This window comes from Microtus pennsylvanicus, chromosome 1 (assembly GCF_037038515.1).
Source record: "Microtus pennsylvanicus isolate mMicPen1 chromosome 1, mMicPen1.hap1, whole genome shotgun sequence".
Classification (NCBI taxonomy): Eukaryota; Metazoa; Chordata; class Mammalia; order Rodentia; family Cricetidae; genus Microtus; species Microtus pennsylvanicus.
The window spans coordinates 177912912-177985000 of NC_134579.1; the positions used below are offsets into that span (position 1 = coordinate 177912912).

Consider the following 72089-nt stretch of genomic DNA (forward strand, 5'->3'; position numbering starts at 1 on the left):
CCAGGAAGCTTTCTTACTTTTCACTGGACTGAAGCTGAAATAGACCCATTCCCTGAAGCCTCGAAGACCCTAGAAGGGTAGACAAGGCAGTAGCAAAGAAAGGAAGCCAAAGCTTCAAGAGAACCATAGCTGTACTTTGTACGGCAGACATAAACCAGTGCTGGTCAGTTGTTGGAACTGAGGGAGAAGAGTGCAGAAGCACAGTGACAGATCACAGAAGCAGGAATGGTCTTGTGGAGGTGGGGTCTAATGAGCAGGGCCATCTCATTGAGATTTTGGGAACACAATTCATCTACGACAGGGAGCAAGCACAACAAAAGCCAGGTTCAGGACCTTGTGGTTTTTGTCCATGATATATTGTCAAGACAGATAATCACTCCCAGAGAAATAAAGCAAACATATCACCCAGAGCCCATGGCTGGACTAATTACCTAACAAGGTGGTTTTATGCTACTAACCATGATAAATTCCCTGTGGCTCTCAGACTGATTTTGCCTAGAAACCGAAATGGAGCTATGTGAGGGGAAGGTGGGAAAACTTGGGGCGCCTGTATAAAGGTCCCAAACTTTATAAACTGTGAGATGGCTATGAAGACGCAGTCACAATGGGCCTGTGGGAAAGCCACATTTCGTCCTGCTCTGTGTTCGAGATTCTTTACATTTATACTTTCCCACGGTAAAGACTGCTTCATGGTTATCACCATGAAAAGCAAACATCCTTTACCGAGGAGCCAATACTCAAAATTAGCATGTAGGAAAACGTAACTGTTCCTAAAGTAAATGAGACCAGGATATGTTGTACTTTGATTTTTCCTTCTTAACTGCTTCTCTGGATGCTTTGTTTGTGTCTTATAAGCCTATATTTAAATTTCTTGTGCAGTGCTCGGCACTCCAGCCCTTTTCTGATCACATCTTCCTTTACACTCATGTGTATTTGCAAAGATTCCAGGGTAGAAGTCATGTGTGCCATTTGCACCAAGATCTTAAAGAATGTGTGTTGCTCTTTTGTCTTAGATGGCTGTGGCCAGGAACCAGAATCTGGGGGATGGTGGAAGAAAGGGTTTGCATACATGGATGGGAGCCACCTTCTGATCGACACATCTGCTGCAGTCTGTGTGTGAGCAAGAAAATAAAAACAACAGCAACAAACAGATTTCCCTGCTTCTTTCACACATTTGCACATGCCCAGTGTTTTAAGCACCACTTAAAAGGTTTTTGGATTTTGGATTGCCACTTCAGTTTCCGCAATGTTCCATCATTGGTTTCCTACTGCATGCTCTGCCGTGTAATGTTTTCTGCCAGCATGACTCATTAGATCCCCTCATGCTTCGTCAGTGTCGTTCTCTTCTGTCTAGTGCCCCAATGTGGTCCTTGGAAATATGCTGTAGATTTTTATTTATTTTATTTCATGATTTGGTGTCAATTTTTCTCATTATTTATTAATTTGTATTTTTGATAATCATTAATTTACCAAGTCAAATCCATTCATTTATTATCATATTTTTCATGGTAATTATGTATATGAAAAGATACAGAAAAATCTATGTCCCCTGCAGCACAAACTGTAATTGGTCTTTCTAGAAACCCAGAGTCAGGTATTGGGGATGAGAACTGAAAGATCAGAGAAGCAGAACAGCCAGCCACTCGTTCTTATCTCTAAGAAATCCTCAGACCGAACAGGGTAGCCTATCTCTTCAAGTCTTCAGACTGAATTGTGTCTTTGGGAAATCTCAGACTGATGAATCCTGAGCTCCTGTCTCCTCCTGTCTTATTTTCCTTTCTAAACCCATCCATTTCACTTCCCCTCTCCACCTCCCTGGTACTGGGATTAAAGGTGTGAGCCACCACTTCTTGGACTGTAAGGCTAACTAGTGGCTAGCTCAGCACTCTGATCTTCAGGCAAGCTTTATTTGTTAACGTGACAACAAAATATCATCGCAATCCCCATTTTATATAAATATATCTCAAAGAATATAAGATAAATATTAATGTTAACACTGGGTTTGTGATACATTTTCAACTGCGGATGGAATGTTTTATATAACTAAAGCCAACTGCCCTTCCGGCGGTGAAAAATTCAATACACTTTTAAATACTGTTCCTTTCCTGTAGTTAGTATGAACTAAAAGATAGATATGCAAATGGTGTCATTTTAATAATGTATTCTTCAGAATGCTAAGAAGATAAAGCTATTCGAATTCTTTTGTTTGGTGTTTAGCTTACAAGACCTTGATGTCCCAGGTCTTTCCTTCAACTTTTTCTTTATTAGATCAGGGAAGCCAATCCAATTTCACATTTTTTTCTTCTAACTACAAACTGTACTATGGAATGCAGCTATTTCTCAAAACTCAAAGTGTGGTGTGTGTGTGTTCATGTGCATATGCATTGTTGGGTAAGAACACAAGTTGTCAAGTGCTTGCCGCATCTCTAGTAAAAGACATTTACACAGTGAATTTGGACAGGTTTCCAAAGGACTGTGAGAATTTGTTTCTGTAAGTCTCTGATCACCTCCTCTCCATTATGTATCAAGAAATCTAAGAAGAGTGACCATGTGTATCCCTTTAATAGCAAAGGGCAAGTTTCCACAAAAGCAAAGCAATTGTATATCCAAAGGTGATATTGGCAATTGGTACAAGAAATGACCACATAGAACAAATTTTTATTCTTTGTGTAATTGCTTCTAAGGATATTGCAGGCATCCTTTACAGAGAAATCAATGCCATAAATTCCTTTAACATTTAGGAAACACATTTCTATTTAGAGATAATGAAACCTGGTATAACTTATATATCTAGTTCTTAGCTGCCAGTATATTGAGTACACATTATTTCTATGTTATAAGCCATAAGAAATGTTCTTCAATGTTAAACATAGAACATAAGGTCCTACAATGATAGGCAGGCTCTCTACAACTAATCTATAGCCCAAGTCCTACATATTTACATTTTCTTTTTCTCTATTCAACTAATGTTGTTAATAATATCAGATTTTCATACAAATGTTAAAATTATTTTAAATATTTTAAATTTTTCCTTCATAATTTTACATATATGTACAATGTATGATGATTATATCTACCCCAAATCTCCTCCATTTCTCCCAGATACATCCAAAATGCATCCTTCAAACTCTCAGGAGTCCCCCCCACACACCTCTTTTAGTAACTCAACAAATCCAATTCTTGATGATCACATGTTCCTAGTTGTAGAGCCATCTACCAGAGCATGGATAACTGAGTAGTAGCCACACCCTTACAAAACATTGACTTTCTTTTCCCCAGCCATTTTCAACCGACAATAGGTGCTGAGCAATGGGTAGTCTCATGAGTTACTCCTGCATCCACATGAGAAAGTTGACTGGATTGACCTTGTAAAAGCCCCCCCCCCCCGCGACCCCTGACTAGGTTTTTCTGTGTAACAGCCCTGGCTATCGTGGAACTCTCTCTATACATCAGTCTGGCCTCAAACTCACAGAGATCCGCCTCTCTCGGCCTCCAGAGGACTGAGATTAAAGGCGTGTGCCACCACCACCCAGCATATCTTATACAGGTACAAATAACAGCTACTATGAATATATTCATGCCAGAACTTGCTCATATCCAGAAAACATTTCAGAGCCCTGTACTATGGCTCTTAACATTATTTCTGCCCCATTTTTCTTCTTTCTTTTTTTATTGTATAAAAAAAAAGACTCTTTTCTTTTTCCCAGGGCTGGATGATGATTCATGGTGCATGGTTTTAATTCCAGTACTCAGGAAGCAGGAGCAAAAGGATTTCAGTTCAAGGCCAGATTTACATGCAGAATAAGTTCCAGAACAACCAGGAAACCAGGATTACACAGAGAGACAGAGAGACGCCTCCTCTCTCTGTCTCTCTCTCTCTCTCTCTCTCTCTCTCTCTCTCTCTCTCTCTCTCTCTCTGTCTCTCTCTCTCTGTCTCTCTGTCTCTCTGTCTCTCTCTCTCTCATTTATATACATTTAAAGTATATAAAATATTTGCAATTTTTTGGTGGGGGGGCTAGATTATGTCACTCAGGATGACTATTTTAGCTCCATTCAATCACTTGAAATTTTCTTAATTTTATCTTTAACATCTGAATGATCTGTCTCCTCTGCTATGGCACTCCTTGAGCCTTGTCTGTAAGGTTGATGTAGATGTTCTATTAAAGACTGAGTACTGGACTGTAAATTATCCTCATCTCCACAGAAAGGGATTGTTGTAGAGATGTTTTCCTTAGTTTACAGACATGCAATTTTATACAACAGAATTTCGAGTTAAACATAAGATAGATTTAATTTTTGAGTACATTAGAAATTTTCCTATAAAGGATGAAATATATATACAGTTACAGATTTTATACTATATTTAAACAGATATAACTATATCTAAAAATTATTATCACTCAAATTCATCAGAGTCAGTTTATAAATTAAATTTTTGTTTTAGTCTTAATCATATAACTAATAAACCTAAGAGAATTATATGATTTTAAATTGATTTTAACTATTTCAATTTTTACCAAATGTTATAAATAGGTTTGTACCAGTTTCTAATTCTTAGATAATAAACCATCTTCAACTTTCTATCAAATAAAATGTAGTACTGAATATTTGAGCTAATCTTTTTGTGTGTGATTATTTCTTTAGATACAATATTATAGGCAAAATAACTGAGTCCCAAATTAGGCCTTCTTAGACATCTTGAAACAAGATGAGAAAGCAATAAAGGTATACATTTTTATATTTTATAGATTAGTGTTTAAAAATAGCAACTCCATCCTTTTTCAAAAACGTCATCACCATTTTAAAGATTGTTTTTATCTGATAGGTGAAGAGCACATCATTGATCCTCTAAACATTTTGACACTTTCAAACAGCATTGTTTTTGGATGCTGTGACAACGTCAAAACTTTAAATATTCTTGTCATTTTCTTTTGATCCTTGTTCTTACAATTTTGACTTATGACCATATTATTATTACACATAAATATTTCTATATTCCTTACAAATATTTTACAGTTCTAAACATTGTTCTTTTGGTACAATAATAATTGTATTTTTAAAATATTTATTGTATTTGGTTTACTATCCACTCAGTAATTCCTACTACCTTGAAACCTTCCTATGATATTCTAGTATGAATTATCTCAGCATCTGATTAAGTTCAATCTAAGAATTATATCTCAGGAGCTGGAGAGGTTGCTCAGAGGTTAAAGGTACAATCAGCTCTTGCAGAAGATCCTATTTTGCTTCCAGAATCTATATCAGGTGGCTTACAACTGCCTATGATTCCAGCTCCAGAGAATCTGATGTCATCATCCTGCCTACAGGTGTACAATCACACATGTGCACAAAGCTCAAATATAACCCACAAATGCACAGTTAAAATGAATATTAGAAACAGAGTTGTAACTTTTACTCTTATGTAACATTCTCACTTTATAAATAGTATTATTTATACACTTCAATCAGACTGATGAATACCTTAAATATCATCATAGTACCTTCATCCAGCAACTGATGGAAACAGAGGCAGAGACCTGCATCACAGCACTGAAATGAGCTCCCAAAGTCCAGTTGAAGAGTGGGAGGAATGAGAAAATAAGCAACAAGGTCAAGACCATGATGGGCACACCAACTGAAACAGTCTACCTGAGATAATGGGAGCTCACCAACACCAGACAGACTGGGAAGGAACAAGCATGGGATCAAACTAGTTTCTCTGAATGAGGTTGACAGTTGCATAGCTGGGGCAGACTGAGGGGCCACTGGCAGTGGCACCAGAATTTATCCCTACTGCTTATACTGGCCTTTTGGGAATCTATTCTCTTTGGATATCTTGCTCAGCCTAGATACAGTAGGGAGGAACTTGGACATTCTCCAAAGCAATGTCCCTTTCCCTCTGTGAGGATTGGATGGGGGTGGGATGAGAGGGTATGTGGAGGGAATAAGAAGAGGCGGGGAGTGGGAACTTGGATTGATATATATGATGAGAAAAGATAGCTTGTTTTTCTTTTAAAAAATAAAAATTTAAGGGAAAAATTAAGGGCCCTATGTTGGTGGTACATGCCTTTAATCCCAGCACTCAGGAGGAAGAGGCAGGTGGATCTCTGTGAGTTTGAGGCCAGCAAGATCTACAGAGAAAGTTCCAGGATAGTCAAGCCTACACAGAGAAATTCTGTCACAAAATTAAAAAAAAACAAAAAAAAAGCCCAAAATTTATGGTTTATCTTTGTATGTAAATTAATTGACATCATTTTGTTTATTATTATATTTTTGTCTCTATCACATTGACTACTACAAAACTTTGCCCATGCAGCTATCTAATAGAAAATTTTAATGTGAACTTTAGAATAATATGATACTAATTTTCAATTTTTCCTTTTATTGAAAATAGATTATATTCTCAAACAATAGTTTCCCTTCCTTCTTCTCCTCCCAGTTCCTTCCTACTTCTCCTCCCCTCAAGATCCACTCCTTTTCTGTCTCTCATCAGAAAACAACAGGTTTCTAAGAGACAACCAAACATGACTCTGTAAAATATAATTAGATGAAACAAAAAACTTTCATATCAAAGTTGTACATAGTAACCCAACAGGAGGAAAAAAGCCCCAAGAGAAGGCACAAGAGCCAGAGGCTCATCCACTCATTCTCACATTCAGGTATCCCATGAAAACACTAAGCTAATAGTTATAATATATATGTAGTCTACCGAGTGCAGGCACATGTAGGCCCTGTGCTGGGTGTCCTCCATCCCCTCTGGATTGTACATTCTTTCTGAAGGATTCCCTGAGCTCAGAGGGAAGGGATTTAATGAACTCCCATTTAGACTCTCTCTTTCTTTCTCTCTCTCTCTCTCCCTCCCCTCCCTCCCTCCCTCCCTCCCTCCCTCCCTCCCTCCCTCCCTCCCTCCCTCTCTCTCTCTCTCTCTCTCTCTCTCTCTCTCTCTCTCTCTCTCTCTCTCTCTGTTGTGGATACCCACATCTATTCCCATCTGCTCCTAGAAGAAGCCTCTCTGATGATGACTGGATAAGGCACCGATCTAGAATATAACAGAATATCTTTAGGAGTTGTAGAACTTGTGGAATAGCCAACCAATGCCTGATTTGACTTAAGGCCTACTCCATGAAAGGGAACCCATGCCCGACACTTACTGGGTAACCAGGTACTAGAAACTAGCTTGCCCAGAGATCTAGGATAAAACCTACCACCACAAGTCTAAAAAGTTATCAATAAAATAATATGATATTTTATGTTTTTGCATACAGAAGTTGATAAAAGCAGATACATTAGGCTTTCTTATAAAGACTCTGCGTTTTTGATGGAATACATTTATGGCATTGTCTACTTCAGACTCCATTAGTATTTTATTTTTAATCAGTTAGAGATGATAAATTAGATGAATTACATCATCTTATTCTTAGGTATATAAACCTACCTGGGTCATTACTCTAATAGTGAAAGAATGGTATAATTAGTTAAAATGAAATAATGGGTATCTGAAATAAGACACAATGACTATTAGTCCTTCAATCCTTTAGGCATTTTGTGAATAATTCTGTTTAGGAAAATTTGTTGTTTTAAATTGAAACAAAATTTAAAACTGTCAAGGCTCAATGCCTGAAGCTGGAGGGTGATAAAAGCTGAAATTTATGCTTACCATGCATATTGGAACTTTTTTGGAAGGGATTTCTGTTTCCCTCAAGGGTGTTTTTTTGATTGCAGTATCTCTTTTCTTAAGAAAAAAACAGTCTTGCCTACTAAGGAAAATCTTGCTTTTCACACGGGGCTCTTCAGGGATATCAAATGAAGAAACTTAGACATTAAAATTAATCAATATTCTTGAAAAACATAGTCTCTGGGAGATTACTTTAATAGAAGCCTCACAGTCATGAAACTATGATTAGATAAGACACTAATTACTTTGACCAACATTTTTGATTAAATTTGAAGCGACTCATATCTTGCCTTGAAATGTTATAGTTCTAAACTTTTTAATCTTCTATTCTATGAAAAGCAGGAGAGATAGGGATAGACTTTATGGATGTTATATAAATAAAAACAGGCAAAAACCTTAACTGACAAATTTCTCTGTAGATATAGAATACTTTTTCTTAAATATACCAGTTTTTTGAGATTATAGGTGGTATACATTAAACAAACTAAAATGTTTCACATGATGTAAAGACAGCCTCCAAATGTAGTTAGCTCACTGTTGTTCTTGCGTCCTCTTGGGGTGTGTTTCTTCGTCACAGCCAAGAATGGTTGTTTCATATTATTACAGTCTATTTTCTATTTCTGACAACACAGTATCACGAGCTATGTAAAGAGAAAGGGAGACAGAGACAGAGAGACAAAGAGATTGTTCTGAGATCACAGCATCATCATTACATGTCTGCTCATGATTGTTTGGAGGCCAGAGGGCAACCTCAGATTTTCCTCAGGAAATTTCCATTGTGATGATGATCTTCTTGTTGAAAGCATTTTACAACAGCACATGGTAACACATGGAGATAATCTCCTCCAGCATTTAATATAGGGGCTCCATTTTAATGGATGAATCTAATCCTCCTCACTCCACAAAGAACATACTTAAATACCATGCTCAGATTAATGTTCTTCCTTTTTATTGCCTTACTGTATAGATTAAACCTCGACATGTGTTTTGGAGAAAAACAAATCAGATATAAACCATAGCACAAATATGCTTGTGTACCTGGTAATAAGAAATGAGAAGAAACTACAAAAAGGAAACATTTGGATTAGTCACTAGAAGGTCACCTAACAGGTTATATAAAGCTGCCAGAAACTGTTTCTTATATAAAGCTGCCAGAAACTGTTTCTATTTCATGATTTGTGCCTGTAATTGTTATTGATATAATTCTTCCTTTCTTTAGGAGGCAAAGTAAGTTTTAAACAACTTTCATAATTTTTCCTTCCCTTCTTTTGTTTAAATACGGCCTAACTTTGCAGAAAAGCAGTGCTTGCCACTGGCCAATTCCCCTGCCACAGCTTCTGTCGGGCTCAAATGACAGACATGTGCCACCATGTAAAGCTTTTTCCTCCCCTATTTGCTTTTGGTCATGACGTTTCATTACAGCAGCATTAACTCCAACTAGAAGAACTGGGGTACCTCTTTTGAATTTTTTTTCATCCTGTAATACAATTTCAATTTGGGGGGATTTCCAGGGGAAAAAAAATATAAAAGGAAGGGAAGATGAGAGAGAGAGAGAGAGAGAGGGAGAGAGAGAGAGAAAGAGAGAGAGAGAGAGAGAGAGAGAGAGAGAGAGAGAGAGAGAGAGAGAGAGAGAGAGAGAGGAGAGAGAGAGAGAGAGAATCTAAAGAACGTTACATTTTCAAATTCTGTGTGTTCACAGGTATGTTGCAAAAATGTTTCAAATGCATCCTGAGTCCAGAACTGTCATTATATCCTAGACAACATTCTTTCTCTCCGACTTCCAGTTGACAAAAGCAGGGCTACTCAAAAGGATAATCTGCTTTATTCAAAGTGGTTGGCTGAAGCCTGGCGGTGGTGGCGCATGCCTTTAATCCCAGCACTTGGGAGGCAGAGGCAGGCGGATCTCTGTGAGTTCAAGACCAGCCAGGTCTACAGGAGCTAGTTCCAGGACAGGCTCCAAAACCACAGAGAAACCCTTTCTCGAAAAAACAAAAAACAAACAAACAAACAAAAAACAACAACAACAACAAACAAAAACAGTTGTTAGCTGGTTTAGAAATTTCAATTTTACAAATTTATTACAAAAGATATTACACTTCTCTGCTTTTTAGTTTTTATGCTAAAACATGTTTTATGGCTTGATTATATAAAATATAGATGCAAGCAAGGATAATCACACAATTTAAACTATTAGGCTTTTGTTTTATAATATATTTCTAGATTCCATTTAAAAAATATATCATAGTTAAGAATAATAATTTTGTGTAGGATCTTCAAAAAATTCTTTGGCTAGGCTTGATATTTTAAAGTTAATATAATATAATATATTTTATTTATATTCATATTATATTTATATTACATACATAATGTACATTTATGTGTAATATAACATAATAAACTACAAAGACTGTATTAACTACTGAACCTATTGCTCAGAATAAGGACAGGGAAACAAGTTTTATTGTTGAGTAGTACTTAAAAATAATTTTATTATTATATAAATTTTTAAAGCTTTTTCGTACAGTATAATTTCGTCCTATTCTTTCTCTTCCTAGTTCGCTTCCCTACCCACCTAACTTTATGTCCTTTCTTTCCCTTAAAACAAATAAAAACAACAACCAAACAAATAAATAATAAAACCAGCATCAAAAGTTGCATAAAACACATGAAAAACAACCACACACACACACAAAAAAAAAAAAAACCTCCAAACCAACCAGAACCAAAAACTGGGAATCCATTTTGTGATGGGCAATTCTTCCTGAGCCTGCAGCTTGCCCTACAGTATGATGAGAATATCCTGTGCTGCTGCTTGGCAAAAACGGATGTCAAGTCCCGAGAGTGCAAACTGAGACAGCTGCCTTGGAAATACATATGGTGGTTTCTCAGAAAATTAGGAAACCCCCTACCTCAAGACCAAGCAGTACCATGTTGGGGGTATATACCCAAAAGATACTCAGTCATACCACAAGGACATGTGCTCAACTATTTTCATAGCAACATTATTTGTCATAGCCAGAACCTCGAAACTACCAAATGCCCCTCAACCTAAGAATGGACAAGGAAAATGTGGTACCATTACACAATGGAATACTACACAGCAGAAAAAAAATGACATCTTGAAATTTGCTAGCAAATGGATGGATCTAGAAAACATCATATTGAGTGAGGTAACCCAGACCTAGAAAGACAAATATAATATGTACACATTAATGGCTTTTAGACATAAAGCAAAGAAAAACCAGCCTACAGTTCACAACTCCAGAGAGCCTAGACAACAAAGAGAATCCTAAAAGAATCATACATGAATCTAATATATATGGGAAGTAGAAAAAGACAAGATCTCCTGAGTAAATTGGGAGCTTGAAAATCATGGGACAGGATAGAAGGGAAGGGAGGGGGAAGGAAATGGAGTGGAGAAAAATATACACCTCAATAAAATCTATAAAAAAAGAAGAAAAATTGGATTTCAAACTGACCCTACTAGTTAAGTACTATTGTGCTGAGTACAGTTGCTTGTATCTTTATGCAGCAAACTCACCATTGAATCTATTGACTAACTGACTGAAGGTTAACAATGTCTGACTCAGTACTAAGGAGAGATTGTTTTGACACTTTCATATTTGTGAACATTTTCACCCCTATTACTGTCTCACACCTTCTATTCCCACTAGCCTTGTTCTTCTCCATAGCTGGACCCTTCCTCTCCCCAGGGTATTGTGTATATGGCCTTAGCTGTAATGTGTATATGATTTCTATATCTATGCCATAACCACAGCACAGTGCCTCGCAATGCTTCTCCCATCCTCCAGATCACCTAAGATTTTGCGATATTCTTATTATTGGAATAAATTAATAAAAACCTTTGTAACTACATATACCTTTGAAAATGAGTATCCAAGTCTATTTTCAGATCTTTCTCAAGTTAATATTTTATTTTTAAAAAGTTGTTTGATTTCAGATTACTTCAACTTAAATAAAAGAGGACAATTTGTATCACAAAAGAAAGGATAATAGTGATATCTGATGAATAGTTAAACTTTAAAGAATAACTAGTCAACAATTTTGAAAATTTTATAACATAAATTTGCATATTAGGCAAGGACTTCCCTCATAAACAAGAACTCATTTTGTTAAATACTTAATTCATGAAAAGCTAAATTGTGGAAATTAACTGGTGGTTTTCTTTGCTATGCAAATGTCATATTACTTACAAAAGGAGTTAAAAACTTATTTTAATTTCTTCATTAAAAGTTTCTAGATAGAATTAAATTGCCTTAAATTAAATACCACCGCAAAAGGACACACCATATTTTTTCTCTGACATGTCATGGGAAAACTTAATGAGATATTTTGTATGTTTCCTATCCTAGGGAAGAACCATCCTTCCTGATTTACAAAACTGGCCACTAAGAACAACATTCAAATGGGACACTTGACTTGTAGCTCTACTCTTTATAAGTCAGTGAGAGTTTAGTGGTGTCAGGTAATACTTTATAAATTTACACATTTGAAAGCACATTTCATGAGTTTCTATGATCAGTATCAGCATCAGACATTCTTAATGGAAAACCCATTTCTTTCAGTTAAACTCAGAAACATTTTTCACTATGTCCAGAAAAAAAAGCCAAGTTAAGATTCAATTTAGGATATTTTTAATCTATAAAACTTAGGTATTCTTTGGTTTATTGTATTTTATAGCAAAACTCAGATTGAAAGTTTAATCCCACCACATATGCTAGGCTGGTCCTTGACAAAAATACTTCTAACCAGGGTAGGGCATGGGAATTGAAGAAATATAAGAATATGAAGACACATTAAAAATAATAAGACAGAAAACATAGAAAGAATCAGAGGGTTTTCCAGTGAGTAAAATCCTGAAATTCAATCACATTTATTTTTCCATAGATTTTATACCCAACATACATGGGGGGGGGGACAAAAAACTTTAGTAACATGATATAAAGGATAACTCACACAGTCAATCACTTTACCACTCTGTGACATCAAATCATTAGCATTCTGTTGTCTAGATAGCAAAGGTACTCTAGATCACATATGCTGAAGACCGCCCTTCCCCAGGTTACAAACAAACAAATCTCATAGTTATAAAAAAAGGGAGCAAAAGTACATTTTTATATCCTGACTACCTTAAAGATGGCATAGATTTACTAAAATGAGCTTTCTTAAATAAAAAACAAACAAACAATTATAACCTGAATTGAGATGTACTTATCAATCTCTAAACTCTCTCATCATCAGACATGATGAAAATGGGCCAGCATTTCTCAATCTCCACATTTTCTTGGTGGAAATGGATATATAGAACGAATAAAAATAAATCAGTGGTGATTTTAAAAAAACAAGGATTTGAAAAATATATGACTATATCAGAAACTATTTATTGAATTACATTGATTATAAACAACTTTCAATTTCTATGAATGAGATAGAACTCTCTCTATAGAATAAGTGTTATAAAGAACAATGGGATCAAATTATGGAAAGGATGGAGCATACAGTAGACAGAGCTTGCACCTGAATCAGGAATGTCTCAGAAACACAATTGCCAGTAGCCTAGATAGAACATGAGTGAAACAGCCATAGATGTTCTAATATAAAAGATCATCTTGGAAATGCCTCTCAAAGAACACTACTTGAATATCTCATCTTAGCACAGTTGTTCAAGAGGAAGCAACTGGAATATAGGTATGTAAAAGAACCAGGTTTTATCTGATTCCATCCATAATATGAGAAGTAATTTTCATTCTGGCCTATGGAAACATCTATAACAGGTTTACAATAAGTAACATCCCAATAGGAATGGTTATTACTATTTTTGCTACCTTGATGTGGGATTCCCCTCTGTATGTTGTGATTACCATTAATGAATAAAGAAACTGCTTTGAACCTATAGAAAGGCAGACGTTATCTAGGCAGGGAAAACTAAACTGAATGCTAGGAGGAAGAATGCAGAGTCAGGAGAAACCATGCAGCCCCACTGAGACAAATGCAGAATGGAACATTACCCAGTAAGCCACAGCCAAGTGGCAATACACAGATTAATAGAGATGGGTTAGTTTAGGATATGAGTTAACCAGAAATATGCTTAAGCTATTGGCCAAACAGTATTGCAAATAGTATGGTTTCTGTGTGATTATTTTGGGAGTCTAGGTGGCCAGACAATAAACAAGCAGCCTCCTACAACACTACGTGATTTTATATTTATTAGGTAGGTTATTAGTAAGTTGCAAGAAATAGCATAAACTAAAATTAGAAATGCTTAGAAATAAAATTGACTACAAGAATACAAGAAAATGCAGAAAAGTCAAACATAAAATAAGGCGAATTTTTACCATTCATATTTTTTGTCACTTAGAATTTAATAATAGGAATACAATCAATTATGGGCGGTATAATCTAAGCAAGAAATACAGAGATCCAAATAGTCTGAAAAGTTTATGGAGGAGCAAGCTACGGATTTGAAAATAAAACAGACAATGGAATAAAAAATAAAGCAGACGTATTTGAAAGTGGAATTGAAAGTGTAGAGCACAATTATCCATAGCACTAATTAAAGGAGTCTTATAGTTCTGTGTTCATTGACATAATTTGGAAATTACTATTCTACAGCCATTATCCTACAAGTATGCATATTGAAAAAACACCAATAAAAAGATTTAATGTTCTGTTTAAACGAAAAATATTAGAAAAGAAAGGTGTGACTTTTGCACAGAAAAGTTTTCTTGATACCAAGGAATATATTCCTTGCTGAATCCTCAGTTCTGAATGAAAGCAAGACTGAGAGAGATCCACTAATATCTCAGTCAGAATCTAAACAACCTTTGTTGTAGGAGGCCACTTGTTTTTTCCTGCTCAATCCTGAAATAATCACTCAGAAACTATATTATTTGCAATATTGTTTGACCAATAGCTTATGTATATTGCTAGCTAGGTATTACATCTAGAATTAACCCATTTCCATTATTTTATAATTTACAACAAAGCTAGTGGCTTACCAACAAGGTTCCAGCTGACAATTTGCATCTTTTTCCTTTGGTGGCTCCATGGCTTCCCTTGGCTCTGCCTTCTTTCTCCCAGAATTCAGTTTAGTTCTTCCCACTTAACTCTACTCTTTCGCCCTATCACAGGCTAAGGCAGTTTCTTTATTAGCCAATGGTATTCACAGCACACATAGGGGAATCCTACATCAAACCTTTATCTCTTACAAAAATATTAACTGATGTTGCTCTCCAGCTAATAGATAAATCAGAGTAAGTCACCCAAAGAGAAAGTGTTAGGCAGTAGCTAGCAGAGAGTTCTAATATCTGTGACACAGAAAGTTATATAAGTAATTGTAATGCCAACAATAGAGAAACAACTAAGGAGAGGAGCACTGGCTGCTCTTCCAGAGAACCAGGAATTGATTACAAGCACCTACATGAGAGCTAGAAACTGGCTATAATTGTAGTTCCAGATGATCTAATGCCCTTGTCTGGCTTCCACAGGCACCAGGAAGACACATGGTGAACAGACATGCCTATATAATAATAAACTAAAATAAAAATAATAATAAAACTTAGAAATTAAAATTGATTATTGAAAAGGATTATCATTAGTCAAATTACTATTTTTGTTCATTCTTTGTACACCTATTACTTGTACCTAGTGCTTGAAGTTTTGGCTAGAGCAATAAAATAACTAAAGCAAATGAAGGGAATACAAATTGGAAGGGAAGAAGTCAAAGTATCATCATCCACAGATGACATGATAGTATAAGTAAGCAACTCCAAAACTCTATCAGGGAACTCCTACAGCTTGTAAACACCTTTTGTCAAGTGGCTAGATACAAGGTTAACTCTAAAAGATTGGTAATCTTTCTATATGCAAACAATAAATGGACTGAGAAAGAAATCAGAAACAACAAAACCTTTCACAATAGCCACTAATAATGTAAAATATCTTGGGATAACTCTTTACAAGCAAGATAAAGACATACATGGCAAGAACTTGAAGTCTTTGAAGAAAGAAATTGAAAATATCAGAAGATGGAAATATCTCCCATGCTCAGGGATTGTAAGGATTAATATAGTAAAAATTACCCTCTTACCAAAAACAATCTACAGATTCAATGCAACCCCAAACAAAATTCCAACACAATTCTTTACAAATTTTAAAAGAACAATATTTAACTTCATATGTAAAAATAAAACCATGGGATAATTAAAACAATCCTGCATAATTAAAGAACCTCCAGAAGTATTACCGTCCCTGATTTCAAGTTCTACTACAGAGCTATTGTAACAAAAGCCTTATGGTATTGGGAAAAAACACACAGGTGGATCAATGGAATCAAAGAGAAGATCTAGATATAAATCCACATACCTAAGGACACCTGGTTGTCAACAAAGAATTCAAAACTATACAATGGGAAAAAGCATCTTCAACAAATGTTGCTAGTCTAATTGAATATTTGGATGTAGAAGTATTAAAATAGATATTTATCTATCACCTTGAACAAAACTAAATTTTAAGTGGATCAAAAACCTCAACCTAAATTCAGAAACACTGAACCTGATAAAAGATAAAGTGGGAAGTAATCTTGAATACTTTGGCACAGAAGACAACTTCCTGAATAGAAGACCAATGTCATAGGCACCAAGTTTGATAATTTATTCCTGGGAACTCATAAAACTGAATAGTTTCTGTAAGGCAAAGGACATCATCAATAGAAGAAAAGAGCAAGTTACAAAAAGAAAAAAAGATTCTCACCAACTGCACATCAAGAAGACGGCTGATTTCCAAAATATATAAAGAATTCAAGAAACTAGACATCTAAATAACAAATAATCCAATTTTAAAAAATGGGATACATGCCTAAAAAGAGAATTCCTAACAGAAGTGTTGACTAAGGTTTCTGTCTGCCTGGTTCCCCAGCCGTTTTGTCCCAGAGAAAATCACACAGATGTCTCCATAAGTTATAAACTGATTAGCCCATTCTCTCAAGCTTAGTATTAGCTCTTATAACTTATATTAGCCCATTATTCAAGTATATGTTAGCTGATTGTCCCACCTATACTTCCTGCCTGGCTACTGGCCAATCAGTGTTTATTTAAAACATAATTAAGAGAATACAAAATTGTCCCACACCATAGAAGAATCTCAAATTGCTGAGAAACACTTATGAAGAGGTTCAATATCCTTAGCCATTAGGAAAATGCGAATCAAAATGAGTCTTAGATTTCATCTTACACCTATCAGAATGACTAAGATCAAAAACACAGGTGACTGCTCAAGCTGGAGAGGATGTGGAACACGGAGAACACTCCTCCACTGCTGGTATGAGTACAGACTTGTACAGTTACTTTGCAAGTCTGTATAGCAGTTTCTCAAAAACTAGAAATCAATCTACCTCAAGACTCAGCTATATAAATCTTGGGCATCTACCCAAAGGGTGCTCAATCATATTACAATGACACTTTCTCAACTATATTCATAACAGCTTTATTTGTAATAGTTAAAACCATAAAACAACCTAGATATCTCTCAGCTGAGGAACAGATAAAGAAAATGTGGTACATTTACACAATGAAGTATTATTAAGCTGTTAAAACCAAGGATATCAGGGAAATTGAAAGCAAATGGATGGAACTAGAAATAGAAATAAAGCATCCTGAGTGAGGTAATCCAGACCAGGAAAGACAAACATGGTAATACTCATTTCTAGGTGAATATTAGCTGTAAAATAAAGGAAAACTATGCTACAATTTAAAACCCAGAGAGAATAGGTAACAAAAAGGGTTCATGGAGAGACATCCAGATTTCCCTGGGAAGGATAAATAGAACAGATTTTGTGATTGGACTGAGAAGGGGATGGGAACATGAGTGATCGGGTAGAGGGAGGTACAGGAGGAGCACTGAAAGAGACTACTGGAATATGGGAGTATTTCTGGGTCAGGTAATAGCCTGGTGCAAAGGAATCGCCCAGAAATCTACAAGAAGGACCCCAGCTTAGGAAACAGATGTAAAATAACAGCCAAACACTAGGTGGAGATCAGGAAATCCTGAAGAAGAGGAGGAAAATGGATTGTAGGAGCCAGAAGGAGTCAAGGAAACTACAAGAAAACCCACAGAAACAGCTAACCTGGGCCTACAGGGGCTCACAGAGACAGAATCATCACCAGGGAGACTGCATGAGACTGACCTAGGCAATCTGCATGTATGTGACAGCTGTTTGGTTTGGTCAACTTGTGGACTCCTAACAGTGTGAATAACAGCTGCTTCTGACTTGTTTACCAGCTTTGGGGATCTATTCCTCATACTGTGTCTCCCTGCCAGCCTTAATTCATGGGAACGTGCTTAGTCGTACTGCAACTTGCTATGCCATATTTTGTTGATATTCTCGAGAGACCTGCCCTTTCCTAAACAGAAATGGAGGAGGACTGGATTGGAGACTGGGAACTGAAGGGAGGTAGGTGGAGGACTGGGAGGAAAAGAGGGAGGGGAAACTGCAGTTGGTGTGTAAAATAATTGGAAAAATGTTATTTAAATAAAAAAGACTCAAGAAAAGAGATTCATACATGCAATCATATTATACGTAATTATTGATTAGTAACTTGCTATATTATTACCATGCATTATTTTATCTCTCTTCCTTTTCTAGACATTTCTCTACAGCTAGCTTGTAACTTGCCTTAGTCCATTTTCAGTTGCCATAACTGTGAACTACAGACTGAGTAGCCTATAATTGAAGTAAGGGTATCTCGCCTTATAGGTCTGTAGGGTAGACTCTCCAAAAGTGTGGCATCAAGGCCTAGAGCTACATCAACACCAATCAAAAAGCAGAAATGGAAGGAGGTATGCGCAGAAAAGACAAAACCCAAAGGTTGGTTTAATTAAAACTGCGCATTCATGGCAACTTGTTCCCTTGCACACTAGGAAGAAATTGTTTTCCATCTACTGGAATGAAATTGCTAAGAACGTATCAGCGGTGTCACAGACAGACCAGATCTAAACCACCACAGCAGACTGATAGTGTAATTTCACTTTTATGAGACACCAGAAATATAAATGCTCATATATAATATAGATACATATTCCATTTTAGCGTTTAAACAAAATACCAGTTTAATTACCATGCTTAATTGACTTTGGCTCCAGCGGTGTTTAGAAATTATACTTGCCCAACAACCTTAACAAATTTTGGTAATGTAGATTGTTTTATTTTAAATTCCGGCCATCCTGTAGATACTAGATTGCTATTCCTTCACAGTTCTTAGTGTACCTCTCCCAATAATTACTGACTCTGAATTATGAATATACACTTCCATTTGGGAGCTGTGCTACGTTTTTAAAATTAAACAAAACTATTTATTTAAGTGCATGGTCCTTTGTACCTGTTTCATATCCTTTTTGAGAAGCACATATGCATAATCACTTTACTCATCCAAATCTATTTCCATTGTTGTGCAATGCAGCTAATTATGTTCCTGAAATGATAGCATGAATTGAATAAGGAGGAACTGGGTCCCATTCTGCTTTTGAAAAGAATTGGAATCTGCTGTGAGATTGTGTCTCCTCATGGTATCAGAAGTGACATCCATAAAGTCTCACCAGCAGAACTGGCCAGGCGTGAGCTGATCAAGGATGACACAAATGTGCATGACCAGGTGGATGGGGAAGAGCCCATGGTGCCTCAGCCATACACAAAGCACTGAAAGCAATTGAGAAATGCTAAGAGAAGAATAGGTGGTCTTTCCCAGGGAAGAACACAGCAACTGATTGTCCAGTGCCAAATAGTCAATCCTGAAAACTTACATAAGGGACAAATTTCATCTTAATGCTATGTGATTGGTTTTTTTTCTAATAACACTTTTCTATGACCACAAAGGAGAGAATGACTAATATTTTAAAACAAAACAGAACAAACATTCTTTCTGCCATATGTTTAAACGTTTGTGAGAAGAGTTTTCCTTCTTACAGAAGCAGAATATAAAAGGTAGCAGAATATGTAAGCAGTAAACTTCTTTGTATACTCTGAATGGCCTTGTAGAAAGTGCTTTCAACACCATTTAATCATCAAGGTGGAAATTTCCTTTGATAATGTTCTCATGTTTCTTCATTGCCATGGAGACTTTGTAACTGGCTACTTAGTTGTTGGTTAGTTTTGACTTTCTATAACCTACAATCACCTGAGAAGAGACTGTTATTTAAGAAATTGTCCAGATCAAGTTTCCTAGTGCATGTATTTGGAGAAGTGTCTTGTTTGTTAACTGGTGTAGCGAGCCTATGGTGGGTGGCATCATTCCCTAGACAGAAGCAATGTTGTGGATTACAATGTCATGCCCAAAGTCCGGGGCCCCAAAACATCATCAGAAGAATGAATCTAATGCAAAAGCAAAGAGACTTTATGGCAAGTTAGTTCAGGTCTGTCCATAAGTCCTAAGCAGCAACAGTAGTAACACCAGCAACAGGAACAGTGTAGGAGAGACCCTGAGCAGTGAAAGGAAAAGGTCCATATAGAGAGAGGGGCTTACAGAATTCTCAGCCTCCTGGCTTGGGATTGGCTGCCCTATATGGAGGGGAAATCCCATGCCTGAGGGGAATTCCCGGTATCCAGTAACTGCCTGAGAGTCATTCCAAGACTCTAAGGTCTCAGTGATTTGTCCATTTTGCCTGCTCAGAGATTGACTAGTTTTGTGTCAGGACAAAGGTGGCTCTGACTCTGGGGCTAAACTACATTTTTTTTAGGTTCTTTTCATCTTTTTGACTCTAACTTTTGGGATCTTTGGCATGCTCTGAATCTCGGGGCTGAGTGCTTTCTTTTCGTCCTTGTTTCATGGTCTGAGGACTTTTCTCTGGTTCTAGGTTTGGGGGTAAAGTGTCTCTTCCCCTGGCTCTGGATTCATTTTCAGAGTGTGCTTCTTTTCCTGGCTCTGATTCTAGAGCCAGGCTGCTTAGGGTTGTGCTAGGACTATGGACTCACTAAATCTGTGGGTCCTGGGCCTCTAGCATCATTCTTTAGACAGAAGCCAGTCTGTGGTGGGTGGCATCATTCCCTAGACAAGAAATTCTGATAATAAGATAATAGAAAGCCAGATAAAAGCAAACAGCATCACTTCATCTTTTTTCTACTCTTTACTGCAGATATGATGTGACTAGCTGCTTGAGTTTCTACTTTGGCCTCCTCCCAACATGGAACTTCCTTAAGTTACTTGTTTCAGGCTATTTTATCACAGCAATGGAAATGAAACCAAGACAAAGTGAGTCTTTTCTCCATTGTAGTATTTTATTACAAGCAATCCCACTAAGAAATTGCTCAATTAGTATTTTCCAAGATTTAATTGTTGTTTGTGATGAGTCTTTATCATAATATTTTAATGAAGATTAGAAAAATGGACCACTGTGGCATTTACAAATACTTTCCAATTTATATAATTATGATAGCCTCAGTGATAAAGATATTTCTTTATCTCATTACAATAATTCTAGAAGCAGAAGAATTAGCACCAATTTAAATGTCTGTCTTCTCTTATTGAAAAATAAAAATTTCCTTGTCAGCTTTCAATAGATTTTTGTCTTCCATCTATTTCATGGACAATAGCAGCATTTCATGACTACTGCTGATTATAAAGGAATCTCAGAGAGCAATTACCAAGAAAAGGAGAAAGGAATTAGCATGACAGAATTGTCATTTAGAGGCTGCTGCTTTTCTCTCATAGTTCTGTAGCATAAACACGATTCTTTCCCACTGTCACTATGAGTACCTATTGAGACTCAATACAGTCTAGTACTAGACATACTCTCTAAATCGATGAGCATAAATTGCCACATAATTTGCTAATACATACTTGGAGTCTATAAATTATCTCAGAATCCTAGCAGATGTATTTTAAATATTCTCTATGTCCATTCAAGGTGCAAATATCTGTATGCTCATCATTTGATGGTCTAGCAATAATAATTCTCAGACTGGTTAAAGAAAATTTCAGAACTAGCTCTTTATATCAGTTTCAATATGAGGAGGAGATCAGTTGTTTCTTTTAGATCTTTGTATCTCAAGTAGAAATGGAAAACTTGCCTGATTTTTTTCTTAAATTTGGATTTTGAAATAGCACATTGTAGACATGATGGACACTTATTGTCTTTATCTAAAAGTATTTTCTACAAAATGTGTTTGTGTATGGGGGCTAGTTATTTACTCCTAATACGAGCTAATCATATTGATTTTTCAACCTGTCTTCCAACTGTACTGTAGCAGATCTATTAAAAATCCCAATGCTTTTCTCTAACCTCTAACTTCTTATGTCAGCTTTCAGGCTCCATCACCTTGTAAATCTTGTCTATGTTGGCCCTGAGCTTTGTTGTGCATCATCAAAGGATAACGAACCTACTATTGAGAAGATTCCACTAAAGTTTATATCATAATATGTTCATATGTTCAAAATCACTGGTACCCAAGGTGCTGAATCCATTAGTGATAGATGTTTGATTCATATATACATCTTAGTCATGACCTTAATAAGCCTTATTTTGCTTTAGTGTGTATGGTGTCAGTAATTACATAAGAGCTCAGAGAACACCATCTGTTAATCTTCTGTGACAAACTGCACAGGCTTCCTTCTCGTTACACAGCTACATGAGTCTCAGCGACTCCAATGGAGCATAGACTGACCATGTGTTCTCAGATCAGGTTGGCCTTTATAATCTAGCTGAAAAGCACCTTATGGACATGGTCAAAACAGTCTCCAAACAAAGAACCAAGGTAAGCATCTAGCTGCCATTGTCCTTCCCCTTACTCTATAACTTTCCACATTCTATTTCTTAATGCCTGATTCCTATTATGTGCAATGGCATGTGATGAGCATTTTCATGTCACTTATTTCATCACAGCCTGAAGTAGAAGTCTCTACATTAATGTCAATTTTATTTTCTTCTACCATTGCTGCCTAATAAAGTGTTATTAATTGTGTTTCTGTTGACTACACTCAATGTTTTACTTTAAGACAGATGAATGACATCTTAGGATATGTGTTCAGTGAGGGTATTTTGCTTTGTGATATTTTTTTAATATTTTGTCTACCTTAGATCATCTGCCTAAATTTTATTTCATTATTAGAAATGAGGTAATGTGTTGTCTGAGGTCTCTGTCCTGCCCAGTTCCTTCACTCATTAAGTCTCAATGAAATCACACAGAGGTCTACATTAATCATAAACTGATTGGCCCATTAGCTCAGGCTTCTTATTAACTCTAATAACTTACATTAGCCCATTATTCTTATCTGTGTTAGCCACATGGCTTAGTACCTTTTTCAGTGGCATAGTCATGTCTTGCTTCTGTGTCTAGACAAGACTGCAGAGGGAGCTTTCCTCTTTCCAGAATTCTCCTGTTCTCATTGACCCACCTCTATTCCTGTCTGGTTGTCCCACCTATACTTCCTGCCTGGCTACTGGTCAACCAGCATTTATTTAAAACATAATTAACAGAATATAGACAATTTTCCTGCACCACTTCCCCCTCTTTTTTTTTTTTAATAAGAATATCCATAGCCCATTTTTAGGAATGTGGGTATAGTTTTCTAGGCTACTTCCTGCTGGCTGGGGGTGCTGATAATCTTATGGGCACCTAAAGAAAATTTAGAATTATGATCAAGTCCTGACTAGAGTATCCTGTGAGACTTGATCATTTTAGGCAGCAGTCTTAAATCTGTTCTGAATGTAGAACTCAGATATCCAGGCCATCTGTTCCTACCAGAGATTTTTCAGGTGGTCTTCCATGATTAAACCTAATTTTTGTGAATTCAAAATGAATCCACAGCCTCTCATTTTCTGTGGAAACAAAAGCAAAATCTTTCCTCCAAAGTAACATATCTTTTGACTCAATATTGAAGTCAAGGTATTTTCAAAATACCTATGTTGGATTAATTCAGTACCATTTATAAGCAATTATCTTTTAGCAGCTGTTTTCCTCCTCAGCATTTAAACAATTCAAAGAGAGCATAATTACATATAGTATCAAGATTCTCTATATGTTTTCCAACTTTATGTGTCTTTCTTTTAACCTCTATTTATTTTATTTTAAATTTTTGGCTTTTTGAGACAGGGTTTCTATATCTTTGTCCTGGAACTCGCTCTGTACACCAGGCTGTCCTTGAACTCACAGAGATCTGCTTGCCTCTGTCTCCAAGTGTTGAATTAAAGGTGTGTTCCTGCTTGACCTAGCTATACTTTCTCCCTGGATACTAGCCAAACAGCATTTATTTAAATACAATTGACAGACTACAGACCATTGTCCCACACCATAATGTTGTCAATATGAAGGTGGAATTTCATATTCCTTTGTCTTTGTATTCTTTATTTTCCTTTTTTTTCTGCATCACATGTTTGCAAACCCTTGTTCTATTCATTGTTACATTAAAGTTGATTAATTCTAGTACACTATTTAATATTTTCTTGCTTTTTCTCTTTGAAATATACCCCACTATATAACCTAGAATCAGCACAAATTATCCTCCTGCCTTGGTCTCTCAAGTGAAAAATTTGTAGATATTCATCGCAGCACCTAAAACATAACATTTGATTTTACTATTTTTTCATTATTTATTTTACTATAGTCATGTATAGGGTTTCATTCATGATGGTCTTTGAATTAAAATTGCAAGTTAAAACAATATTGCCAGTTATAACACTAAGTAACTCTCAATGGTATTAAGAAACTGCACCAAAGTGGCCTTGTTTTTCCTATGAACCTTTGTGTTATTATCATCAATCAAATCACAGCTGCACTTTATAATCATGTTATAATAGCTTTTTATCATTTCAAAGTAGAGAGTGGAAGAAAAAAAATACATCAAGTGGGGATCGGGAGATGGTTAAGTGAATAAAAATGATTGCTGTGCAAGCATGAGAACTTGAGTTTCAATACCTGGGACCAGAGTCAAAAGCCATACCCGGCTGCAACCTGAATGCCAGCGCCACAGCCACACAAGGTTTTGTCCCGGTTGGTCGGAAGCCCAGCTCTTCTCCCTAGGGCTTTCTGCATGCCGTCCAGCGCTGAGGCCAGCGTTGGACTGGAGTGGAGGAGGTATGAGTAACACGTTCCTAAACCTGCGGACTTGTGTTTTCAGGAATGACTACACCCTGGGAGGCAGCTTCCTTGACTAGTGGCTCAGACGACTGAGTTTCCGCAGGTCCTAGGGGCAAGGTTAGAACAGGTTTTCCTGATAAACGTAATCACTGGCAAGCCTGGTGGTCGGTGGTGGTGCACGCCTTTAATCCCAGTGCTCACGAGGGAGAAGCTACCAGACCTCTGTGAGTTCAAGGCCAGCCTAGTCTGTGGGGTGAGTTCCAGGACAGTCAGGACTATTTCACAGAGAAACTGTCTCGAAAAAAAAAAAGATAAATAAATAAATTTTATTTACATGTGTGTAGAAGAGGGTAAATGGTTCCCCTGGTACTGCAGTTGCAGGCAGAGGTGAGCTACCACATGTGTACTGGGAGTCGAACCCGTATCCTCTTAATACCGAGGCGCCTGTCTAGCGTTAGCCAAGTAGTTCTTCATGCGGCTTTCCCGATTCTCTGCTGGGTGGCCTTCCTCTAACCAGACTCTCTGAACTTGGCAAACAATGAGGGATGATGAGAAGCCAAGGAAAATGGCACGGGGTTTTGATCCTACGTCATGTTCTGGCTTTGTGGGAGCCTAGCCAGTTTGGATGTTCGCCTTCCTAGACATGGACGGAGGGGGGAGGACCTTGGACTATCCACAGGGCAGGGAACCCTGACTGCTCTTTGGACTGGAGAGGTAGGAGGAGAGGAGTGGGGGGAGGGGGAGAAGGGTGGGAGGAGGGGGAGGGAAATGGGAGGCTGGGAGGAGGGGGAAGCTTTTTTCCTTCCTTTTCTCAATGAAAAAATAAGAAAAAGAAAAAGAAAAAAAAGAAATAAAGGAAATGAACTTCAGATCCACTTGAAGAGATTAAGGACACCAGGAAAGAAAACTGTACAGCCAAATAGAACAAAAAAAAAAAAAAAAAAAAAAAAAGGAGGGTGCCTAGGGGCAGACTGTTACAGCTTTGGAAATTAAATTCTCTTCTTCTTGTGAGTTTGGTGTTCTCTTTGAAACTGGATGATGACCCTTAAAAACAAACTTCAAAAATAAAAGACGGCCTAGACTCTCAAATTATCCGATGTTTGTAATTTCTGTTATGTGAAGCCTTGAACTGTGTCTTTTTGGCATAGTGGAAAGGTAACTGAACATATATTTTCTTAAAAAAATTCAACATAGCTGTCCTACACATTTGGCAGGATTTTATGTATGTGTGACTGTGTGATGCCTACATGTGTGCCTGTATCTAGAGGACCTCTAAAATTGGTCTGTCCTTTCAAGTGCTTTGATGCAACTAGTTTAAAAAGCTACTATGATTACAAAGGTATAAATCTTTAAGGTTCACATGGAGAAGGAGAGTTAGACGCAGAGCAGAAAAGAACTAAATGACCAAAGTACATCATTTTTTTAGATTCAGTAGCTAGTGTCAAGAATTAATGTTTCTGGGATTATTGTCATTCGTATCTGTATGGATCTATAACTTTTTTTTATTACTTACTCATTTATTAAAGATTTCTGTCTCCTCCCCGCCACCGCCTCCCATTTCCATCTCCCTCCCCCAAAAAACTCCCTCGTCAGCCCAAAGAGCACTCAGGGTTCCTTGACCTGTGGGAAGTCCAAGGACCTCCCACCTCTTTCCAGGTATAGTAAGGTGAGCATCCAAACAGCCTAGGCTCCCACAAAGCCAGTACTTGCAGTAAGATCAAAACCCAGTGCCATTGTTCTTGACTTCTCAGCAGTCCTCATTGTCCACTATGTTCAGCTAGTCCGTTTTTATCCGATGCTTTTTCAGACCCAGTCAAGCTGGTCTTGGTGAGTTCCTGATAGAACATCCCCATATTCTCAGTGTGTGGTTCATAGCAGCATTGTTTGTAATAGCCAGAACCTGGAAACAACCTAGATGCCCTTCAATGAAAGAATGGAGGAAGAAGGTATGGAATATATATACATTAGAGTTCTACTCTACACTACTCAGCAGGAAAAAAGAATGACTTCTTGAATTTTGCATGCAAATGGACAGAAATAGAAAACACTATCCTGAGCGAGCTAAGCCAGTCCCAAAAAGAGGAACATGGGATGTACTCACTCATATTTCGTTTCTAGCCATAAATACAAGACATTGAGCCTATAATTCATGATCCTAGAGAAGCTAAGGAAGAAGGTGAAACCAAAGAAAAACATAAAGTCATCCTCCTAGATATTAACCTTCATAAGGCAATGAAAGGAGACAGAGACAGAGAGGCACATTGGAGCACCGGACTGAAACTACAAAACAAAATCAGGAGCAGAAGGAGAGAGAGCACAAGCAAAGATAAATAACTTTAAAAATGACAATTTTCTTTTTTAAAAATATTTTACTCATTATATATTTTATTAGGGTAAGTACTTATCTACAGATATGGCTGTGCCCAAAGAGACGAGAGCAGAACCCCATATCCTCAGGATCCCCAGTTAGAGATGGTTGAAGAGTCCCCCATGTGTACTCAGAAGTGATCAAGGGTCCTCAGCAGGAACAAAAATTAACAGTTGCTTTGTCCACTGAGTCATCATCTCTCCAGTTCACACATGCTGGGTTTGGAGGGGAAAATGTCTTCTTTCTTTTCCCCTTCTCTTGAAAGCAAACATTCATGTTTATTTTTCCCTTTGTCCTGAGCCTTTGATCATAGATGGTCTGCTCAGTACAATCCAGACAGTTTTCTACAAAGAAACTTTACTGGGATGAACTTGGGATCAGCAAATCCCTAAATCCCAGTTTCCATCTGATTGGACAAAAATTAAACCAGAGTTCAGTGCTGTCCCTCCCCCTACCTGACATTCAAGTCACTAACAGATGAATTGAAGCCAGACCTACCAGCTGTATGTTTCCACATTCACTGTAAATGCACCCAAGTGCTTATTGTCTACACAGGTGTCATTAGTAACAATACTGACTGCTGCTTCTGGAAGACACAGGTAAGTCTCAGCTGACAAGGTCTTAAGATCGCTTCAGGCGTTTGAGAGGGGGCTCCAGGCAAAGACCAGGTACAGAAGCCAGGGAGCCATATAGTTGAGCCAGCAAGTGGGGAGAGGAGTCGACCACTGTTTTCCAGCTTGAGGTCTCAGAGACCTCGGAAGCATGAGCTGTAATGAAATCCAGTGCCTGAGTTTTCAAGTGCACTGCACTGTGGCGGTCAGCCACGATGAGAGTGTGGGCAGCATTCTCCACGGAGAGGTCCCTGCAGAGGGCCCTCTCGCACATGACCTTCAAATGTACCAGGCCATACTTATCAGCAGCTGCCAGCACAGCATCTGCCTTGCTGTGGAGGTCGGGCGCCTTCCCGGTGTAAATGAAGCCCATCATTGTCTTGAAGACTTGAGGTTCCAGGTCACGAATCTCAATGCGGTTCTTTTTGTTCTCCTCCGTGTCATCTTTAAACATGGCTCTGAAAACTGGAGAGCGAGCAGCTAAGACCGCCTTGTGAGCCTGGAATTCCTGGCCGGCTACCACCAGGCAGCAGTCTGTGAAGCGGGAATTCTCCCACAGCTTTCCTAGCTCATCGACCAGTGTGCACCTTGGAATTGGAATCCTTGGCTGCGTGTTCTGTTCAGAGGTGCTGATGTAGTCCTGAACCATGCTCACCTCACAGAACAGTGTGAGGTTGTCATCTGGGAGAAGCAAATGTGTCAGGGACAAAAGGACATCTCGAAGGATGAACTTTTTAAAACCCCAGTATTGGTTTTGCCTGAAACGCAAAACTCTTGGACTGTTCGTGATATGGGATTTCTCTCCGTTGGCACTTAAGATCCAAAACTGGAATTTTGCCCATACCGGGCCAGTTGGAGAACTGCGCAACCCTAGGAAAAGTGACAGGTAATCTCTGCTTTCTTCATCCACCCCATTCAGGTTCACTTTCAAATACCATTTGTGTTCGTCATTGGCTCCAGATGAGAAAGTGGAACTTCTAATGTCTTCACCTATGAATTCATCCAAGCAGAAAGAGAAGTTGCTGATGGTCCATCTGAAGGAGAATTTTTCGACTGTGATCTGTGTGCAGCCTCTGCTGTCAGCTGCCAGGTCCCCTGACATATCTGCTCCTGGGAGTGTGAAGGTTTACTTCTTTGGATCCAAAGAACAGGATTCTTCCTCCTCAACTCAGTCCAGGAGGCCTGGCGTGTTGGCTATTCTTCAGTCTATGTTGGAATTTCAAAGACTATTCTCTACTGCCAGTGAAGGAATGGACTTGCTCCAATGTGAGGGCAATCATCAAAGGGAACCACCTTCCTTCAGCCAAGTCTATTTATATACTAATGGGGAGGGTGTGGCCAAATTTAGGGTGTGTCCTCCAGCCTTGAGATGTGGATTAAAGGTGTGTGTATTCAGGGATCAAGTTCCAGATTAAATATTTCTATTTTCAACCTTCAAGTTAATATTGGAAGAATTGCTCAATTGAAGCAAAGAAATAAATTGTCACAGGTGTGCCCTCTATTTTAGGTTTTTTTTAAAATTTTTAATATTTTGTATTGCTTTTTGTTGCACTCTACATTTTTCTCTGCTCCCCTCCCTGCCTCTCCCCTTCAATCCTCTCCCAAGGTCCCCATGGGACCTCTGATGTGGGGTTAGTGAAGATTTTTCCTCAATCTGTACACTGTTGTTTTGTCTTGTAGACAGTGTCCTTTGCTTTACAGAAGCTTTTCATTTTCCAGTTTATTAATTGTTTCTCTCAGTGTCTATGCTAATGGGGTTATATTTAGGAAGTGGTCTCCAGTGCCAATGCGTTCAAGTGTACTTCCCACTTTCTCTTTTATAAGGTTCAGTGAGGCTGGCCTTATGTGGAGGGACTGATCCTTTTGGACTTGAGTTTTGTGCATGGTGAGAGATATGGGTCTATTTTCATTTGTAGAAACTCATCGCATTTGATTTTACTCTTTTTTCATTATTTATTTTACTATAGTCAGGTATAGGTTTTCATTCATGATGGTCTTTGAAATAAAATTGCAAGTTAAAACATTACTGCCTGTTGGGGAGCAGTGGGACGCTTATGCTTCCTGACAGCTAGCTAAGTTTTCACCCACTATAATTATATGGAAACTGTATTCTTTTAAATACTTCTTGGCCCAAGTTCTAGCCTCCTATTGGCTAATTCTCACAGCTTGATTAACTGATTAACCCATTTTTTCTAATATGTGTAGCACCACAAGCTGGTGGCTTACCAGGGAGATTCTTAGCCTGCCTCTGTGTAGGGTGGGAGAATCATGGTGACTGCCTGACTCGGCTTCTTTTTCCCAGCATTCTGTTCTGTCTACTCCACCCACCTAAGGGCTGGCCTATCCAAGGCCAAGCAGTTTCTTTATTAATTAACCAATGAAAGCAACAGATAGATGACATTCCCACATCAATTGCCAGTTCCAACACGAAGTAACTCTCAATAGTATTAAGAAACTGCACCAATGTGGCTTTGTTCTTCCTATGCTCCTTTGTGTTATTAGCATCAATCAAATCACCGCTGCATTTTATAATCATGTTATAATAGCTTTTATTCACTTCAAAGTACAGAGTGGAGGAAAACAAATAAATATACATCAAGTGGGGATTGGGAGATGGTTAAGTGAATAAAAACGATTGCTGTGCAAGCATGAGAACTTGAGTTTGAATACCTGGGACCAGAGTCAAAAGCCAGGCCCGGCTGCAATATATGCAATAAAGAAAACGAACTTCAGATCCACTTGAAGAGATTAAGGACACCAGGAAAGAAAACTGTACAGCCAAATAGAACAGAAAAAAAAAAAAAAGGAGGGTGCCAAGGGGCAGACTGTTACAGCTATGGAAATTAAATTCTCTTCTTCCCGTGAGTTTGGTGTTCTGTTTAAAACTGAATGATGGCCTTATAAAAACAGACTTCCAAAAAAAAATTAGATATTCGAATTATGCAATGTTTGTATCTCCTGATCTGTCTTTTTGGCATAGTGGTCAGTTAGCTGACCATTCCTTTTCTTAAAAAAGTTCAACAGAGCTGTCCTACACATTTGGCAGGATTTCATGTATGTGTGCCTGTATCTTGAGGACCTCTAAAATTGGTCTGTCCTTTCAAGTGCTTTGCTGCAGCTAGTTTAAAAAGCTACTATGATTACAAAGGTATAAATCTTTAAGGTTCATATGGAGCAGGAGAGTTAGACACAGAGCAGAAAAGAACTAAATGACCAAAGTACATAACTTTTTAGATTCAGTAGCTAGTGTAAAGAATTAATGCTTCTGGGATTATTGTCATTCGTTTCTGTATGGATCTATAACTTTTAAAATGACAATTTTTTTAAAAAAAAACTATTTTACTCATTTTATATTTTATTAGGGTAAGTACTTATCTACAGATATGGCTGTGCCCATAGAGACGAGAGCAGGACCCCATATCCTCAGGATCCCCAGTTAGAGATGGTTGAAGAGTCCCCCAAGTGTACTCAGAAGTGATCAAGGGTCCTCAGCAGGAACAACAATTGACAATTGCTTTGTCCACTGAGTCATCATCTCTCCAGTTCACACATGCTGGGTTTGGAGGGGAAAATGTCTTCTTTCTTTTCCCCTTCTCTTGAAAGCAAACATTCATGTTTATTTTTCCCTTTGTCCTGAGCCTTTGATCATAGATGGTCTGCTCAGTACAATCCAGACAGTTTTCTACAAAGAAACTTTACTGGGATGAACTTGGGATCAGCAAATCCCTAAATCCCAGTTTCCATCTGATTGGACAAAAATTAAACCAGAGTTCAGTGCTGTCCCTCCCCCTACCTGACATTCAAGTCACTAACAGATGAATTGAAGCCAGACCTACCAGCTGTATGTTTCCACATTCACTGTAAATGCACCCAAGTGCTTATTGTCTACACAGGTGTCATTAGTAACAATACTGACTGCTGCTTCTGGAAGACACAGGTAAGTCTCAGCTGACAAGGTCTTAAGATCGCTTCAGGCGTTTGAGAGGGGGCTCCAGGCAAAGACCAGGTACAGAAGCCAGGGAGCCATATAGTTGAGCCAGCAAGTGGGGAGAGGAGTCGACCACTGTTTTCCAGCTTGAGGTCTCAGAGACCTCGGAAGCATGAGCTGTAATGAAATCCAGTGCCTGAGTTTTCAAGTGCACTGCACTGTGGCGGTCAGCCACGATGAGAGTGTGGGCAGCATTCTCCACGGAGAGGTCCCTGCAGAGGGCCCTCTCGCACATGACCTTCAAATGTACCAGGCCATACTTATCAGCAGCTGCCAGCACAGCATCTGCCTTGCTGTGGAGGTCGGGCGCCTTCCCGGTGTAAATGAAGCCCATCATTGTCTTGAAGACTTGAGGTTCCAGGTCACGAATCTCAATGCGGTTCTTTTTGTTCTCCTCCGTGTCATCTTTAAACATGGCTCTGAAAACTGGAGAGCGAGCAGCTAAGACCGCCTTGTGAGCCTGGAATTCCTGGCCGGCTACCACCAGGCAGCAGTCTGTGAAGCGGGAATTCTCCCACAGCTTTCCTAGCTCATCGACCAGTGTGCACCTTGGAATTGGAATCCTTGGCTGCGTGTTCTGTTCAGAGGTGCTGATGTAGTCCTGAACCATGCTCACCTCACAGAACAGTGTGAGGTTGTCATCTGGGAGAAGCAAATGTGTCAGGGACAAAAGGACATCTCGAAGGATGAACTTTTTAAAACCCCAGTATTGGTTTTGCCTGAAACGCAAAACTCTTGGACTGTTCGTGATATGGGATTTCTCTCCGTTGGCACTTAAGATCCAAAACTGGAATTTTGCCCATACCGGGCCAGTTGGAGAACTGCGCAACCCTAGGAAAAGTGACAGGTAATCTCTGCTTTCTTCATCCACCCCATTCAGGTTCACTTTCAAATACCATTTGTGTTCGTCATTGGCTCCAGATGAGAAAGTGGAACTTCTAATGTCTTCACCTATGAATTCATCCAAGCAGAAAGAGAAGTTGCTGATGGTCCATCTGAAGGAGAATTTTTCGACTGTGATCTGTGTGCAGCCTCTGCTGTCAGCTGCCAGGTCCCCTGACATATCTGCTCCTGGGAGTGTGAAGGTTTACTTCTTTGGATCCAAAGAACAGGATTCTTCCTCCTCAACTCAGTCCAGGAGGCCTGGCGTGTTGGCTATTCTTCAGTCTATGTTGGAATTTCAAAGACTATTCTCTACTGCCAGTGAAGGAATGGACTTGCTCCAATGTGAGGGCAATCATCAAAGGGAACCACCTTCCTTCAGCCAAGTCTATTTATATACTAATGGGGAGGGTGTGGCCAAATTTAGGGTGTGTCCTCCAGCCTTGAGATGTGGATTAAAGGTGTGTGTATTCAGGGATCAAGTTCCAGATTAAATATTTCTATTTTCAACCTTCAAGTTAATATTGGAAGAATTGCTCAATTGAAGCAAAGAAATAAATTGTCACAGGTGTGCCCTCTATTTTAGGTTTTTTTTAAAATTTTTAATATTTTGTATTGCTTTTTGTTGCACTCTACATTTTTCTCTGCTCCCCTCCCTGCCTCTCCCCTTCAATCCTCTCCCAAGGTCCCCATGGGACCTCTGATGTGGGGTTAGTGAAGATTTTTCCTCAATCTGTACACTGTTGTTTTGTCTTGTAGACAGTGTCCTTTGCTTTACAGAAGCTTTTCATTTTCCAGTTTATTAATTGTTTCTCTCAGTGTCTATGCTAATGGGGTTATATTTAGGAAGTGGTCTCCAGTGCCAATGCGTTCAAGTGTACTTCCCACTTTCTCTTTTATAAGGTTCAGTGAGGCTGGCCTTATGTGGAGGGACTGATCCTTTTGGACTTGAGTTTTGTGCATGGTGAGAGATATGGGTCTATTTTCATTTGTAGAAACTCATCGCATTTGATTTTACTCTTTTTTCATTATTTATTTTACTATAGTCAGGTATAGGTTTTCATTCATGATGGTCTTTGAAATAAAATTGCAAGTTAAAACATTACTGCCTGTTGGGGAGCAGTGGGACGCTTATGCTTCCTGACAGCTAGCTAAGTTTTCACCCACTATAATTATATGGAAACTGTATTCTTTTAAATACTTCTTGGCCCAAGTTCTAGCCTCCTATTGGCTAATTCTCACAGCTTGATTAACTGATTAACCCATTTTTTCTAATATGTGTAGCACCACAAGCTGGTGGCTTACCAGGGAGATTCTTAGCCTGCCTCTGTGTAGGGTGGGAGAATCATGGTGACTGCCTGACTCGGCTTCTTTTTCCCAGCATTCTGTTCTGTCTACTCCACCCACCTAAGGGCTGGCCTATCCAAGGCCAAGCAGTTTCTTTATTAATTAACCAATGAAAGCAACAGATAGATGACATTCCCACATCAATTGCCAGTTCCAACACGAAGTAACTCTCAATAGTATTAAGAAACTGCACCAATGTGGCTTTGTTCTTCCTATGCTCCTTTGTGTTATTAGCATCAATCAAATCACCGCTGCATTTTATAATCATGTTATAATAGCTTTTATTCACTTCAAAGTACAGAGTGGAGGAAAACAAATAAATATACATCAAGTGGGGATTGGGAGATGGTTAAGTGAATAAAAACGATTGCTGTGCAAGCATGAGAACTTGAGTTTGAATACCTGGGACCAGAGTCAAAAGCCAGGCCCGGCTGCAATATATGCAATAAAGAAAACGAACTTCAGATCCACTTGAAGAGATTAAGGACACCAGGAAAGAAAACTGTACAGCCAAATAGAACAGAAAAAAAAAAAAAAGGAGGGTGCCAAGGGGCAGACTGTTACAGCTATGGAAATTAAATTCTCTTCTTCCCGTGAGTTTGGTGTTCTGTTTAAAACTGAATGATGGCCTTATAAAAACAGACTTCCAAAAAAAAATTAGATATTCGAATTATGCAATGTTTGTATCTCCTGATCTGTCTTTTTGGCATAGTGGTCAGTTAGCTGACCATTCCTTTTCTTAAAAAAGTTCAACAGAGCTGTCCTACACATTTGGCAGGATTTCATGTATGTGTGCCTGTATCTTGAGGACCTCTAAAATTGGTCTGTCCTTTCAAGTGCTTTGCTGCAGCTAGTTTAAAAAGCTACTATGATTACAAAGGTATAAATCTTTAAGGTTCATATGGAGCAGGAGAGTTAGACACAGAGCAGAAAAGAACTAAATGACCAAAGTACATAACTTTTTAGATTCAGTAGCTAGTGTAAAGAATTAATGCTTCTGGGATTATTGTCATTCGTTTCTGTATGGATCTATAACTTTTAAAATGACAATTTTTTTAAAAAAAAACTATTTTACTCATTTTATATTTTATTAGGGTAAGTACTTATCTACAGATATGGCTGTGCCCATAGAGACGAGAGCAGGACCCCATATCCTCAGGATCCCCAGTTAGAGATGGTTGAAGAGTCCCCCAAGTGTACTCAGAAGTGATCAAGGGTCCTCAGCAGGAACAACAATTGACAATTGCTTTGTCCACTGAGTCATCATCTCTCCAGTTCACACATGCTGGGTTTGGAGGGGAAAATGTCTTCTTTCTTTTCCCCTTCTCTTGAAAGCAAACATTCATGTTTATTTTTCCCTTTGTCCTGAGCCTTTGATCATAGATGGTCTGCTCAGTACAATCCAGACAGTTTTCTACAAAGAAACTTTACTGGGATGAACTTGGGATCAGCAAATCCCTAAATCCCAGTTTCCATCTGATTGGACAAAAATTAAACCAGAGTTCAGTGCTGTCCCTCCCCCTACCTGACATTCAAGTCACTAACAGATGAATTGAAGCCAGACCTACCAGCTGTATGTTTCCACATTCACTGTAAATGCACCCAAGTGCTTATTGTCTACACAGGTGTCATTAGTAACAATACTGACTGCTGCTTCTGGAAGACACAGGTAAGTCTCAGCTGACAAGGTCTTAAGATCGCTTCAGGCGTTTGAGAGGGGGCTCCAGGCAAAGACCAGGTACAGAAGCCAGGGAGCCATATAGTTGAGCCAGCAAGTGGGGAGAGGAGTCGACCACTGTTTTCCAGCTTGAGGTCTCAGAGACCTCGGAAGCATGAGCTGTAATGAAATCCAGTGCCTGAGTTTTCAAGTGCACTGCACTGTGGCGGTCAGCCACGATGAGAGTGTGGGCAGCATTCTCCACGGAGAGGTCCCTGCAGAGGGCCCTCTCGCACATGACCTTCAAATGTACCAGGCCATACTTATCAGCAGCTGCCAGCACAGCATCTGCCTTGCTGTGGAGGTCGGGCGCCTTCCCGGTGTAAATGAAGCCCATCATTGTCTTGAAGACTTGAGGTTCCAGGTCACGAATCTCAATGCGGTTCTTTTTGTTCTCCTCCGTGTCATCTTTAAACATGGCTCTGAAAACTGGAGAGCGAGCAGCTAAGACCGCCTTGTGAGCCTGGAATTCCTGGCCGGCTACCACCAGGCAGCAGTCTGTGAAGCGGGAATTCTCCCACAGCTTTCCTAGCTCATCGACCAGTGTGCACCTTGGAATTGGAATCCTTGGCTGCGTGTTCTGTTCAGAGGTGCTGATGTAGTCCTGAACCATGCTCACCTCACAGAACAGTGTGAGGTTGTCATCTGGGAGAAGCAAATGTGTCAGGGACAAAAGGACATCTCGAAGGATGAACTTTTTAAAACCCCAGTATTGGTTTTGCCTGAAACGCAAAACTCTTGGACTGTTCGTGATATGGGATTTCTCTCCGTTGGCACTTAAGATCCAAAACTGGAATTTTGCCCATACCGGGCCAGTTGGAGAACTGCGCAACCCTAGGAAAAGTGACAGGTAATCTCTGCTTTCTTCATCCACCCCATTCAGGTTCACTTTCAAATACCATTTGTGTTCGTCATTGGCTCCAGATGAGAAAGTGGAACTTCTAATGTCTTCACCTATGAATTCATCCAAGCAGAAAGAGAAGTTGCTGATGGTCCATCTGAAGGAGAATTTTTCGACTGTGATCTGTGTGCAGCCTCTGCTGTCAGCTGCCAGGTCCCCTGACATATCTGCTCCTGGGAGTGTGAAGGTTTACTTCTTTGGATCCAAAGAACAGGATTCTTCCTCCTCAACTCAGTCCAGGAGGCCTGGCGTGTTGGCTATTCTTCAGTCTATGTTGGAATTTCAAAGACTATTCTCTACTGCCAGTGAAGGAATGGACTTGCTCCAATGTGAGGGCAATCATCAAAGGGAACCACCTTCCTTCAGCCAAGTCTATTTATATACTAATGGGGAGGGTGTGGCCAAATTTAGGGTGTGTCCTCCAGCCTTGAGATGTGGATTAAAGGTGTGTGTATTCAGGGATCAAGTTCCAGATTAAATATTTCTATTTTCAACCTTCAAGTTAATATTGGAAGAATTGCTCAATTGAAGCAAAGAAATAAATTGTCACAGGTGTGCCCTCTATTTTAGGTTTTTTTTAAAATTTTTAATATTTTGTATTGCTTTTTGTTGCACTCTACATTTTTCTCTGCTCCCCTCCCTGCCTCTCCCCTTCAATCCTCTCCCAAGGTCCCCATGGGACCTCTGATGTGGGGTTAGTGAAGATTTTTCCTCAATCTGTACACTGTTGTTTTGTCTTGTAGACAGTGTCCTTTGCTTTACAGAAGCTTTTCATTTTCCAGTTTATTAATTGTTTCTCTCAGTGTCTATGCTAATGGGGTTATATTTAGGAAGTGGTCTCCAGTGCCAATGCGTTCAAGTGTACTTCCCACTTTCTCTTTTATAAGGTTCAGTGAGGCTGGCCTTATGTGGAGGGACTGATCCTTTTGGACTTGAGTTTTGTGCATGGTGAGAGATATGGGTCTATTTTCATTTGTAGAAACTCATCGCATTTGATTTTACTCTTTTTTCATTATTTATTTTACTATAGTCAGGTATAGGTTTTCATTCATGATGGTCTTTGAAATAAAATTGCAAGTTAAAACATTACTGCCTGTTGGGGAGCAGTGGGACGCTTATGCTTCCTGACAGCTAGCTAAGTTTTCACCCACTATAATTATATGGAAACTGTATTCTTTTAAATACTTCTTGGCCCAAGTTCTAGCCTCCTATTGGCTAATTCTCACAGCTTGATTAACTGATTAACCCATTTTTTCTAATATGTGTAGCACCACAAGCTGGTGGCTTACCAGGGAGATTCTTAGCCTGCCTCTGTGTAGGGTGGGAGAATCATGGTGACTGCCTGACTCGGCTTCTTTTTCCCAGCATTCTGTTCTGTCTACTCCACCCACCTAAGGGCTGGCCTATCCAAGGCCAAGCAGTTTCTTTATTAATTAACCAATGAAAGCAACAGATAGATGACATTCCCACATCAATTGCCAGTTCCAACACGAAGTAACTCTCAATAGTATTAAGAAACTGCACCAATGTGGCTTTGTTCTTCCTATGCTCCTTTGTGTTATTAGCATCAATCAAATCACCGCTGCATTTTATAATCATGTTATAATAGCTTTTATTCACTTCAAAGTACAGAGTGGAGGAAAACAAATAAATATACATCAAGTGGGGATTGGGAGATGGTTAAGTGAATAAAAACGATTGCTGTGCAAGCATGAGAACTTGAGTTTGAATACCTGGGACCAGAGTCAAAAGCCAGGCCCGGCTGCAATATATGCAATAAAGAAAACGAACTTCAGATCCACTTGAAGAGATTAAGGACACCAGGAAAGAAAACTGTACAGCCAAATAGAACAGAAAAAAAAAAAAAAGGAGGGTGCCAAGGGGCAGACTGTTACAGCTATGGAAATTAAATTCTCTTCTTCCCGTGAGTTTGGTGTTCTGTTTAAAACTGAATGATGGCCTTATAAAAACAGACTTCCAAAAAAAAATTAGATATTCGAATTATGCAATGTTTGTATCTCCTGATCTGTCTTTTTGGCATAGTGGTCAGTTAGCTGACCATTCCTTTTCTTAAAAAAGTTCAACAGAGCTGTCCTACACATTTGGCAGGATTTCATGTATGTGTGCCTGTATCTTGAGGACCTCTAAAATTGGTCTGTCCTTTCAAGTGCTTTGCTGCAGCTAGTTTAAAAAGCTACTATGATTACAAAGGTATAAATCTTTAAGGTTCATATGGAGCAGGAGAGTTAGACACAGAGCAGAAAAGAACTAAATGACCAAAGTACATAACTTTTTAGATTCAGTAGCTAGTGTAAAGAATTAATGCTTCTGGGATTATTGTCATTCGTTTCTGTATGGATCTATAACTTTTAAAATGACAATTTTTTTAAAAAAAAACTATTTTACTCATTTTATATTTTATTAGGGTAAGTACTTATCTACAGATATGGCTGTGCCCATAGAGACGAGAGCAGGACCCCATATCCTCAGGATCCCCAGTTAGAGATGGTTGAAGAGTCCCCCAAGTGTACTCAGAAGTGATCAAGGGTCCTCAGCAGGAACAACAATTGACAATTGCTTTGTCCACTGAGTCATCATCTCTCCAGTTCACACATGCTGGGTTTGGAGGGGAAAATGTCTTCTTTCTTTTCCCCTTCTCTTGAAAGCAAACATTCATGTTTATTTTTCCCTTTGTCCTGAGCCTTTGATCATAGATGGTCTGCTCAGTACAATCCAGACAGTTTTCTACAAAGAAACTTTACTGGGATGAACTTGGGATCAGCAAATCCCTAAATCCCAGTTTCCATCTGATTGGACAAAAATTAAACCAGAGTTCAGTGCTGTCCCTCCCCCTACCTGACATTCAAGTCACTAACAGATGAATTGAAGCCAGACCTACCAGCTGTATGTTTCCACATTCACTGTAAATGCACCCAAGTGCTTATTGTCTACACAGGTGTCATTAGTAACAATACTGACTGCTGCTTCTGGAAGACACAGGTAAGTCTCAGCTGACAAGGTCTTAAGATCGCTTCAGGCGTTTGAGAGGGGGCTCCAGGCAAAGACCAGGTACAGAAGCCAGGGAGCCATATAGTTGAGCCAGCAAGTGGGGAGAGGAGTCGACCACTGTTTTCCAGCTTGAGGTCTCAGAGACCTCGGAAGCATGAGCTGTAATGAAATCCAGTGCCTGAGTTTTCAAGTGCACTGCACTGTGGCGGTCAGCCACGATGAGAGTGTGGGCAGCATTCTCCACGGAGAGGTCCCTGCAGAGGGCCCTCTCGCACATGACCTTCAAATGTACCAGGCCATACTTATCAGCAGCTGCCAGCACAGCATCTGCCTTGCTGTGGAGGTCGGGCGCCTTCCCGGTGTAAATGAAGCCCATCATTGTCTTGAAGACTTGAGGTTCCAGGTCACGAATCTCAATGCGGTTCTTTTTGTTCTCCTCCGTGTCATCTTTAAACATGGCTCTGAAAACTGGAGAGCGAGCAGCTAAGACCGCCTTGTGAGCCTGGAATTCCTGGCCGGCTACCACCAGGCAGCAGTCTGTGAAGCGGGAATTCTCCCACAGCTTTCCTAGCTCATCGACCAGTGTGCACCTTGGAATTGGAATCCTTGGCTGCGTGTTCTGTTCAGAGGTGCTGATGTAGTCCTGAACCATGCTCACCTCACAGAACAGTGTGAGGTTGTCATCTGGGAGAAGCAAATGTGTCAGGGACAAAAGGACATCTCGAAGGATGAACTTTTTAAAACCCCAGTATTGGTTTTGCCTGAAACGCAAAACTCTTGGACTGTTCGTGATATGGGATTTCTCTCCGTTGGCACTTAAGATCCAAAACTGGAATTTTGCCCATACCGGGCCAGTTGGAGAACTGCGCAACCCTAGGAAAAGTGACAGGTAATCTCTGCTTTCTTCATCCACCCCATTCAGGTTCACTTTCAAATACCATTTGTGTTCGTCATTGGCTCCAGATGAGAAAGTGGAACTTCTAATGTCTTCACCTATGAATTCATCCAAGCAGAAAGAGAAGTTGCTGATGGTCCATCTGAAGGAGAATTTTTCGACTGTGATCTGTGTGCAGCCTCTGCTGTCAGCTGCCAGGTCCCCTGACATATCTGCTCCTGGGAGTGTGAAGGTTTACTTCTTTGGATCCAAAGAACAGGATTCTTCCTCCTCAACTCAGTCCAGGAGGCCTGGCGTGTTGGCTATTCTTCAGTCTATGTTGGAATTTCAAAGACTATTCTCTACTGCCAGTGAAGGAATGGACTTGCTCCAATGTGAGGGCAATCATCAAAGGGAACCACCTTCCTTCAGCCAAGTCTATTTATATACTAATGGGGAGGGTGTGGCCAAATTTAGGGTGTGTCCTCCAGCCTTGAGATGTGGATTAAAGGTGTGTGTATTCAGGGATCAAGTTCCAGATTAAATATTTCTATTTTCAACCTTCAAGTTAATATTGGAAGAATTGCTCAATTGAAGCAAAGAAATAAATTGTCACAGGTGTGCCCTCTATTTTAGGTTTTTTTTAAAATTTTTAATATTTTGTATTGCTTTTTGTTGCACTCTACATTTTTCTCTGCTCCCCTCCCTGCCTCTCCCCTTCAATCCTCTCCCAAGGTCCCCATGGGACCTCTGATGTGGGGTTAGTGAAGATTTTTCCTCAATCTGTACACTGTTGTTTTGTCTTGTAGACAGTGTCCTTTGCTTTACAGAAGCTTTTCATTTTCCAGTTTATTAATTGTTTCTCTCAGTGTCTATGCTAATGGGGTTATATTTAGGAAGTGGTCTCCAGTGCCAATGCGTTCAAGTGTACTTCCCACTTTCTCTTTTATAAGGTTCAGTGAGGCTGGCCTTATGTGGAGGGACTGATCCTTTTGGACTTGAGTTTTGTGCATGGTGAGAGATATGGGTCTATTTTCATTTGTAGAAACTCATCGCATTTGATTTTACTCTTTTTTCATTATTTATTTTACTATAGTCAGGTATAGGTTTTCATTCATGATGGTCTTTGAAATAAAATTGCAAGTTAAAACATTACTGCCTGTTGGGGAGCAGTGGGACGCTTATGCTTCCTGACAGCTAGCTAAGTTTTCACCCACTATAATTATATGGAAACTGTATTCTTTTAAATACTTCTTGGCCCAAGTTCTAGCCTCCTATTGGCTAATTCTCACAGCTTGATTAACTGATTAACCCATTTTTTCTAATATGTGTAGCACCACAAGCTGGTGGCTTACCAGGGAGATTCTTAGCCTGCCTCTGTGTAGGGTGGGAGAATCATGGTGACTGCCTGACTCGGCTTCTTTTTCCCAGCATTCTGTTCTGTCTACTCCACCCACCTAAGGGCTGGCCTATCCAAGGCCAAGCAGTTTCTTTATTAATTAACCAATGAAAGCAACAGATAGATGACATTCCCACATCAATTGCCAGTTCCAACACGAAGTAACTCTCAATAGTATTAAGAAACTGCACCAATGTGGCTTTGTTCTTCCTATGCTCCTTTGTGTTATTAGCATCAATCAAATCACCGCTGCATTTTATAATCATGTTATAATAGCTTTTATTCACTTCAAAGTACAGAGTGGAGGAAAACAAATAAATATACATCAAGTGGGGATTGGGAGATGGTTAAGTGAATAAAAACGATTGCTGTGCAAGCATGAGAACTTGAGTTTGAATACCTGGGACCAGAGTCAAAAGCCAGGCCCGGCTGCAATATATGCAATAAAGAAAACGAACTTCAGATCCACTTGAAGAGATTAAGGACACCAGGAAAGAAAACTGTACAGCCAAATAGAACAGAAAAAAAAAAAAAAGGAGGGTGCCAAGGGGCAGACTGTTACAGCTATGGAAATTAAATTCTCTTCTTCCCGTGAGTTTGGTGTTCTGTTTAAAACTGAATGATGGCCTTATAAAAACAGACTTCCAAAAAAAAATTAGATATTCGAATTATGCAATGTTTGTATCTCCTGATCTGTCTTTTTGGCATAGTGGTCAGTTAGCTGACCATTCCTTTTCTTAAAAAAGTTCAACAGAGCTGTCCTACACATTTGGCAGGATTTCATGTATGTGTGCCTGTATCTTGAGGACCTCTAAAATTGGTCTGTCCTTTCAAGTGCTTTGCTGCAGCTAGTTTAAAAAGCTACTATGATTACAAAGGTATAAATCTTTAAGGTTCATATGGAGCAGGAGAGTTAGACACAGAGCAGAAAAGAACTAAATGACCAAAGTACATAACTTTTTAGATTCAGTAGCTAGTGTAAAGAATTAATGCTTCTGGGATTATTGTCATTCGTTTCTGTATGGATCTATAACTTTTAAAATGACAATTTTTTTAAAAAAAACTATTTTACTCATTTTATATTTTATTAGGGTAAGTACTTATCTACAGATATGGCTGTGCCCATAGAGACGAGAGCAGGACCCCATATCCTCAGGATCCCCAGTTAGAGATGGTTGAAGAGTCCCCCAAGTGTACTCAGAAGTGATCAAGGGTCCTCAGCAGGAACAACAATTGACAATTGCTTTGTCCACTGAGTCATCATCTCTCCAGTTCACACATGCTGGGTTTGGAGGGGAAAATGTCTTCTTTCTTTTCCCCTTCTCTTGAAAGCAAACATTCATGTTTATTTTTCCCTTTGTCCTGAGCCTTTGATCATAGATGGTCTGCTCAGTACAATCCAGACAGTTTTCTACAAAGAAACTTTACTGGGATGAACTTGGGATCAGCAAATCCCTAAATCCCAGTTTCCATCTGATTGGACAAAAATTAAACCAGAGTTCAGTGCTGTCCCTCCCCCTACCTGACATTCAAGTCACTAACAGATGAATTGAAGCCAGACCTACCAGCTGTATGTTTCCACATTCACTGTAAATGCACCCAAGTGCTTATTGTCTACACAGGTGTCATTAGTAACAATACTGACTGCTGCTTCTGGAAGACACAGGTAAGTCTCAGCTGACAAGGTCTTAAGATCGCTTCAGGCGTTTGAGAGGGGGCTCCAGGCAAAGACCAGGTACAGAAGCCAGGGAGCCATATAGTTGAGCCAGCAAGTGGGGAGAGGAGTCGACCACTGTTTTCCAGCTTGAGGTCTCAGAGACCTCGGAAGCATGAGCTGTAATGAAATCCAGTGCCTGAGTTTTCAAGTGCACTGCACTGTGGCGGTCAGCCACGATGAGAGTGTGGGCAGCATTCTCCACGGAGAGGTCCCTGCAGAGGGCCCTCTCGCACATGACCTTCAAATGTACCAGGCCATACTTATCAGCAGCTGCCAGCACAGCATCTGCCTTGCTGTGGAGGTCGGGCGCCTTCCCGGTGTAAATGAAGCCCATCATTGTCTTGAAGACTTGAGGTTCCAGGTCACGAATCTCAATGCGGTTCTTTTTGTTCTCCTCCGTGTCATCTTTAAACATGGCTCTGAAAACTGGAGAGCGAGCAGCTAAGACCGCCTTGTGAGCCTGGAATTCCTGGCCGGCTACCACCAGGCAGCAGTCTGTGAAGCGGGAATTCTCCCACAGCTTTCCTAGCTCATCGACCAGTGTGCACCTTGGAATTGGAATCCTTGGCTGCGTGTTCTGTTCAGAGGTGCTGATGTAGTCCTGAACCATGCTCACCTCACAGAACAGTGTGAGGTTGTCATCTGGGAGAAGCAAATGTGTCAGGGACAAAAGGACATCTCGAAGGATGAACTTTTTAAAACCCCAGTATTGGTTTTGCCTGAAACGCAAAACTCTTGGACTGTTCGTGATATGGGATTTCTCTCCGTTGGCATTTAAGATCCAAAACTGGAATTTTGCCCATACCGGGCCAGTTGGAGAACTGCGCAACCCTAGGAAAAGTGACAGGTAATCTCTGCTTTCTTCATCCACCCCATTCAGGTTCACTTTCAAATACCATTTGTGTTCGTCATTGGCTCCAGATGAGAAAGTGGAACTTCTAATGTCTTCACCTATGAATTCATCCAAGCAGAAAGAGAAGTTGCTGATGGTCCATCTGAAGGAGAATTTTTCGACTGTGATCTGTGTGCAGCCTCTGCTGTCAGCTGCCAGGTCCCCTGACATATCTGCTCCTGGGAGTGTGAAGGTTTACTTCTTTGGATCCAAAGAACAGGATTCTTCCTCCTCAACTCAGTCCAGGAGGTCTGGCGTGTTGGCTATTCTTCAGTCTATGTTGGAATTTCAAAGACTATTCTCTACTGCCAGTGAAGGAATGGACTTGCTCCAATGTGAGGGCAATCATCAAAGGGAACCACCTTCCTTCAGCCAAGTCTATTTATATACTAATGGGGAGGGTGTGGCCAAATTTAGGGTGTGTCCTCCAGCCTTGAGATGTGGATTAAAGGTGTGTGTATTCAGGGATCAAGTTCCAGATTAAATATTTCTATTTTCAACCTTCAAGTTAATATTGGAAGAATTGCTCAATTGAAGCAAAGAAATAAATTGTCACAGGTGTGCCCTCCATTTTAGTTTTTTTTTTAATATTTTGTATTGCTTTTTGTTGCACTCTACATTTTTCTCTGCTCCCCTCCCTGCTTCTCCCCTTGCTCCCCTTCAATCCTCTTCCAAGGTCCCCATCCTCCCAATTTACTCAGGAGATCTTGCCTTTTTCTATTATCCTTGTAGATTAGATCCCTGTATGTCTCTCTTAGGGTCCTCATTGATGTCTATGTTCTCTCGGATTGTGATTTGTGGGCTGTTTTTTTTGCTTTGTATTTAAAAACTACGGAGTGAGTACATTTTATAATTTTCTTTCTGGGTCTAGGTTACCACCCTCAAAATGATGTTTTCTAGCTTTATCTGTTTGCCTGCAAAATTCAAGATGTCCTTGTCTTTTTTTTTCCTGCTGTGTATTACACCATTGTATAAATGTATAACATTTTCCTTATCCATTCTTCCGTTGAAGGACATTTAGGTTGTTTCCAGGTTCTGGCTATAACAAACAATGCTGCTATGAACATAGTTGAGCACATGTCCTTGTGGCACTATTGAGCTTTCTTTCAATATATACCCAAAAGTGGTATTACTGGGTCTTGAGGAAGGTTTTTTACTAATTTTCTGAGAAATCACACACTGATATCCAAAGTGGCTATACCAGCTTGCATTCCCAGCATCAATGCTAGAGTGTTTTCTTTACCCCACAACCTCTCCAGCATAAGTTGTCATCACTGTTTTTGATCTTGGCCATTCTTACAGGTATAAAATAAAATCTCAGAGTTGTTTTGATTTGCATTTCTCTGATGATTAAAGATGTTGACCATTTCCTTAAGTGTCTTTCAGCCATTTGAGATTCCTCTGTTGAGAGTTCTCTATTTAGGTCTGTACTCCATTTTTACTGGATTATTTGTTCTTTTGATGACCAATTCCTTGAGTTCTTCCTTTCTGTATTTTGGAGATCAGACCTCTGATTTGGGGTTAGTGATTTTTCCTCATTCTGCATGCTGTTGTTTTATCTTGTTGACAGTGTCCTTTGCTTTACAGAAGCTTTTCATTTTCCCATTTATTAATTGTTTCTCTCAGAATTTATGCTACTGGGGTTATATTTAGGATGTGATCTCCTGTGCCAATGCGTTCAAGTGTACTTCCCACTTTCTCTTTTGTAAGGTTCAGTGTGGCTGGCTTTTTGTTGAGGGATTGATCCTTTTGGACTTGAGTTTTGTTCATGGTGATAGATATGGGTCTATTTTCATTTTTCTACATGTTGATATTCCATTATGCTAGCACCTTTTGTTAAATATGCTTTATTTTTTCTGTTTGATATTATTTGCTTATTTGTCAAAAATAAGGTGTTCAAAAGTATATTGATTAATAACTGGGTCTTAGATTCAGTTCCAGCAGAAGCAGGAAAAATGCTGTGCCCTTTTAAAATGCTGGCTTTCTGGGCCGTCCTGCCAGAGCAAATTCTGATCCTTTCAGGCTGGCAGTCTGACTGAGTGTGGTTTGTGAGCAGAAGGCTGCAGCTTGCTTGCTGGCAGGGACCTTGAAATGTCATAGAGTTGTGGCAATAAACATGCAAACTAATCAAATAACATTATATTTAATTGTAAGGAAACAAGAGACAATCATTAATATTCTTTCATGCGTACATTGGTGTGGTATGGAAATATCAGAAAATAATAAAATACAGGCCAAATGATTCATTTTATGTATGATTCAAATGATGAAAATACATGTTGTTAAGGAATGTTCTTATCAGAAAGAAATTGCTTTAAAATATAAATTACCACACAGGGCAAGGAGATGATAACCTCAAAGGAGGTGTGAATAGGGAGGGGCAGGCAGTGTTGGCAGGCAGCTTCCAAGAGTAGAGTTTTGACCAGTTATTTTTTTACATGCAAGATTGTGACTACTTTTTTGTTCTATACAGATATTCTATGCTTGTGTTTTTTTTTCTTTCCATGCTGCAAATAACTACAAATTATTCAAAATGAAACAAAACTTGTAAAATTAGCCAATTTTTACAGTCACCATAGAACTTTCATCTGACAATGGATGGAGATAGAGACAGAGACAGAGACCCATATTGGAGCACTGGACTGAGCTCCCAAGGCCCAGATGAAGAGCAGAAAGATGGAGAACATGAGGAAGGAAGTCAGGACTGCGAGGGGTGCGTCCACCCACGGAGACAGAGGGAGATCTAATGGGATCTCACCAAGGCCAGCTGGACTGGGACTGAACCGAGCGTGTGATCAAATCGGACTCTCTGAATGTGGCTGACAATGATGGCGGACTGAGAAGCCAATGATAATCACACCAGATTTTGATTCTACTGCATGTATTGGCTTTATGGGAGCCTAGTCTGTTTGGATGCACACTTTCCTAGACCTGGATGGAGGGGGGAGGGCTTTGGACTTCTCACAGGGCAGGGCATCCTGACTTCTCTTTGGACTGGAGAGCAAGGGGGAGGGGGAAGAAGAGGGAAATGGGAGGATGGGAGGAGGTGGAAATTTTTAATAAATAAATATAAAAAAAATAAAAAATACAGTCAACTATAAAATGAGTGTTTTTCCCCCTTCGTTTCACAAAGGGGTAGCAGAATATGCAATGCTAAAGAGGATTCTCTAGAGGATTATAACCAATGAAACAAGCTTATATTAAAAGGAAAGTCATCAGATTGCATTACGGGGCACACTCAGGGAAGACTACCAATGGGTATCTTCACACTAGGTAACTGTGAACTGGGCAGCTGCTCTGTCCAGTGATGCTGGCTACCTCAAATATCTCAAAATGAGGATTTCTGATCTCCAGCCCTTGCTAGAATGCTGAAGTAGCTGGGTTCTGATGTTACCAGTAGGTGGCAGTGATAGCAACACCTGATCACACACAGGTAAACTGCTATTTTTTTCCTTTAGATCTTCTTTATAGGCTGCCAAGAGACATTGTTCCCACTCTGATAATCACTCCTCAGTCAAACTTCCCAGGAAATACTCCTAAAGACCTTCCTAAAGGCATGTTTCTAGGTTGATTCCAGATCCAGTTAGCTGACAACCAAAAGTAGTGAACCCATGTGGATACAGTTATCATTTGGGAAATTTAAAAAAAAAAATGACATGACATTTTCTATAGAATACATTTTATTTCTACCAGTTTCAGTGCTGTTCTCTACTCTGGGATTCTCCATCAACTAGGGCTCCACTTCTCCCGGCACATTTGTCCAGGTGTCCTGCTTGTCCATGGCTCATCTTTTACCTCATTTCCCTGCAGAACAGCTAACTCTTTGCTTTCCCTTTCCAACGAACCCTCTGCTATGGTCTTCCAATTTCAAAGCATAGCCAGTGGTCCTTGAATTGCTCTTGTTTGATGTGCTTATCCTCTTAATGTTCTTGCTTTCTTTTCTGACATAAATAAGAGAGTCTAGTATTCTCCTTCTATGGCTCTAGTTTTTCTTTGAATTATACTAACAGTTTCCTCGGTAGCCGTGGACAATGCTGTCCAGTGAAATCTTCACCAGAAGCTTCAGTTCTTTCTGCTGTCCTAAAGTGTCTTAGTATTTGTACTATGAGATGTACCTTATATGATTATTCCCAGCTTATTATTATTCCTACCTGTGAATTTTCTCTGTTGTACAGGATTAATTTTCTCCCATTAAATTTGCAGAATATACGTCATTCATGCACATCTGGAAAACAGAGATTTTGCATTCTGTAGTAAATAGGATTTTTTATTTCAACAAATTTCATATTTAAGAAATAATGAAATGTCTTACCTTTTATTTTACTCCAGTGAAACTGATTAAACTGTGAAGTAGATCAATGGAGTCGCATTAAGAGAGTTCAGAATAACTGTCTTGAATTAAGCAAGATTGGTAACAATATGCTGAAGTTACCAAATTCAAACCTCAGTGGCTTACAACAACAAAAACTTATTTCTGGCTATACTGCACTGGCATAAGCCTTGATCCATGTTAGGTTGTTTTCATTCTATGACTAAATTGGCAGGAAAGAGACCTGTAATCTGGAGCACTAACATTCCTAAAATAAAGGAAAAGTAACAGAACGGACAAGCTGGTTCTTATAATATGACTCCAAGGATAGTTTTGTCCTGCTCATGTTTCATTGGACAGAGCAAATTCCACAAGGACTGTAGAATTCAAGCTAAGAAACATGGGGATGCAGAGCAAAATTGACAAGCAAAGGTACTTGTTTTTAAAAACAAACGAATTTGTTGTCAGGTTGTTATTTATGTCTGTGGCATGGCTCTGTTACACATGGTTAACTGGGTACCGGCTTAATGCATTATGTAGCCTTAGAACAACTCTCTCTTCTATATGACTGACATCAAGTCACTGTGGCAGAATGAGCAGTGGGGAGAGCTCAGGTAGGTTTAACAGAAAGAATATACCCAGGAGACCTAATTCTGGAAACGACTTTTTAACTTCTCAGTAGTATAAAATTGGTCACAATATTTTCTGACACTTTATGACTTTGGCTGAGAATATACATACATTATGGAAACAATGATCTCATATTGCTACTAATACTCCAAAAATACATATCACATTTCTCTATTTGTGCAAACATCTTTTGATGTGGGAGTGTCATATATCAATCTGTTGATTTCATTGGTTAAACAATAAAGAAACTGCTTGGCCCTCATAGGTTAAAACATAGGTGGGCAGAGAAAACAAAACAGAAGGCTGGGAGAAAGAACCTGAGTCAGTGAGACACCATGCTCCCCGCTCCCAGGCAGATGCACGCGATGAAGCTCTGACCCAGGATGGACGTAGGCTAGAATCTCCCTGGTAAGCCACCTCGTGGGCTACCGCAGATTATTAAAAATGGGCTAGTCCAGGTGTGAGAGTTAGCCTAGAATAGGCTAGATAGAAATGGGCCAAGCAGTGTTTAAAAGAATAGAGTTTGTGTGTTTTTATTTTGAGGCATAAGTTAGCAGGCGGCCGGGGTGCTGGGGACGCAGCCCCGCTGCTCCTATTACAACAGAATGGCGCCCACGTGGACAACTGCTTCCACATAAAGCCTGAGACAGCTTGGGAAGTAATTCTAGAACAAAATGACAGCTTTGTCCATGGTTTCTTGGTAGACTCTCTCAGGTCTACTCTGCTTGCTAGAGGCAAGCAAGCACTCTCATCTAAGAGAGGCTTCCTGACTCAGCTTTAGCTGCAAAACCCTGCAGCTCATTAAAAGGTCCTGCCACGAAACATTTAAATGATGTTGACAAAAAGCTGAACGCATGCTTTTCGGTTTTTAGCCATAGCAGGAAAAAAGCTGCCCCATTTGAAAATGCTGGCTTTCTGGGCCATCCTGCCAGGGCAAACTCTGACTGTTTGAGGCAGGAGGGCCGGCTACAGAGAGAGGACTTGAGGGTTGTCTGTTGTAGCTCACTGGCTGGCAGGGACCTTGATACGCCATAGAGTTGTGGCTATCAACATGGCTGCAGCCTGTATATCCGCCATGAGGCTGGAAAGCTAAGGAATGGACTGGATCTAGCTGGCAAAGCCACAGCTTTAGTCCTACTGATATTGCTTGGTAAATTAAAGACTCATGTGGTCAGAAAAAGAGAGATATACAATAAAAAGAGATTCAAAGACAAAGAAAATTTCTAAATGGTTTACAGTGTGTTAAAAATATATGCAAGCTAAAAGTTGAAGTTCTTAAACTAAAAAAAAAGGTAGAGAGTTGTTGTGTGTGGTAGTACACACCTTTAATCCCAACACTTGGAAGGCAGAGGGAGATTGACCTCTGTGACTTCAAGGTGTGGTAGCACAGGCCTTTAATCCCAGTGCCTAGAAGGCAGAGACAAACAGATCTCTGTGAGTTCAAGGTGTAGTAGTGTACACCTTTAATCCCAATGTCTGAAAGGCAGAGACAGGCGGATCTCTGAGAGTTCAAGGTGTAGTCGTGGATGCCTTTAATCCCAAATGCCTGGGAGGCAGAGACAGGCGGATCTCTGAGAGTTCAAGGACAGCCTGGTATACAGAGTTATTCCAGGTCAAAGATACAGAGAACCTGTCTCAAAAAGCAAAAAGTTAAAAGTAAAAATAAACAAAATAGAGGTTAAAAAAAGCTGCACAAAGATGGAAAATACACAGAGAATCTTGATACTGTATGCTATTATACTCTGTTTAAATTGTTTGAATGCTGAGGAAGGAGCAACAGCTGCTAAAAGATATTTGTTTATAAATGCTGCTGAACTAATCCAACATAGATATTTTGAAAATGCCTTGACTTTGAAATTTGGATCTAAGGACATGATGCTTTGGAAAGGAGTTTCTTATTTTGTTTTCACAGAGGATGAGACCCTGTTCATTTCTTCTATTCCGATATGGTATGATGAACCATGCCCTCCTGAAGGGTTGCTGTGAACATCTTCAGAAAATTGCTTCTCTCAACTGCCAACTGAGATGAAACTAGCACACAGGTTATACCATGAAAGACCTAATTAACGAGGCCCCCATTCAGCAGGAAGAAGTTTGGAGAGAAAAAACTGTGCCCATGTTCCCAAATATGGTTTATAAACGTTCTTTTACATTTAAAGGGGGATAATATATAGGTATGAATAATTTACGTTGATATGGATTTTGTTTTAGTGATTTAAATTTAAGGTCAATTTTGTTATATGTATATGTGTTTCTGGTCTTGATTAAGGTATTGTGATTGTGTAGTTCATTTAGAAAAGTAATGTATATAGGTTGTTAATGGATAATCAATAATAGTCAAATTTGTAGTCATGTTAGTTAAGATTTTCTAGATGTACATAGATATATTTTAGATAGGCATTCTTCATATTTTTCAAAGATTATAGAATATGGCATTTTAAATGTTTTAATAACTTAGGGTTTTTCATGACAATGAGACACTCTGCTCCTGGAAGCACCAATCTACTTCAAGAAGAAGATGGGCATCGAAGAGGATCCTTATGGAGTTTGATAGCCATTTGGGCAAGAAACTGCTCTTGCCTGGACTGTTGCATAAAAATGGACACAGAGAACCCACAGAGAGAGGACTGCTGAACTTGCCTAAAGGTGAGATGGTCTTTCGGGGTTCATGACTCATGAAAGAGTCTGTGAGACATTCTGCAGGACACAGCAGATAGTGACTGAACTGTCTTTGAAATTTCCTTCTTGATGAAATGTCTGCTGGAAACTATGGGCCTGAAGGCTGAAGATGGATGCCCCAATGGTACAAAAGAACTTTGGGTGACTGTCCAGGCAGTGAGATGTCTCTGTCATTTCTAGAGTTTTCTTATTTCTTGTTTACTTAGGTAGTATTATATCCTTCTGGAGTCTTTGATGGAGTTGAAGAATGAATAGTTATAGTTTTTCTTAGTTATGATAAAAGATAAAATAGATATATTGTAACTGTAATTCTTGCTTGATAACTGTCTTGCTATGTGTAATCTTACTATGTTAAAATGAAAGCCTTTCTTATTTGTTTAAACAGAAAAAGGGGAAGTGATGTGGGAGTGTCATATATCAATCTGTTGATTTCATTGGCTAAGCAATAAAGAAACTGCTTGGCCCTCATAGGTTAAAACATAGGTGGGTGGAGAAAACAGAACAGAAGGCTGGGAGAAAGAACCTGAGTCAGTAAGACACCATGCTCCCCGCTCCCAGGCAGATGCACGCGATGAAGCTCTGACCCAGGATGGACGTAGGCTAGAATCTGCCTGGTAAGCCACCTCGTGGGCTACCGCAGATTATTGGAAATGGGCTAGTCCAGGCGTGAGAGTTAGCCTAGAATAGGCTAGATAGAAATGGGCCAAGCAGTGTTTAAAAGAATAGAGTTTGTGTGTTTTTATTTTGAGGCATAAGCTAGCAGGCGGCCCGGGTGCTGGGGACGCAGCCCCGCTGCTCCTATTACAACAATCTTTTATATAGCATATGATGGAGTGAACTCACAGGCACGTTTCAACAAGAATGGGAGCTTCTCTCAGTCTTGGGAAAAGACAATGGAATTTTGGGAATGTTAACATCTTCCTCTTAGTGTTCATTGATGAGATCAGCCAAATGAAACAGGAAGCTTTGTTTTTCAGGGTTTGACAGTTTCAGAATCTAAAACGCCTTATGCTGAGTTTACATTGGAGTCAAGTGTGTAATGCACCATATTCAATTCATCATCACAACTTTTACTGCCAAAAGTTAACTATGCCCTCTAGATTATATTTTGCATATCAATTTCCTTTGAATTGAAACACTCATTATTGAGAGAAGCTTCTTTAGACTCAGAAAGTTGAAAAAGAAGGCCCGTGTTGACTCAGAAAATAAAGTTGGACATGCTGGTTCACGCCTTCAATTCTAGCAGAGTCATTACCCATGCTGGTGTGGACTTTTAGTGATGTGTCTGAGTTTGAGTTATCCACGTTCCTATAAGTAGCTCCTCCCCAATATTCCTGTAAGCCATCCCAATGAACTTGTAATTCACGGACTGATAGTGACTTTGGTCCATTAATATTTTCTAATCCGGTGCGAGTAAGTAACTGTTGAATCCTATCTCACCAGGGGCAGCCATGCAGCATGTGCATTTTCAAAATTGCGCTTGAGCACTATCATTTTTATTAACAGGAACGACAAATAATGGAAACACCAATTTAATTAACTCTTTTTCTCAAAAATTTCAAAGTTTCATAGTATTTATATAACAAAACTTTAACTAAAAGAAATACATGTCCCTCCCTACATGATACCCAAATGTCCCTAAAATGTGAGCGACTATGCCATTAGGGTTTCATGAACAGTTTCAAATCTCTGTCCCACAATGACTTGAAATTTTGTTTTCTCTTTATTAGTTTGCTAATTACTTCATTATTTGCATAATCTTCATTTTGCACTTTATATGTTACATTCTGACTGTGCGCTGAAAATATGCTTCTTCCAGAAGCCTCTTTCATATTTCTTCAAGCCATCAAACAGCTGTGTGGGTTTTCTTTTTAGGATTTAGTGTATCTCACTATTAACAGTAAAACATGCTTATTCTTTTCTCCTGTAATCCTTTCAAAGTAAACATGGTGAGATATTATTTGATAGTATTTATCACTACACCTATACCTTAAATCTAAGAGTTGTGGATTTTGTTTACAAATTGCTACATAAGTTTATGATAGAAGCTAGGAATTTCTTTTTTTCATAGCCAAAAACAAAACATTTTTATTATTTAGCTTTTCATATACATTCAATCATATAGTATGTATTTTTGTGTGGCTTATTTTGCTTAATAATATTTTGTAAAATTTGTCCGTGCTGTTGTACATACTAGTGTTCATTTTGCAGCTGAGAATATCTTTCTTAAGCTAGGAATTTCTTAAACTTAATTCTAACACTGAAGGGCAGTTTATAAGCAGCTATGAATGCAATGAAATAATTTTTCCTTCCACACTGTTTTGAGTTAGTGACATGCATCTTGCAAGTGAATACTATGATGTATCCTTTCTTGTTTTTACAGCCAGCTTCAGGAGACTGCTGTATTGTCTATGTAATAATATTGCAAGCAGGCTCATAAATCACCACAAATGCATGCATACTTTATTATAACAGTACTTAGTAAAACATTAATTCCAGAAGCCTCTCTTCTGATTGTCTCTCTGTAAAAGATAAAAATGGCAGAGACTTCAGAAGCCTTTGTCTCTGCCATACTCATTTATACAGAAAACAAATCACTAAATGGTGACATGAAGGCAGATTTTCTATACTTAACAAGGAATAAAGGGTTCATTGAAAGTAATAAATCTCTGTGATTTTCTAATCTAACTGCCATCGATGTGTGAATTATTCTGAAAGGAAAATAATTTAATAAAAATTTGCATGTAGCTAAGAAGGAACAATGAAAGTTGTCAAGAAAAGTTTGTCCATTTTTATTATCACCATTTTCAGGACTCGAGATATAAACTTATATGAAGACACTCACTCTCTGCAGAAGCTGAAGTGCTGAAGAGTCCACATTACCACGTACTCTCTCTCCTGAGAAAAGAAGTAAATTTCAGAAGTAATTAATAGGCATCCACTGTTCTTGACCTGCAGAGAATGCTTGAAAAGGACACATTGTTGATAATAGAAGGAAATGCAAGCCCTTCTGTTTACACGCAGGTATTTCTATTTTTGAATTCTCATTAATCATTAATAATGCAGTTTATTAAAATCTTATTCACATGATTTGTAAATTCAGGCCATGTCTTATATGCACAAAAAAATCTCTAATATGTTTAAAGTTTTTTTTGACCCAGATACTATCTTGAAAACATTATAGTTTCATTTTTTGAGAGATTTTCTATTTGTGTGTGTGTGTGTGTGTGTGATTACAGATCCACAGAGGGCATAGGATCTCCTGGAGCTATAAATATAAGTGGTTATGGCCAGCTCACTGTGGGTACCGGGAACAAAATTGTGGTCCTCTGAGAGAACCGCAGGAGTTTGGTCTGAACCATCTCTTCAGCCTCTGCTGTGTTTTTATTTTTCCACCACTGTTGAGTAAGTTAGATAATTCTGTGGTTTCTTGAAGATACTCTTGTCATTCTTTCTTGAAGTTTTCTCACAATCACTCGGATTTTCCCCATGAAATTCCACCCTTTGACAATATTCTGACAACCCTCATTCTATTATTCTTTGAATCTTGTATCTCATGTTCTGTTCCATGATTAACCAATGAGTCAGTAGGCTGTGCCTATTTAAACATTAAAATAGCACCATGACCTGCTGTTATACATGTCTGCTCTCATGGTTTTGTTGTGCTTTCTTGAGTACCTAGAAGTTAGCTTCACTTTAATGGGTGATGGTTTAAAAGGTTTCTCCTGGTACCTTACCCTAACAGCTTACCAGAAATAGTGTAAGTGTCACAGTTCTGAAGGTAAAGGCTTCCCCAAAACCCATGCTACAATTCTTCCCCAGAGGAAGGTTTTCCCAATGCAAATGTTAACAGCTGGGATGACAGGAAAGGTATCCTGGCAGGTGGTAGCCAATGAATACCAGCCACAAGGTCACACTGCTTCACACAAGAGATTTATTGGGAGAGGAAAAACCCAGTAGAATTGCTGCCTTCGTCAGGGCTAGAAGCAGCAGAGAACTGAGCAAAATACAGGGTATTTAGGGGGTTTGTAAGGTCAGAGCTTTCCAGGGTGGGGTTGGTGGGTTTTCAAGTCCTGGTCTTGGTCTTTTTACTCTGTAGGAGTTTCTGAAGGGGTTGCATCTGGATGGTTATGGCTGTGAGAGTGTTCTGTAGGCAGAGCCTGGCAATTGGAGCTCAACAGGGGAAGGGCCCCGGCCTGACCACTTGTGTGCTTACCTCCAGGGGTTTCAAACAGAAACTCCTTTTCTTGTACTTTTGGCCTTTAAAGTGAAATTTAAACACATATGCACATTATAAAATGTTAAATGGTACTATGACATCTTTGATATTAAGATACCATAAAATTCCAAAAGTCCTATTTCTGCTTTCTCTGTAGGTCTGAATCTACTATCATATGCAAAGATTTTTTCTTCTAATTTTCTAACAGTTTTAAATTATGTTATTCATTTTTTAATTTTGCACAGTAAAGAACAAGATAGCCCTTGCCTTAATATCCCCCCCCCCAAATATGAATCATCTTCTTTTAAGTCGTTCAGTCTCTTCACTTTGTCTGGTGCCATTTTTGGCCTAAAATTTCCATTTTGGAGATTGGAACAGTTTTATTGTTCTCCCCCTGGCAATTATGGACATCACTTACCTCCATTTTTGTTGTCCAATTTCCATTTCACTTTATGCATTTGCCATTTCGTGTATGATTTTATTATCTTCCAGGCAACAAAAATAGAATGTGTGAAGTCAAGAAATTTGTACACCATCTTACGCTTAAGTGGGACATGATGAAGGACTGGGAGGTGATGAACTGAGAACTGAATGGGACATGCCTGAGGATGGTGGAGGTTAATGAACTGAAAACCCAACTAGTGTTAGAATCAGGTTGTGAAGGCCTTTCTAGCTATTCTGAGGACCAGATAATTTAACAGTGCAAAATGAAATAACTTCACAATGTAAAGGCAGAGGAGGATTCTAAGTAGCTATAATTGTGTTGATGTATAAAATTACCAACTCAACAGCTGCTATCAGAAAGAGGTAGGAAAAATAGAATTATAGAAAGCAAGGGCAGAGGCCGTAGAGAATTTAATAATAATGGATAGGAGGATGGGGGAAAAACAGGTATGACACAATGTGTGAGTAACACTGGTAGATTTAATGTGACTTGTCATTGTTTCTGTCTTTTAATACATGTCCACACTGTGTGATTCAGGCTGACCAAGAACTTTGCTGTGTAACTAAACCTGGCCTCAATATCTACCCATCTCTACCTCAGCCTCGCAAGTGTTATAATTAAAAGCACATGCCACCAAGCCAGAACAAAAACTGTTAATTGATCAAGTGTATAAGGTAAGGTAGAAAAATCTATGACTGTTTTAAAAACAGGACTCAGTAACTTGTTATTTATTCCCCTGAAAGCCCTTAGTTTGCTAAATGCTGGGTAAAACAATGGGATGGACTGCAGTGACTTTACATAGGATAGACACACAAAGAAGAGCATGTGTTCATAGGAACATGGACTTTGTGTTTATCTTTGGCATGTTAGAGTAATTTGCGTCCTTTGCTCAAATTGCTGCTGAACACGTGCATGAGCCTTGATTGACATTCTAGATCTTGTAAATTTGAAGAGTTATAGTAAGACTGCAAATTTTCCTAATAGGTAAGTAAGATGCCATAGGATTGGTTACATGATTGCAAAATTGTTCAAATGTCCCATTGAATAAATGGTAGTATAGTGGAAGCACCTGGGGCAATTCTCAGTGATTTTGATGTTGAGAAAAAACATCTTAAAGAAAATTACTAGACTAGTATGAGATAAAAGTCTACCCATAACACTTCCTTACCTCAGAATATAATTAAATGTTGGACCACAGAGTGATAAGTTACAGGTGGAGAATATGGTAGACAGTGATAATTCTGTGTCCCATGGATAATACAATGCTGCTATTGTTAATGGAGACCAAGTATGATGGAGAAATAGAACTCAAGATCTTCTTCTTGGCAAGATTTTTTTTAAAGGGAAGTAAATAAAACAAATATCTGAAAGAGGTGAATTGCCTTCTGCTAGCTGACATTGGTTGTCAGCTTGACTGGATCTAGAATCAACTAAAGCACAAATCTCTGAGCATGCCTCTGTGAGGTTTTCTTGACGTAATCATGTGACGCCAATAAGACTGAGATCAAAGGCTATGTTAAGGAAATAGAGGGTCTGAATTAAAGAGTGAAAGCATCATGGGTGGTTCCTGGGCAGGGTGCCAGGGGGGGAAAAGAAGGGGATAAATGATGTAATTACACTTTTTCAAAAAATTAAAAACAGAATAATTTTAAAAAGCTATGGGAGAAGAAAATATTTGCATTGTTCTGGCTTGCCTTCACTCTTTCTGGCTTGCTCATGCACTTGTTAGAACTCATTCCTGCACTGATAGTAGAAGCAACTTTTTCAGGCTTCCAGTATAGGCAAAGACCAGTAGCTCTCCAGGAGTCCTGCAGGGTTCTGGAGCCTGTTTTGTAATTACCGGCTCTTCACCCTTGCCATGACTGATAGTTGCCTTTGAACGAGTCACACAGTAATCTGTAAGCAAATCTAATGAATTCCCCTTTAACTTTTATCAGATCTGTCTCTTCAGAGAACAGTGACTATTATATACTCCTCAAGTGACCTTGAATCTTTAAGTAATTTTTCTTAATTAATAAATTAGTTTGATTTGGATTTGATGATGTATGTTTCTTGTTTTTAAAAATATTACTAAGATTTCTTAAAGAAAAAATGTAGATTAGATTATGTCTGATTTGTAGTCAACCATTTTTAGTAACTTTTTTCATAAGAATTTATTTCTGCAATTTATTTATTTCATTTTTATTCCCTTTCTAGAAATACAAGACAGAGACATTTTCTTTTGGGTTGATACAGCAGCCACCACTATTTTTTTATTTCTCAGCTCCAAATAGTAAATGACAATTTGATGTTAAAAGTGATCCAATGTCTGCTTTCTCTTTTGGAGATTTTGTTTTTCTACGTTCAATGTGTCAGATTGGAAACAAGCCATTGCCTTGTCACACTCTCATCTGTTATTCTATTTTGTAGCTCCAAGAAGCAGAGTAAGATAAATCATGCTAAAATTTCACAGTTTATAGACAGGAACTGCTTGATGGTATTACATCTCTTAATTGAAACCTACCAGTCATTTGTTACACATGAAACTATGGTTTGCCCAACCTTATCCTTACATTGATTGCTCTTTTGCTATAAATAAGATCTAACTGCCTTGCTGTTAAAATATTCTGTAACTGTGTGTATGTGTCTGTGTGTGCCTTTGTGTGTGTATATGAGAAGCTATAATAGCTCTATATTATACCATATACATTTTTAACTTTTGAATTATTTTTTAAAAAATATGTTTACCAAATGCTTTTCATTTTGGCCAAAAGTATATAAACACTGATTTCTAGCACTTTCATCTTATCAAAAAAGTAGAGAATACATGGAGAATATAAAAATGATTTTGGCTTCTATTGACTGTGATTCTGTCCTGCCCAGTTCCTGCAGTTATTAATTCCCAAAGAAATCACATAGAAGTCTACATTAGATATAGACTGATTGGCCCATTAGCTCAGGCTTCTTATTAACTCTTATAACTTATATTAGTCCATTATTCATGTCTATGTTAGCCATGTAGCTTGGTACCTTTTTTGGTGAGGCAGTCACATCTTGCTTCTTCCTTGGCTGGGTCAGGTCTGCGGACCAAGCTTTCTTCTTCCCAGAATTCTTCTGTTCTCATCACCCCACCTCTACTTCCTGCCTGGTTATTCTGCCTATACTTCCTGCCTGGCTACTAGCCAATCAGCATTTATTTAAAATATAATTAACAGGATACAGACCATTGTCCCATAGCAGGCTTCTTTATGAAAAAAAATATAAAATATTTTACATGTAATATATGACTACAAGTTCTCGATCAACCAGTCCTTAAAATACTCATCCTTCATGAGGCAACACAACCCCAGAAGGACAAATACATGTACTTATTTAGAAATGATTATTATATGTTAAGTAAAGGATTATCATGCATCAGTTCACAGACCCAGAGAGCCTAAGTAACAAGGAGGACTCCAAGAAGAAGCATTGGTCTTTTGGGGAAGGGAAAATATAATAGATATTTTGGTAGACTAAGCATGGCTGTGAATGGGAACAGCAGGTATCAAGTGGGGTGTGGGGGTTGTGGTGGAGGGAGAGAATACTTGGAAAGATGACTAGAACTGGTGGTTTTTTAGGTGATGTGGAGACCTAATGCAGTAGAAACTGCCTGGAATCTGTGAAGATGACCCTAGCAAAGACTCTTAGTAATGAAGCATAAGGATCCTCAACTGGCTATCTTCTATAATCAGGCAAGGGTTTTTGGTGGGACTGAGACACCATCTCAGTCACATAACCTTCGACCTCCAATTTGACCTGCCTCTAAAATGTGCTGGGGTAATGGTGGCACAGAACTTATAGGAGTGGCCAACCAATGACTGGTCCAATTTGAGACCCACACCACTAGAGGGAGGCCATACCTGGTACTGCCTAGATGTTTAGGAACAGGAGACTGGATAGCTCAGAAACCTAGGAGAGAACCAAACACAACTGCCAAACCTAACAAAACAAAGCAAAAATAACCTTAAAAATGTTAATTAAATGATTTCTAATGATATTCTGGTATACTTATTGATTGTGATGTCTAGCTCAATTGTCATCCAGAAACTGATATAAGATCCTTAGATCCACAGCCAAAATATATGGGGAATTGTAACAGAAGGATTGTAGAAAGAGAGGGGTCAAGGAAGCTAAGAGAATATGGCCCTCAGAATCAACTAAGCAGGGCTCACAGAGATGGAAGCAGTAACCATAAGCCTGCATCTGTCTGTGTATATGTTAGTGTTGTACAACTTTCTGTTTTTGTGGGATTCCTAATAGCAGGAGTAGGGGTTTCTCTGACTCTTCCTCTTACTCTTGGGATCATTTCCCACCCACTGTGTTGTCTAATCCGGCCTTGACATGGTGTGTGCTTAGTCTTACTGTAACTTTCTCTGCCAGGTTCAGTTCCTATCCCTGTGAAGCCTGTATTTTTCTAAAGGGAAGCAGAGGGGAAGTGGATCTGGATGAAAAAAGTGGTGGTGGTGGAGAAGTGGGAGAAGAGGAAGGTGAGGAAACTATGGGGTTCAATTAATGAAGGAAGAATAAAAAAATGGATAAATGTTAGTAATTTAGCAGAATTTTTTTTATTTATTTTTTGTTGAAAAAAATTTCTGCCTCCTCCCCGCCTCCCATTTCCCTCCCCCTCCTCCCACTTCTCTCCCCCTCCTTCCACTCCTCCCCCCTCCATCCAGGTCCAGGAAGGTGAGCATCCAAACAGGCTAGGCTCCCACAAAGCCAGTTCATGCAGTAGGATCGAAACCTAGTGCCATTGTCCTTGGCTTCTCATCAGCCCTCATTGTCCACCATGTTCAGAGAGTTCGGTTTTATCTCATGCTTATTCAGTCCCAGTCCAGCTGATCTTGGTGAGCTCCCTTTAGATCAGCCCCACTGTCACAGTTGGTGGGTACACCCCTTGAGGTCCTGACTTCCTTGCTCATGTTCTCCCTCCTTCTGCTCCTCATTTGGACCTTGGGAGCTCAGTCCAGTGCTCCAATGTGGGTCTCTGTCTTTATCTCCATCCATCGCCAGATGAAGGTTCTAAGGTAATATGCAAGATGTTCATCAGTATGGCTATAGGATAGGGTCATTTCAGGTTCCCTCTCCTCAGTTGCCCAAGGTACTAGCAGGGGACATCTCCCTGGACACCTGTGAGCCCCTCTAAAGTCAAGTCTCTTGCCAACCCTAAGATGGCTCCCTTAATTAGGATATATACTTCCCTGCTCCCATATTCACCCTTCCTTTATCCCAACCATCCTATTCCCCCAAGCTCCCCCCCATCCTCCCCTTCTCACTTTTCTCACCCTATTTCCCCTTACCCCCATCCCACCTAATTAATATTTATTCAATATGTAATATGTAAAGTCTTTTATTTTCTCTGTACATAAAATAAAATCTAAAAAATACAGAGCTCAATAGATATTTGGGAAAAGTCTCACACTGTATAGAGAATGTTAATTTGTTATTATATATTCTATTGAAAACATCCATGAATTATAAGTCATAGAATTAATTGCATTTTATGAACTCTATTTTTCACTTTATGACCTTTATGTCATAATGGGTCAAAAGAATATATATATATATATATATATATATATATATATGTAGAACATATACACATGTGATAAATATTATAGGCAGATGGTTTTATTCTTTTAAACAATTTTTATGTTTTTTGTATATATATACACATATGAGAGAGGTGTGGCAGAGAAAAGATCACCCTAGAAGACCACAAATGAGTGTATCTCCTTCTACCAAGTGAGAATGAACTCAGGTTACAATGCTTAGTGGGAAGAGTTCTCATTCACTAACATATTTTGCCAGCGCAGACAATCTAAAAGTACATAACAATTTCATTAGAAAAATGAAATGAGTAAAGAAATGTGTGCAAACATTAAATACATGTGATATTTATAAGTGAGACTTTAGATATGAAAGTTAGTTTCAGTCATACGGAGATGTGTAGACATAATTAATAAAATGTTCAGATGTCTGTTTCTACAAAAGACTCTTATTAGGACTGAGATGAGAGGGAAAGCAGAACCAGGACATCTATATTAGTTAAGCAATTGGATCTGGAGTTTTAGATGTGGATCATTTAGGGGAAGTCACTTATTTTAATCCCCAAGACTGTGCTCATTATTTTTATATGTCTGCTTGGCTATACTGCACTCTCTATAATTGTTCGATCCCCACTAACTTTGCTGCTGCTGTGAAGTATTTTGTAGATGGCACTAATGCCTACTCACAGTTGACTTTTAATAGGATAGAGTGCAGAACACCATCTGGGTGGGCCTGAATAAACGACTTGAGACACCTCATGACTCTAGGAGAATCATCTCTGAATGGGCGTTTCTTGTGTACACTGGCGTGGAGGCTTTGATCCATGCTCATACTTACAGCTTCTTTATTTGGTGGCCAAACTACTGATGCACCCCTGAAAATCAGCTCCAGAGTTGCATCCGTGAGTTCAATGAAATACATGCATTAAATATAAGCTAGTGTCTTTATATTTCTAGTTGAACAGAAGGGTGTAGGAGATTTCAAACCTGAATTCCTAACTAAAGTCCACACTCCACCACGCACTAGCTAATTTTAAACAAGCTAATAATTAAAGTACCCAATCTGTCCTCTTTCCTTACTTGCTAAATTCTAACAGTAAATCTGACTTTTAGGGATGCTGTGGAAATTAATTGAGATAATCATATCCAAAACATCATAGCATGAAGTAGATTGGGCTTTGTATTAAAATATTATCACTTTGAATTAGGGCCACAAAAATAGCTGATTGATGGTTTGAAATTCGAGACAGAGAGCTACATATAGTTAAATTTAGGAATTCTTGTAATATAATATAGATTAAGTTCATGGATGAAACAATGATATGGGATTCCCCTCTCTATGTTGTGAATACCATTGATTAATAAAGTAACTGTATTGTGCAGGGAATAGAGGTAGGCAGGGAAAACTAAACTGAATGCTGGGAGAAAGAAGGTGGAGTCAGGAGAAGCCATGGAACTGTTGCCAGAGACAGACAAGCAGAAATTTTGCTAGTAAACCACACCCACATGGCAATACACAGATGAATGGAGATGGGTTAATTTTAGGATATAGGAGTTAGTCAGAAATACACTAAAGTTATTGACCAAACAGTATTGCAAAGAATATGGCTTCTGTGTGATTATTTTGGGAGTCTGGGCAGCCAGAAAATGAACAAGTGGCTCCTACTACAGACCAGTTGGACAACACAAAGCTGACAACCAACACTGGCAAGAAGTAGACCGTTGATAGTATGTTCACGCTCTTAGAGGTTTGACTTTCAGTCATCATGGAAGATAATCTTTCAGTAGCTTAGTTGAACCCATTGCAACAAGATTATCAAAATAATTAAGATGAGGATTAGAAAACAATGTAACAGGACACAGAAAATATTGGCTGAAACCACTCATATTCAGTCTTATACCATTCTTACACTCAACTCACAGATGCTTCTCTTTGTATTTCAGAGCTTTGTTATAGAAATATAGAGGTGCAGCTGTTTTTGTGCTCTTCACATTAGAGATGGATTGGCATCTACTATCCTGTTTCAGCAACAATACTTAATGACTCTCTGCATTACTGTATTATTCTCCAGCCTCCTTCTCTTAGGGATAAATCTGAGTATACTGCAGATTGCCTCTCAGCTTCTCCCTGAAGATACAAAACTTCAGTCAGCCATCAAGGCAGATGGCTTGAAAGAATACAAGTTAATGAGTAGGTTACCTTCTATGTTAAATGTCTCTTTCTGTTGTTGATGTCTCTTCCACATCAAGGTATTTGCTTTTGACTGCACTTATCCCAAGGTAAATCTCTCTAGGAATAGATAACAATATTGGTACTGAATTTTGCTGAGTTGAGAGGTCAATGGATTATTTTGTTCTGAATTCAGGGTGATTCAGAAAATATCTCTGAGATTTGATATAGGTTTCTGACATTTCATTAATATGCAGTGAGAACAATATTAATCACACTATGTTACTAAGTAGAAGCTAATATCCTTGGTTCTGGTACTTTTTTGCTGCTTGGGGTGTGAAGATAGCTTCTACTCTTATAAACTTAGGCCCTCTTACCCTGTGGTAGTTGCTTTGTTTGGTAAAAAAGGAAGTCTTGCTTTTATCTAAGAGAACATGACAGATTTCACACAGTGTAGGAGGCAATCTGAGGATGGGGGAAAATGGAAAATCATCATCAAATACATTATGTAGAAACTCAGGCACACACACTACTATGATTGATAAACTGTCACCTTAAAAATTGAGGAGAAGGTAATTGCTCCCACTATTTTTCAAGATAGGAACTAAATAAGTTTAAATAAGTCAAATTTAACAAATTTTGAGTTCCCATTTAAAAAAAAACTAGAATATTCTATATGAAATATTTTCTTTGAAATGCATTAGACTTTAATGACTGCACACTGGGTAATAGAAAGCATTTACATTTACCTAAGAAAAATAAAAATGTTTTTTAATGACTTCATTTATTCCTTTTTTACAGCCCTGTGAAATTGTCATGTAAAAAAACATCTTAAAGAGATACTCCTGGGTGTGATGTTGAGAGGCAATTTCAACACCTATTACAAAACTTCACAAGGCAATAGAACCTGTTGTGTCTCACTGCTTAATCACATAATGGCATTTAGGAATTATTTGTACTGCCTGGTAAAAAGAATGTTTTACCATAATGCTATTATGGCAGCATGTATTTTTATTGTGATTTTTATGACATAAGTAAACATATTAAAGCATTTAGTAATATCTTAAGTGTGCAGTAATAATAGAATCTCCAAGAAGCAAGAGTGTTATGAGCAAAGAATATATCTAATAAAAATAACATTTTCTTATGAGGTAAGTCTATTATAGAATACAGACATTTTAAACTATTCAAAAACCTTGATTCCAAAGTTTTATCATTGAAGCAAAGTTTATGAGACAACTGACTGTCACATTACTGTGTGTTTTGTTACTGAAGAATAAGGCAATCCCAAACATTTATATCTCAGATATAAATAGCAATTGTTTATCATAGCTTGTTACAGAAACAGTAAATGATAGATAGTTCAGGAAAACGGTCTCTATTCAGATGTTATACACATATTATATCCTTCACTACTATAAAATGAATTCATAAACATATTCCTAAGATTTTTAAATAAGAAATGAAAGCAATGTGCTTCATATTGAAATGTACAATGTTTCATGCCTTCATTCAGATCAATCATATGGAATTGGAGAACTCTATTCATTACCTCAAGCATGAACTGAATTGCTTGCCACACATTTGTGTTTTAATTGTAAGAACACATTAATCATGAAGTTTAAAATTGGAAGAAGTTTCTCTCATTCAGCAGTTACCCTTCATGGAACTCTTTACATTTTCAAAGATGGACAGTTTGATACAGTTTTCATTGTCATTGCCCAGTTCTTCCAATGCCAAGGAATACTCCAGAAAGCCAAACTAGAAATGTTTCATTGGCAAAATGGAAATCTACAACTTTATTTAGTAAAAAGAAAGAAGTTTACAAAGCAGAGCTCTTGCCAAGATGTGTTTGTGATGTGTGCAATTTCATCATGTGGGAAACTGAGGCAGATAAAATGTAAGCACAAGGCCTACCTAAGTAACATAGTGAACCTAAGTAAGATAGTGAGGCCTATCTAGGTTCCAAGGAGCCTAACACTAATACATATGAAGAACAGTAAAATCAAGTCAAACCATAGAAACAAACCAGCAAACAAAGAAACAAATAGAATGTCAAAACTCCAAGAAATTAAAGGGTTCAGCCTGATTCAGAACCAGTGGAGCTTTCTTTCTTTTTTATTTGAATCTTTAGAGTTGTTTTCTAATCACTGACTAATTATACAACTCTCCTCAGTTAAGAACAGCTTTTGGTGTTTTAGGGTTCTTTATTATAAAATTCGACAGTTAATGCTTCTATTTCTACCATTTTAAAATTCCTCCTACTTTAAATTTAGCAGTTTCACTTTAGGGAAATGTCAAAATTTGAACTGAAGAAAACTTCTAACTTCAGTCATCTGCCACTTCAATGACTCCTATAGGGTTAAAGTTTACAATGTAGTATGTTTGCATTAGAGAATGGTTATTACCTGCTTGTCATTCAGTTCAACATGCATAGACCATGAACCTACATGGCCATGCCTAGAGAGACATCCAAGCAAACCATGGACAGTTATGCAAGCAAATGGACTCGTATGTGTCTTAGTTCAGGTCCTATGTCAAAAATGTGTTACTCTGAAAGAAGCAAACTTTAAAAGGCAGGACTCAAACCAAACCAAGCATAAGTTCACGAAGCACTAGAAGCTTTTGATTTTCATTCCAGTTATTTCTTTATGGTTGGTCTTGAAGAATTTTGTGGAAAATGTCTTCAACTCAATAGGAAGGGATATGGTGGTAAAATTGCAAGAATCTTCATTTCAGGTGGTTCATGGGACTGAGAAAGCATGACGGATTTCTTTCATCTCTCTGCCCTTGTATTACTAACTTTCTAAACTTGTGAAGATTAAATTCCACTGTGTTCTCCTGGTTTGTTTTCTGGTTTTTGTATTGCTTATACAAGCTGCCAAACTTCAAGCCCTAGGATTTGCTTCTTTTAAGTGTGTGGTAGTTAGAGAAGCCCTATTGCTCCAATATCAGTAACTTTTGAGTCCCATGACAATAATATTTGGGGGAATATATTCAGATGGATGGTTTAAAATATTTCATTGGCATACTATATTTTATGTTCAGAGATTACTTACTACTTTGTAAAACAACCTTAAATTGGAAGAAAGGCCATTATACTACAGGAAGCAGAAGACATACAATTGCAATTTTAATGAAGAAATTATTTAAAATACTAGTGTTTATTATGACATGGATCAGTTATTAAAATTGTGTTAAGTAAAATTCATATATCGATATTGTATAAGTTTTTATAAAAATAAAAATTAAATTAATCAGCAATTTTAGAAGTCAATATGATGATTATATTTAAAAATATGTATGTACTGGGGATAGTAGTGGTAAATAATGTTTAAAATATATTAACATAATTGTAAATAGAGATAATTGGATAATTAATATACCTCCAAATGTAATGTTTTATGAACAGTTGTGATCATTGTTGTGGCTATTTTCACATAAATACAGTTTTAAGGTTTCTATTGCTGTGAAAAGATAGCAACTCTTAAAAGAAAATATTTAATTGGGGTGGCTTGCTTGCTATTTCATAGGCTCAGACCATTGTCATCATGATGGGGAACATGGCAGCACGGTAGCAGACACGGTGCTGGGGTAGTATCTGAGAGTCCTACATCTTGCGGGCAACAGGAAATGGCCTGACTGTCACACTGAGTGAAGCTGTAGCAGAAGAGACCTCAAAGCCCACCCCACAGTGACACACTTCCTCCCGAAAGGTCATGTGCACTTCAACATAGCCACAACGTGCTGTTTGACCTTCGATATTGTGTCTATGCTTCAAACTACCAGCTTCCATCTCCTCGGGCAGTAGCCTGGGAGGAATTCTGTTCCCCCAGACAATGGCTCTGTTGCTATAGCTAAAAGTAACTTTAACTATATCTCTATTATTCTACTAAAAGGAGATTCAAAGGCTATGGTGAAGATCTGTGAGCTCAGAGAGTTAGAGGAGCAATTGGCTAACTTTCTCCCTTTGCTGGCATCTAGGAAGCTTTTCTCTTTTCACACCCACCAACTTAAAAACCCAAGCTAAGCTCCTCTATGCTACTTCTTTTCAAATAGTTGCCAACCCCTCCTCTCTGAGCCCTGATTAATTTTATTTAATAAATGCAACTACAACACGTCGTTACATAGTTAAACAAATACAACATAAACAAATGTAACACATCTTTACCTAGTTAATAAATATTCCACAACAACTCCAAATTGTTCCACTCCCTTTGGGGGTCATTTTCTTTCAAACTACCACAAACATTATGAAATCAATGTTTGCATTATGTATTATTAGATAACTTAATCACGCGTCACATAGTATTTATTGGTGGGGACAAATTGGGAGAATTGTGTTGTGAACTTGTCAGGGACTAACCCAGTCATACTTCACTGCTGGTACAAGAGTGGGGTGTGGAAATAAATGAGGCACATTTCACATAACAACATTGGGAGGGAGTTTTCAGGGACCATTCAGATCCTGAAATCACATCCTGAAAAAAAATCTCCCATGTTTATTTTCCAAACAGCTTTTATATCAAGGTAAACTGAGGGGGGTAGGTAACACAAACTTCCTTAGCATTCTTTCCTAGGTAATGAGTGTGTGTGTGTGGAGTCTTTGCTCACATCTATACTGATTGTCATATCTATGCCTAGTTTGTCACGTAGACTGAAAAACACCTCTTCCCTAGGTGACCTCCATATTTACAATAGAAGGAGCAGAACTATATTACCATATCCTGACCATTTGTTGGGTTGGCATCAGGTTGTTTTACTATCAAAAAGCTAGGTGACCACCGTCTGTGTGGCAGGTGCAAATTGCGCATTGTAGGTCACTCAGAATTCTCAGACCGCCAGATATTGTAGGAATGTGCCCACAATTCTTGGCCCCTACATGAGCTCATCTTGTCATTGTGTCATGGCCACAGAATAACTGACACAAGCAGAGATGAGTGTGACATCACCCAGGAATATCATCTTATGGAGCTCTTACCTGCTTTGTGGTCTGTAATTGGCCAAAGGCCACTTTGTATCTTATGTTTGTAAAAGTAACAATTATATAAATAAAAATTGAAAAAGAGAATAGGAAAATGCTGAAAATCAAAGCATTGAGAGAGCATATATATTGATATTCATACATTATATAACATAGAAGATTATTTTTAACTTAATTTTTGGAATTTGGGACTGTAAGCATGTCTGAGTAAACCTGACTTTAGGTTCCTGAAAACCATGTAGTGGAAAGAGATATTTTTTTAATGCATGCATGGGCAATCTGTATATGGAAGTTCTGTTGAACTTGTCCATATTGGGTATCATGGTCTAAGTTGATTAGGGCAACTGACCAACTTTCTTCCTCTAAAGGACACCAGATCTCATTACAGATAGTTTTGAGACACCTTGTGGTTGCTGGGAATTGAACTCAGGACCTTTGAAAGAGCAGGCAGTGCTCTTAACTGCTGAGCCATCCTAGAGCCAGAGCCTGAAAAGGTGATCAGAGAGAGAGTAGGCTTCTGCAAATTGCCCAAGGCCCTCCGCAGGTACACAGTAGTGTGCCGATGCTCCTCTCTTCCCAAACCAAATAAATTAATTTGAAAGCCGTAAAGATTTTAGAGCTTCAGAGTTTTGTTTTAGATTGATCACTTCTTTGAATATATGAAATTAATTTTTCTTTGCTTTTTATGCCCTTTAGGTTTAAACACTTATCACATAGTATAATTTTTTTAATGATGTTACCCTTTCTCTAATAGTTGCTAGTGTTCAAGTACATTGCTTCATACATTTTAACAGATGCTCCCTTCCCCTCCTCTTTCTTCCTTCTCCTCCTTTCCTTCCTGCCTCTTTCTGCCCACCTGCCTACCCAGCTGACTTATTTTCTATCACTATCTGCTTTCCTTTTTAACTTCTAAAGCAGGAGCTCTGTAAGTGTCTCAGGCTGGCCTTGAACTGAGTGCTGAACCTGAACTGTCTGCCTGGCATATATTTACAGATATTAGCATCATAATTTCAGGGTTGATGTTTTCCAAAAGTCCAGCAGTGTGTCAGTGTGCGTGTGTGTGTGTGTGTTTTTGCTGTGATCTGAGAAGATTCAATCCTTTGAAAAGGTGATTACTTTATAGTGGTATGATGTTGTATATAGAAGTAACTATATTAACTTTACAATAAAATATTTTGATATTTTTCTTGCATCTTAAGATTTGATAGGTTTTCATAAATTCAATGCAATTTTATTATTGTTCATGGTCTGCTTCATGTATTGTAGTTTAAATCTATAACAAAAATTTCTTTCGCATACACTTTACTGCTTAGTTAACTGAGCTAATAAGTAAGTAAAAATAGTTTTTAATTTCATTAAATGGTTGGTCAACATATTTTAGCTATTATGTATATATATATATATATATATATATATATATATATATATATATATATATATGAAGAGAGCTATATAAATGTATACATACTATGAAGCACTTTAGTCAATGAACATTATTCTAGTATTTGTATATGATAAGTATACCCAAAGCTATTCAAGTCATTGAGATGATAGATATTTGGGGATTTTTCAAATGATTAAGCTATTAATAGATAGTGCTTATACACGTTACATGGCATTTTATCATCTTATATTTCTTTGACCCAAATATCTAGGTGCTTAATACATTTATATTACCCTTATTTCTCCCACAAAACAGGCAATGTTTTTCAAAAGGACCATTTTTTTACTAGACATATACATGTGGTATCTTTCTGGTTCTATGAACTTTTCAACAATTTGCCTTGATATTATCAGTCATTTTGATTTATTCATATGAAGTGCACAGAGTTTAATTTCCTCTTTTCAGATTACAGTCTTTTGAAATGTTTACTTGTCATTTACATATTAAACATCCATCTCAGTTCTCTGGCCATTGTTAGTGGATCATTTGTAGTTTTATTTCCTATTGATAAGGTTCCTTAATAAATCTGGGGCCTGGGTGTATGTTGGTACATGTCTACCATAAAAGAAGGCTGAGTTTTAATCTCTGGCCCACAATCAAAGACCCTACATACAAATCCTCTCACTATTGTGATACACAGGTATTTCTTTCAGTGGTTGCTTTGCTATCTTATTTTGTTGATGATGATTAGTTTTGTTGAGCAGCATTTAAAACTTTTAATGAATTCAATTTATATTCTTATTTTATAGTTAAATTTTATATTTCATTATATAAAATACACATACTCTTAATAATGAAAGATATTTTCTATCTCTTCTTCTAGATATTTTTCAAATTTTACCATGTATGAAGATATACTATTCATCTTTACTAAATGAGTTAGCATATCTAAAGTCATCAATTCAGTTTACTTATTGTTATGTTTAAGCAGTTTCTCAGATGCATTTGATGAAAATATTTATCTCTCTTTGCACAAATGAATGTGTTGTGTATGTATTTATGTATGTGTGGTGTATGCCTACATGTGTGTGCAGTGCTTCGGTCCTGTTATACACATAAAGAAGATAGAGAAAGGTGTTTTCCTCCTTGGCTTTTTACCTTATTTTTTGCAGGGTTTCACACTGATTCTTCAGTTCACAGATTCCAGTAGGCTGCCTTTCCAGCAAGCTCTTGTGGTCT

General features: G+C 38.5%; 5 pseudogenes; all 5 read right to left on the reverse strand.

The window, feature by feature from the left end:
• Positions 1-27750: 27750 nt before the first annotated feature.
• LOC142842522 (speckle-type POZ protein pseudogene) lies at positions 27751-28842 on the reverse strand (annotated as a pseudogene).
• Positions 28843-31699: 2857 nt separating this feature from the next.
• On the reverse strand, positions 31700-32791 carry LOC142842524 (speckle-type POZ protein pseudogene; annotated as a pseudogene).
• Positions 32792-35648: 2857 nt separating this feature from the next.
• LOC142842525 (speckle-type POZ protein pseudogene) lies at positions 35649-36740 on the reverse strand (annotated as a pseudogene).
• A 2857-nt stretch (positions 36741-39597) lies between these two features.
• Positions 39598-40689, reverse strand: LOC142842526 (speckle-type POZ protein pseudogene; annotated as a pseudogene).
• Positions 40690-43545: 2856 nt separating this feature from the next.
• LOC142842528 (speckle-type POZ protein pseudogene) lies at positions 43546-44637 on the reverse strand (annotated as a pseudogene).
• Positions 44638-72089: the final 27452 nt, after the last annotated feature.